This window comes from Haemaphysalis longicornis, unplaced genomic scaffold (assembly GCF_048455015.1).
Source record: "Haemaphysalis longicornis isolate Haplotype H1 unplaced genomic scaffold, Haemaphysalis longicornis Haplotype H1 scaffold_11, whole genome shotgun sequence".
NCBI lineage: Eukaryota > Metazoa > Arthropoda > Arachnida > Ixodida > Ixodidae > Haemaphysalis > Haemaphysalis longicornis.
The window spans coordinates 66,852,958-66,923,458 of record NW_027526214.1 but is presented as its reverse complement, the minus strand read 5'-3'; the positions used below and the strand labels follow the sequence as shown (position 1 = coordinate 66,923,458).

Sequence of the window (70,501 nt, the reverse complement as noted above, 5' to 3'; positions counted from 1 at the left end):
TCTAGTAAATATAAATAGCCCAGAAAGTGAAGGAGAATACAGTCGCCCAGATAGCCGAATTGGTAAGGCATTCGAGATCTAATCGAAAGGCGTGGGTTCGGTCCCCACTCTGGGCGCGTGTTTTTCTTTCTTTCAATCTTATATTTTAAAAGAATCTTAACTTCATTACCCTAGTAAAAAATAAAACCTAACCACACCCCTCTGCCTCCTTTGGCGTCCTAGACGGCCGACCTATGTTTCTGTATTTCCTCAACGAGCCCCTCATTTTTACTTACTAAATTAATCTGCGAAAGCCTAGCGAGGGTCTCGGTTCTGGCAGCCTTTATGCCTAGGTAGCATAATAGGGCTTCCCGCCATTTACCCGCTCATGACAGGCCGTAGACGTTTGAGTCACGCCCCTGGGGTTAGAAAGAAGGTCCCCTTCTCCCCGTGTAGTCAGAGTGGCGCTGGCTACCACCCTCAAGCGTCCGATACACTTCTAGTAAATATAAATAGCCCAAAAAGTGAAGGAGAACACAGTCGCCCAGAGAGCCGAATTGGTAAGGCATTCGAGATCTAATCGAAAGGCGTGGGTTCGGTCCCCACTCTGGGCGCGTGTTTTTCTTTCTTTCTTATATTTTAAAAGAATGTTAACTTCATTACCCTAGAAAAAAATAAAGCCTAACCACACCCCTCTGTCTCCTTTGGCGTCGTACTCTGCCGACCAATGTTTCTATATTTCCTCAACGAGACCCTCATTTTTACTTACTAAATTAATCTGCGAAAGCCTAGCGAGGGTCTCGGTTCTGGCAGCCTTTATGCCTAGGTAGCATTAGAGGGCTTCCCGCCATTTACCCGCTCATGACAGGCCGTAGACGTTTGAGTCACGCCCCTGGGGTTAGAAAGAAGGTCCCCTTCTCCCCGTGTAGTCAGAGTGGCGCTGGCTACCACCCTCAATCGTCCGATACACTTCTAGTAAATATAAATTGCCCAGAAAGTGAAGGAGAACACAGTCGCCCAGATAGCCGAATTGGTAAGGCATTCGAGATCTAATCGAAAGGCGTGGGTTCGGTCCCAATTCTGGGCGCGTGTTTTTCTTTCTTTCTTATATTTAAAAAAGAATCTTAACTTCATACCACCATAGTGAAAAATAAAGCCTAACCACACCCCTATGCCTCCTTTGGCGTTGTAGACTGCCGACCTATGTTTCTGTTTTTCCTCAACAAGCCCCTCAGTTTTACTTACTATATTATTCTGCGAAAGCCTAGCGAGGGTCTCGGTTCTGGCAGCCTTGATGGCTAGGTAGCATAAGAGGGCTTCCCGCCAGTTACCCGCCTATGACAGGCCGTAGACGTTTGAGTCACGCCCCGGGCGTTAAAAAGAAGGTCCCCTTCTTCTCGTGTAGTCAGAGTGGCGCTGGCTACCACCCTCAAGCGTCAGATACACTTCTAGTACATTTAAATAGCCCAGAAAGTGAAGGAGAACACAGACGCCCAGTTAGCCGAATTGGTAAGGCATTCGAAATATAATCGAAAGGCATGGGTTCGGTCCCCACTCTGGGCGCGTGTTTTTTTTTCTTTCTTGCTTTCTTATATTTAAAAAGAATCTTAACTTCATTTACCATAGTAAAAAATAAAGCGTAACCACACCCGTATGCCTCCTTTGGCGTTGTAGACTGCTGACCTATGTTTCTGTATTTCCTCAGCGAGCTCCTCATTTTTACTTACTATATTATTCTGCGAAAGCCTAGCGAGGGTCTCGGTTCTGGCAACCTTGATGCCTAGGTAGCATAAGAGGGCTTCCCGCCAGTTACCCGCTCATGACAGGCCGTAGACGTTTGAGTCACGCCCCGGGGGTTAAAAAGAAGGTAACCTTCTCCCCGTATAGTCAGAGTGGCGCTGGCTACCACCCTCAAGCGTTAGATACACTTCTAGTAAATATAAATAGCCCAGAAAGTGTAGGAGAACACAGTCGCCCAGATAGCCGAATTGGTAAGGCATTCGAGATCTTATCGAAAGGCGTGGGTTCGGTCCCCACTCTGGGCGCATGTTTTTCTTTCTTTTTTTCTTTCTTTCTTTCTTTCTTATATTTAAAAAAGAATCTAACTTCATTAACCATAGTAAAAATAAAGCCTAACCACACCCCTATGCCTCCTTTGGCGTTGTAGACTGCCGACCTATGTTTCTGTATTTCCTCAACGAGCCCCTCATTTTTACTTACTAAATTAATCTGCGAAAGCCTAGCGAGGGTCTCGGTTCTGGCAGCCTTTATGCCTAGGTAGCATAAGAGGGCTTCCCGCCATTTACCCGCTCATGACAGGCCGTAGTCGTTTGAGTCACGCCCCTGGGGTTAGAAAGAAGGTCCCTTTCTCCCCGTGTTGTCAGAGTGGCGCTGGCTACCACCTTCAAGCGTCAGATACACTTCTAGTAAATATAAATAGCCCAGAAAGTGAAGGAGAACACAGTCGCCCAGATAGCCGAATTGGTAAGGCATTCGAGATCTAATTGAAAGGCGTGGGTTCGGTCCCACCTCTGGGCGCTTGTTTTTCTTTCTTTCTTTCTTTCTTTCTTTCTTTCTTTCTTATATTTAAAAAGAATCTAACTTCATTAACCATAGTAAAAAATACACCCTAACCACACCCTTATGCCTCCTTTGGCGTCGTAGACTACCGACCTATGTTTCTGTATTTTCTCAACGAGCCCATCATTTTTACTTACTAAATTAATCTTCGAAAGCCTAGCGAGGGTCTCGGTTCTGGCAGCCTTGATGCCTAGGTAGCATAAGAGGGCTTGCCGCCAGTTACCCGCTCATGACAGGCCGTAGACGTTTGAGTCACGCCCCGGGGGTAAAAAGAAGGTCCCCTTCTCCCCGTGTAGTCAGAGTGGCGCTGGCTACCACCCTGAAGCGTCAGATACACTTCTAGTAAATATAAATAGCCCAGAAAGCGAAGGAGAATACAGTCGCCCAGATAGCCGAATTGGTAAGGCATTCGAGATCTAATCGAAAGGCGTGGGTTCGGTGCCCACTCTGGGCGCGTGTTTTTCTTTCTTTCTTTCTTTCTTATATTTAAAAAAGAATCTTAACTTCATTACCCAAGTAAAAAATAAGGCCTAACTAAACCCCTATGCCTCCTTTGGCGTCGTAGACTACCGACCTATGTTTCTGTATTTCCTCAACGAGCCCCTCATTTTTACTTACTAAATTAATCTGCGAAAGCCTAGCGAGGGTCTCGGTTATGGCAGCCTTGATGCCTAGGTAGCATAAGAGGGCTTCCCGCCATTTACCCGCTCATGACAGGCCGTAGACGTTTGAGTCACGCCCCTGGGGTTAGAAAGAAGGTCCCCTTCTCCCCGTGTAGTCAGAGTGGCGCTGGCTACCACCCTCAATCGTCCGATACACTTCTAGTAAATATAAATTGCCCAGAAAGTGAAGGAGAACACAGTCGCCCAGATAGCCGAATTGGTAAGGCATTCGAGATCTAATCGAAAGGCGTGGGTTCGGTCCCAATTCTGGGCGCGTGTTTTTCTTTCTTTCTTATATTTAAAAAAGAATCTTAACTTCATACCACCATAGTGAAAAATAAAGCCTAACCACACCCCTATGCCTCCTTTGGCGTTGTAGACTGCCGACCTATGTTTCTGTATTTCCTCAACAAGCCCCTCAGTTTTACTTACTATATTATTCTGCGAAAGCCTAGCGAGGGTCTCGGTTCTGGCAGCCTTGATGGCTAGGTAGCATAAGAGGGCTTCCCGCCAGTTACCCGCTTATGACAGGCCGTAGACGTTTGAGTCACGCCCCGGGCGTTAAAAAGAAGGTCCCCTTCTTCTCGTGTAGTCAGAGTGGCGCTGGCTACCACCCTCAAGCGTCAGATACACTTCTAGTAAATATAAATAGCACAGAAAGTGAAGGAGAACACAGTCGCCCAGATAGCCGAATTGGTAAGGCATTCGCGATCTAATCGAAAGGCGTGGGTTCGGTCCCCACTCTGTGCGCTTGTTTTTCTTTCTTTCTTTCTTTCTTATATTTAAAAAGAATCTTAACTTCATTTACCATAGTAAAAAATAAAGCCTAACCACACCCGTATGCCTGCTTTGGCGTTGTAGACTGCCGACCTATGTTTCTGTATCTCCTCAGCGAGCCCCTCATTTTTACTTACTATATTAATCTGCGAAAGCCTAGCGAGGGTCTCGGTTCTGGCAGCCTTGAGGCCTAGGTAGCATAAGAGGGCTTCCCGCCAGTTACCCGCTCATGACAGGCCGTAGACGTTTGAGTCACGCCGAGGGGGTTAAAAAGAAGGTCCCCTTCTCCCCGTGTAGTCAGAGTGGCGCTGGCTACCACACTCAAGCGTCAGATACACTTCTAGTAAATATAAATAGCCCAGAAAGTGTAGGAGAACACAGTCGCCCAGATAGCCGAATTGGTAAAGCATTCGAGATCTAATCGAAAGGCGTGGGTTCGGTCCCCACTCTGGGCGCGTGTTTTTCTTTCTTTCTTTCTTTCTTTCTTTCTTTCTTTCTTATATTTAAAAAGAATCTAACTTCATTAACCATAGTAAAAAATACACCCTAACCACACCCCTATGCCTCCTTTGGCGTTGTAGACTGCCGACCTATGTTTCTGTATTTCCTCAAGGAGCCCCTCATTTTTACTTACTATATTAATCTGCGAAAGCCTAGCGAGGGTCTCGGTCTTGGAAGCCTTGATGCCTAGGTAGCATAAGAGGGCTTCCCGCCAGTTACCCGCTCATGACAGGCCGTAGACGTTTGAGTCACGCCCCGGGGGTTAAAAAGAAGGTCCCCTTCTTCTCGTGTAGTCAGAGTGGCGCTGGCTACCACCCTCAAGCGTCAGATACACTTCTAGTAAATATAAATAGCCCAGAAAGTGAAGGAGAACACAGTCGCCCAGATAGCCGAATTGGTAAGGCATTCGCGATCTAATCGAAAGGCGTGGGTTCGGTCCCCACTCTGGGCGCCTGTTTTTCTTTCTTTCTTATATTTAAAAAAGAATCTAACTTCATTAACCATAGTAAAAAATAAAGCCTAACCACACCTCTATGCCTCCTTTGGCGTCGTAGACTACCGACCTATGTTTCTGTATTTTCTCAACGAGCCCATCATTTTTACTTACTAAATTAATCTTCGAAAGCCTAGCGAGGGTCTCGGTTCTGGCAGCCTTGATGCCTAGGTAGCATAAGAGGGCTTGCCGCCAGTTACCCGCTCATGACAGGCCGTAGACGTTTGAGTCATGCCCCGGGGGTAAAAAGAAGGTCCCCTTCTCCCCGTGTAGTCAGAGTGGCGCTGGCTACCACCCTGAAGCGTCAGATACACTTCTAGTAAATATAAATAGCCCAGAAAGCGAAGGAGAATACAGTCGCCCAGATAGCCGAATTGGTAAGGCATTCGAGATCTAATCGAAAGGCGTGGGTTCGGTGCCCACTCTGGGCGCGTGTTTTTCTTTCTTTCTTTCTTTCTTATATATAAAAAAGAATCTTAACTTCATTACCCAAGTAAAAAATAAAGCCTAACTAAACCCCTATGCCTCCTTTGGCGTCGTAGACTACCGACCTATGTTTCTGTATTTCCTCAACGAGCCCCGCATTTTTACTTACTAAATTATTCTGCGAAAGCCTAGCGAGGGTCTCGGTTATGGCAGCCTTGATGCCTAGGTAGCATAAGAGGGCTTCCTGCCAGTTACCCGCTAATGACAGGCCGTAGACGTTTGACTCACGCCCCTGGGGTTCAAAAGAAGGTCCCCTTCTCCCTGTGTAGTCAGAGTGGCGCTGGCTACCACCCTCAAGCGTCAGATACACTTCAAGTAAATATAAATAGCCCTGAAAGTGAAGGAGAACACAGTCGCCCAGATAGCCGAATTGGTAAAGCATTCGAGATCTAATCGAAAGGCGTGGGTTCGGTCCCCACTCTGGGCGCGTGTTTTTCTTTCTTTCTTTCTTATATTTAAAAAAAGCTTAACTTCATTTACCCTAGTAAAAAATTAAGCCTAACCACACCCATATGCCTCCTTTGGTGTTGTAGACTGCCGACCTATGTTTCTGTATTTCCTCAACGAGCCCCTCATTTTTACTTACTAAATTAATCTGCGAAAGCCTAGCGAGGGTCTCGGTTCTGGCAGCCTTTATGCCTAGGTAGCATAAGAGGGCTTCCCGCCATTTACCCGCTCATGACAGGCCGTAGTCGTTTGAGTCACGCCCCTGGGGTTAGAAAGAAGGTCCCCTTCTCCCCGTGTTTTCAGAGTGGCGCTGGCTACCACCTTCAAGCGTCAGATACACTTCTAGTAAATATAAATAGCCCAGAAAGTGAAGGAGAACACAGTCGCCCAGATAGCCGAATTGGTAAGGCATTCGAGATCTAATCGAAAGGCGTGGGTTCGGTCCCAACTCTGGGCGCGTGTTTTTCTTTCTTTCTTATATTTAAAAAAGAATCTTAACTTCATTAACCATAGTAAAAAATAAAGCCTAACCACACCCCTATGCCTCTTTTGGTGTGGTAGACTGGCGACCTAAGTTTCTGTATTTCCTCAACGAGCCCCTCATTTTTACTTACTATATTAATCTGCGAAAGCCTAGCGAGGGTCTCGGTTCTGGCAGCCTTGATGCCTAGGTAGCATAAGAGGGCTTGCCGCCAGTTACCCGCTCATGACAGGCCGTAGACGTTTGAGTCACGCCCCGGGGGTAAAAAGAAGGTCCCCTTCTCCCCGTGTAGTTAGAGTGGCGCTGGCTACCACCCTGAAGCGTCAGATACACTTCTAGTAAATATAAATAGCCCAGAAAGTGAAGGAGAATACAGTCGCCCAGATAGCCGAATTGGTAAGGCATTCGAGATCTAATCGAAAGGCGTGGGTTCGGTCCCCACTCTGGGCGCGTGTTTTTCTTTCTTTCTTTCTTTCTTTCTTTCTTATATTTAAAAGAATCTTAACTTCATTTACCATAGTAAAAAATAAAGCCTAACCACACCCGTATGCCTGCTTTGGCGTTGTAGACTGCCGACCTATGTTTCTGTATCTCCTCAGCGAGCCCCTCATTTTTACTTACTATATTAATCTGCGAAAGCCTAGCGAGGGTCTCGGTTCTGGCAGCCTTGATGCCTAGGTAGCATAAGAGGGCTTCCCGCCAGTTACCCGCTCATGACAGGCTGTAGACGTTTGAGTCACGCCCAGGGGGTTAAAAAGAAGGTCCCCTTCTCCCCGTGTAGTCAGAGTGGCGCTGGCTACCACCCTCAAGCGTCAGATACACTTCTAGTAAATATAAATAGCCCAGAAAGTGAAGGAGAACACAGTCGCCTAGATAGCCGAATTGGTAAAGCATTCGAGATCTAATCGAAAGGCGTGGGTTCGGTCCCCACTCTGGGCGCGTGTTTTTCTTTCTTTCAATCTTATATTTTAAAAGAATCTTAACTTCATTACCCTAGTAAAAAATAAAACCTAACCACACCCCTCTGCCTCCTTTGGCGTCCTAGACGGCCGACCTATGTTTCTGTATTTCCTCAACGAGCCCCTCATTTTTACTTACTATATTAATCTGCGAAAGCCTAGCGAGGGTCTCGGTCTTGGAAGCCTTGATGCCTAGGTAGCATAAGAGGGCTTCCCGCCATTTACCCACTCATGACAGGCCGTAGACGTTTGAGTCACGCCCCGGGGGTAAAAAGAAGGTCCCCTTCTCCCCGTGTAGTCAGAGTGGCGCTGGCTACCACCCTCAAGCGTCCGATACACTTCTAGTAAATATAAATAGCCCAAAAAGTGAAGGAGAACACAGTCGCCCAGAGAGCCGAATTGGTAAGGCATTCGAGATCTAATCGAAAGGCGTGGGTTCGGTCCCCACTCTGGGCGCGTGTTTTTCTTTCTTATATTTTAAAAGAATGTTAACTTCATTACCCTAGAAAAAAATAAAGCCTAACCACACCCCTCTGTCTCCTTTGGCGTCGTACTCTGCCGACCAATGTTTCTGTATTTCCTCAACGAGACCCTCATTTTTACTTACTAAATTAATCTGCGAAAGCCTAGCGAGGGTCTCGGTTCTGGCAGCCTTTATGCCTAGGTAGCATAAGAGGGCTTCCCGCCATTTACCCGCTCATGACAGGCCGTAGACGTTTGAGTCACGCCCCTGGGGTTAGAAAGAAGGTCCCCTTCTCCCCGTGTAGTCAGAGTGGCGCTGGCTACCACCCTCAATCGTCCGATACACTTCTAGTAAATATAAATTGCCCAGAAAGTGAAGGAGAACACAGTCGCCCAGATAGCCGAATTGGTAAGGCATTCGAGATCTAATCGAAAGGCGTGGGTTCGGTCCCAATTCTGGGCGCGTGTTTTTCTTTCTTTCTTATATTTAAAAAAGAATCTTAACTTCATACCACCATAGTGAAAAATAAAGCCTAACCACACCCCTATGCCTCCTTTGGCGTTGTAGACTGCCGACCTATGTTTCTGTTTTTCCTCAACAAGCCCCTCAGTTTTACTTACTATATTATTCTGCGAAAGCCTAGCGAGGGTCTCGGTTCTGGCAGCCTTTATGCCTAGGTAGCATAAGAGGGCTTCCCGCCATTTACCCGCTCATGACAGGCCGTAGTCGTTTGAGTCACGCCCCTGGGGTTAGAAAGAAGGTCCCTTTCTCCCCGTGTTGTCAGAGTGGCGCTGGCTACCACCTTCAAGCGTCAGATACACTTCTAGTAAATATAAATAGCCCAGAAAGTGAAGGAGAACACAGTCGCCCAGATAGCCGAATTGGTAAGGCATTCGAGATCTAATTGAAAGGCGTGGGTTCGGTCCCACCTCTGGGCGCTTGTTTTTCTTTCTTTCTTATATTTAAAAAAGAATCTTAACTTCATTAACCACAGTAAAAAATAAAGCCTAACCACACCCCTATGCCTCTTTTGGCGTGGTAGACTGCCGACCTATGTTTCTGTATTTCCTCAACGAGCCCCTCATTTTTACTTACTATATTAATCTGCGAAAGCCTAGCAAGGGTCTCGGTTCTGGCAGCCTTGATGCCTAGGTAGCATAAGAGGGCTTCCCGCCAGTTACCCGCTCATGACAGGCCGTAGACGTTTGAGTCACACCCCGGGGGTTAAAAAGAAGGTCCCCTTCTTCTCGTGTAGTCAGAGTGGCGCTGGCTACCACCCTCAAGCGTCAGATACACTTCTAGTAAATATAAATAGCCCAGAAAGTGAAGGAGAACACAGTCGCCCAGATAGCCGAATTGGTAAGGCATTCGCGATCTAATCGAAAGGCGTGGGTTCGGTCCCCACTCTGGGCGCGTGTTTTTCTTTCTTTCTTTCTTATATTTAAAAAGAATCTTAACTTCATTTACCATAGTAAAAAATAAAGCCTAACCACACCCGTATGCCTGCTTTGGCGTTGTAGACTGCCGACCTATGTTTCTGTATTTCCTCAGTGAACCCCTCGTTTTTACTTACTATATTAATCTGCGAAAGCCTAGCGAGGGTCTCGGTCTTGGAAGCCTTGATGCCTAGGTAGCATAAGAGGGCTTCCCGCCATTTACCCACTCATGACAGGCCGTAGACGTTTGAGTCACGCCCCGGGGGTAAAAAGAAGGTCCCCTTCTCCCCGTGTAGTCAGAGTGGCGCTGGCTACCACCCTCAAGCGTCAGATACACTTCTAGTAAATATAAATAGCCCAGAAAGTGAAGGAGAACACAGTCGCCCAGATAGCCGAATTGGTAAAGCATTCGAGATCTAATCGAAAGGCGTGGGTTCGGTCCCCACTCTGGGCGCGTGTTTTTCTTTCTTTCTTTCTTATATTTAAAAAGAATCTTAACTTCATTTACCATAGTAAAAAATAAAGCCTAACCACACCCGTATGCCTGCTTTGGCGTTGTAGACTGCCGACCTATGTTTCTGTATCTCCTCAGCGAGCCCCTCATTTTTACTTACTATATTAATCTGCGAAAGCCTAGCGAGGGTCTCGGTTCTGGCAGCCTTGATGCCTAGGTAGCATAAGAGGGCTTGCCGCCAGTTACCCGCTCATGACAGGCCGTAGACGTTTGAGTCACGCCCCGGGGGTAAAAAGAAGGTCCCCTTCTCCCCGTGTAGTTAGAGTGGCGCTGGCTACCACCCTCAAGCGTCAGATACACTTCTAGTAAATATAAATAGCCCAGAAAGTGAAGGAGAACACAGTCGCCTAGATAGCCGAATTGGTAAAGCATTCGAGATCTAATCGAAAGGCGTGGGTTCGGTCCCCACTCTGGGCGCGTGTTTTTCTTTCTTTCTTTCTTATATTTTAAAAGAATCTTAACTTCATTACCCTAGTAAAAAATAAAACCTAACCACACCCCTCTGCCTCCTTTGGCGTCCTAGACTGCCGACCTATGTTTCTGTATCTCCTCAGCGAGCCCCTCATTTTTACTTACTATATTAATCTGCGAAAGCCTAGCGAGGGTCTCGGTTCTGGCAGCCTTGATGCCTAGGTAGCATAAGAGGGCTTCCCGCCAGTTACCCGCTCATGACAGGCCGTAGACGTTTGAGTCACGCCCAGGGGGTTAAAAAGAAGGTCCCCTTCTCCCCGTGTAGTCAGAGTGGCGCTGGCTACCACCCTCAAGCGTCAGATACACTTCTAGTAAATATAAATAGCCCAGAAAGTGAAGGAGAACACAGTCGCCTAGATAGCCGAATTGGTAAAGCATTCGAGATCTAATCGAAAGGCGTGGGTTCGGTCCCCACTCTGGGCGCGTGTTTTTCTTTCTTTCTTTCTTATATTTTAAAAGAATCTTAACTTCATTACCCTAGTAAAAAATAAAACCTAACCACACCCCTCTGCCTCCTTTGGCGTCCTAGACTGCCGACCTATGTTTCTGTATTTCCTCAACGAGCCCCTCATTTTTACTTACTAAATTAATCTGCGAAAGCCTAGCGAGGGTCTCGGTTCTGGCAGCCTTTATGCCTAAGTAGCATAATAGGGCTTCCCGCCATTTACCCGCTCATGACAGGCCGTAGACGTTTGAGTCACGCCCCGGGGGTTAAAAAGAAGGTCCCCTTCTCTCCGTGTAGTCAGAGTGGCGCTGGCTACCACCCTCAAGCGTCAGATACACTTCTAGTAAATATAAATAGCCCAAAAAGTGAAGGAGAACACAGTCGCCCAGAGAGCCGAATTGGTAAGGCATTCGAGATCTAATCGAAAGGCGTGGGTTCGGTCCCCACTCTGGGCGCGTGTTTTTCTTTCTTATATTTTAAAAGAATGTTAACTTCATTACCCTAGAAAAAAATAAAGCCTAACCACACCCCTCTGTCTCCTTTGGCGTCGTACTCTGCCGACCAATGTTTCTGTATTTCCTCAACGAGACCCTCATTTTTACTTACTAAATTAATCTGCGAAAGCCTAGCGAGGGTCTCGGTTCTGGCAGCCTTTATGCCTAGGTAGCATAAGAGGGCTTCCCGCCATTTACCCGCTCATGACAGGCCGTAGACGTTTGAGTCACGCCCCTGGGGTTAGAAAGAAGGTCCCCTTCTCCCCGTGTAGTCAGAGTGGCGCTGGCTACCACCCTCAATCGTCCGATACACTTCTAGTAAATATAAATTGCCCAGAAAGTGAAGGAGAACACAGTCGCCCAGATAGCCGAATTGGTAAGGCATTCGAGATCTAATCGAAAGGCGTGGGTTCGGTCCCAATTCTGGGCGCGTGTTTTTCTTTCTTTCTTATATTTAAAAAAGAATCTTAACTTCATACCACCATAGTGAAAAATAAAGCCTAACCACACCCCTATGCCTCCTTTGGCGTTGTAGACTGCCGACCTATGTTTCTGTTTTTCCTCAACAAGCCCCTCAGTTTTACTTACTATATTATTCTGCGAAAGCCTAGCGAGGGTCTCGGTTCTGGCAGCCTTGATGGCTAGGTAGCATAAGAGGGCTTCCCGCCAGTTACCCGCTTATGACAGGCCGTAGACGTTTGAGTCACGCCCCGGGCGTTAAAAAGAAGGTCCCCTTCTTCTCGTGTAGTCAGAGTGGCGCTGGCTACCACCCTCAAGCGTCAGATACACTTCTAGTACATTTAAATAGCCCAGAAAGTGAAGGAGAACACAGACGCCCAGATAGCCGAATTGGTAAGGCATTCGAAATATAATCGAAAGGCATGGGTTCGGTCCCCACTCTGGGCGCGTGTTTTTTTTTTCTTTCTTGCTTTCTTATATTTAAAAAGAATCTTAACTTCATTTACCATAGTAAAAAATAAAGCGTAACCACACCCGTATGCCTCCTTTGGCGTTGTAGACTGCTGACCTATGTTTCTGTATTTCCTCAGCGAGCTCCTCATTTTTACTTACTATATTATTCTGCGAAAGCCTAGCGAGGGTCTCGGTTCTGGCAACCTTGATGCCTAGGTAGCATAAGAGGGCTTCCCGCCAGTTACCCGCTCATGACAGGCCGTAGACGTTTGAGTCACGCCCCGGGGGTTAAAAAGAAGGTAACCTTCTCCCCGTATAGTCAGAGTGGCGCTGGCTACCACCCTCAAGCGTTAGATACACTTCTAGTAAATATAAATAGCCCAGAAAGTGTAGGAGAACACAGTCGCCCAGATAGCCGAATTGGTAAGGCATTCGAGATCTTATCGAAAGGCGTGGGTTCGGTCCCCACTCTGGGCGCATGTTTTTCTTTCTTTCTTTCTTTCTTTCTTTCTTTCTTTCTTTCTTTCTTTCTTTCTTTCTTATATTTAAAAAAGAATCTTAACTTCATACCACCATAGTGAAAAATAAAGCCTAACCACACCCCTATGCCTCCTTTGGCGTTGTAGACTGCCGACCTATGTTTCTGTTTTTCCTCAACAAGCCCCTCAGTTTTACTTACTATATTATTCTGCGAAAGCCTAGCGAGGGTCTCGGTTCTGGCAGCCTTGATGGCTAGGTAGCATAAGAGGGCTTCCCGCCAGTTATCCGCTTATGACAGGCCGTAGACGTTTGAGTCACGCCCCGGGCGTTAAAAAGAAGGTCCCCTTCTTCTCGTGTAGTCAGAGTGTCGCTGGCTACCACCCTCAAGCGTCAGATACACTTCTAGTAAATATAAATAGCCCAGAAAGTGTAGGAGAACACAGTTGCCCAGATAGCCGAATTGGTAAGGCATTCGAGATCTTATCGAAAGGCGTGGGTTCGGTCCCCACTCTGGGCGCATGTTTTTCTTTCTTTCTTTCTTTCTTTCTTTCTTTCTTTCTTATATTTAAAAAAGAATCTAACTTCATTAACCATAGTAAAAATAAAGCCTAACCACACCCCTATGCCTCCTTTGGCGTTGTAGACTGCCGACCTATGTTTCTGTATTTCCTCAACGAGCCCCTCATTTTTACTTACTAAATTAATCTGCGAAAGCCTAGCGAGGGTCTCGGTTCTGGCAGCCTTTATGCCTAGGTAGCATAAGAGGGCTTCCCGCCATTTACCCGCTCATGACAGGCCGTAGTCGTTTGAGTCACGCCCCTGGGGTTAGAAAGAAGGTCCCTTTCTCCCCGTGTTGTCAGAGTGGCGCTGGCTACCACCTTCAAGCGTCAGATACACTTCTAGTAAATATAAATAGCCCAGAAAGTGAAGGAGAACACAGTCGCCCAGATAGCCGAATTGGTAAGGCATTCGAGATCTAATTGAAAGGCGTGGGTTCGGTCCCACCTCTGGGCGCTTGTTTTTCTTTCTTTCTTATATTTAAAAAAGAATCTTAACTTCATTAACCACAGTAAAAAATAAAGCCTAACCACACCCCTATGCCTCTTTTGGCGTGGTAGACTGCCGACCTATGTTTCTGTATTTCCTCAACGAGCCCCTCATTTTTACTTACTATATTAATCTGCGAAAGCCTAGCAAGGGTCTCGGTTCTGGCAGCCTTGATGCCTAGGTAGCATAAGAGGGCTTCCCGCCAGTTACCCGCTCATGACAGGCCGTAGACGTTTGAGTCACACCCCGGGGGTTAAAAAGAAGGTCCCCTTCTTCTCGTGTAGTCAGAGTGGCGCTGGCTACCACCCTCAAGCGTCAGATACACTTCTAGTAAATATAAATAGCCCAGAAAGTGAAGGAGAACACAGTCGCCCAGATAGCCGAATTGGTAAGGCATTCGCGATCTAATCGAAAGGCGTGGGTTCGGTCCCCACTCTGGGCGCGTGTTTTTCTTTCTTTCTTTCTTATATTTAAAAAGAATCTTAACTTCATTTACCATAGTAAAAAATAAAGCCTAACCACACCCGTATGCCTGCTTTGGCGTTGTAGACTGCCGACCTATGTTTCTGTATTTCCTCAGTGAACCCCTCGTTTTTACTTACTATATTAATCTGCGAAAGCCTAGCGAGGGTCTCGGTCTTGGAAGCCTTGATGCCTAGGTAGCATAAGAGGGCTTCCCGCCATTTACCCACTCATGACAGGCCGTAGACGTTTGAGTCACGCCCCGGGGGTAAAAAGAAGGTCCCCTTCTCCCCGTGTAGTCAGAGTGGCGCTGGCTACCACCCTCAAGCGTCAGATACACTTCTAGTAAATATAAATAGCCCAGAAAGTGAAGGAGAACACAGTCGCCCAGATAGCCGAATTGGTAAAGCATTCGAGATCTAATCGAAAGGCGTGGGTTCGGTCCCCACTCTGGGCGCGTGTTTTTCTTTCTTTCTTTCTTATATTTAAAAAGAATCTTAACTTCATTTACCATAGTAAAAAATAAAGCCTAACCACACCCGTATGCCTGCTTTGGCGTTGTAGACTGCCGACCTATGTTTCTGTATCTCCTCAGCGAGCCCCTCATTTTTACTTACTATATTAATCTGCGAAAGCATAGCGAGGGTCTCGGTTCTGGCAGCCTTGATGCCTAGGTAGCATAAGAGGGCTTGCCGCCAGTTACCCGCTCATGACAGGCCGTAGACGTTTGAGTCACGCCCCGGGGGTAAAAAGAAGGTCCCCTTCTCCCCGTGTAGTTAGAGTGGCGCTGGCTACCACCCTCAAGCGTCAGATACACTTCTAGTAAATATAAATAGCCCAGAAAGTGAAGGAGAACACAGTCGCCTAGATAGCCGAATTGGTAAAGCATTCGAGATCTAATCGAAAGGCGTGGGTTCGGTCCCCACTCTGGGCGCGTGTTTTTCTTTCTTTCTTTCTTATATTTTAAAAGAATCTTAACTTCATTACCCTAGTAAAAAATAAAACCTAACCACACCCCTCTGCCTCCTTTGGCGTCCTAGACTGCCGACCTATGTTTCTGTATCTCCTCAGCGAGCCCCTCATTTTTACTTACTATATTAATCTGCGAAAGCCTAGCGAGGGTCTCGGTTCTGGCAGCCTTGATGCCTAGGTAGCATAAGAGGGCTTCCCGCCAGTTACCCGCTCATGACAGGCCGTAGACGTTTGAGTCACGCCCAGGGGGTTAAAAAGAAGGTCCCCTTCTCCCCGTGTAGTCAGAGTGGCGCTGGCTACCACCCTCAAGCGTCAGATACACTTCTAGTAAATATAAATAGCCCAGAAAGTGAAGGAGAACACAGTCGCCTAGATAGCCGAATTGGTAAAGCATTCGAGATCTAATCGAAAGGCGTGGGTTCGGTCCCCACTCTGGGCGCGTGTTTTTCTTTCTTTCTTTCTTATATTTTAAAAGAATCTTAACTTCATTACCCTAGTAAAAAATAAAACCTAACCACACCCCTCTGCCTCCTTTGGCGTCCTAGACTGCCGACCTATGTTTCTGTATTTCCTCAACGAGCCCCTCATTTTTACTTACTAAATTAATCTGCGAAAGCCTAGCGAGGGTCTCGGTTCTGGCAGCCTTTATGCCTAAGTAGCATAATAGGGCTTCCCGCCATTTACCCGCTCATGACAGGCCGTAGACGTTTGAGTCACGCCCCGGGGGTTAAAAAGAAGGTCCCCTTCTCTCCGTGTAGTCAGAGTGGCGCTGGCTACCACCCTCAAGCGTCAGATACACTTCTAGTAAATATAAATAGCCCAAAAAGTGAAGGAGAACACAGTCGCCCAGAGAGCCGAATTGGTAAGGCATTCGAGATCTAATCGAAAGGCGTGGGTTCGGTCCCCACTCTGGGCGCGTGTTTTTCTTTCTTATATTTTAAAAGAATGTTAACTTCATTACCCTAGAAAAAAATAAAGCCTAACCACACCCCTCTGTCTCCTTTGGCGTCGTACTCTGCCGACCAATGTTTCTGTATTTCCTCAACGAGACCCTCATTTTTACTTACTAAATTAATCTGCGAAAGCCTAGCGAGGGTCTCGGTTCTGGCAGCCTTTATGCCTAGGTAGCATAAGAGGGCTTCCCGCCATTTACCCGCTCATGACAGGCCGTAGACGTTTGAGTCACGCCCCTGGGGTTAGAAAGAAGGTCCCCTTCTCCCCGTGTAGTCAGAGTGGCGCTGGCTACCACCCTCAATCGTCCGATACACTTCTAGTAAATATAAATTGCCCAGAAAGTGAAGGAGAACACAGTCGCCCAGATAGCCGAATTGGTAAGGCATTCGAGATCTAATCGAAAGGCGTGGGTTCGGTCCCAATTCTGGGCGCGTGTTTTTCTTTCTTTCTTATATTTAAAAAAGAATCTTAACTTCATACCACCATAGTGAAAAATAAAGCCTAACCACACCCCTATGCCTCCTTTGGCGTTGTAGACTGCCGACCTATGTTTCTGTTTTTCCTCAACAAGCCCCTCAGTTTTACTTACTATATTATTCTGCGAAAGCCTAGCGAGGGTCTCGGTTCTGGCAGCCTTGATGGCTAGGTAGCATAAGAGGGCTTCCCGCCAGTTACCCGCTTATGACAGGCCGTAGACGTTTGAGTCACGCCCCGGGCGTTAAAAAGAAGGTCCCCTTCTTCTCGTGTAGTCAGAGTGGCGCTGGCTACCACCCTCAAGCGTCAGATACACTTCTAGTACATTTAAATAGCCCAGAAAGTGAAGGAGAACACAGACGCCCAGATAGCCGAATTGGTAAGGCATTCGAAATATAATCGAAAGGCATGGGTTCGGTCCCCACTCTGGGCGCGTGTTTTTTTTTCTTTCTTGCTTTCTTATATTTAAAAAGAATCTTAACTTCATTTACCATAGTAAAAAATAAAGCGTAACCACACCCGTATGCCTCCTTTGGCGTTGTAGACTGCTGACCTATGTTTCTGTATTTCCTCAGCGAGCTCCTCATTTTTACTTACTATATTATTCTGCGAAAGCCTAGCGAGGGTCTCGGTTCTGGCAACCTTGATGCCTAGGTAGCATAAGAGGGCTTCCCGCCAGTTACCCGCTCATGACAGGCCGTAGACGTTTGAGTCACGCCCCGGGGGTTAAAAAGAAGGTAACCTTCTCCCCGTATAGTCAGAGTGGCGCTGGCTACCACCCTCAAGCGTTAGATACACTTCTAGTAAATATAAATAGCCCAGAAAGTGTAGGAGAACACAGTCGCCCAGATAGCCGAATTGGTAAGGCATTCGAGATCTTATCGAAAGGCGTGGGTTCGGTCCCCACTCTGGGCGCATGTTTTTCTTTCTTTCTTTCTTTCTTTCTTTCTTTCTTTCTTTCTTATATTTAAAAAAGAATCTAACTTCATTAACCATAGTAAAAATAAAGCCTAACCACACCCCTATGCCTCCTTTGGCGTTGTAGACTGCCGACCTATGTTTCTGTATTTCCTCAACGAGCCCCTCATTTTTACTTACTAAATTAATCTGCGAAAGCCTAGCGAGGGTCTCGGTTCTGGCAGCCTTTATGCCTAGGTAGCATAAGAGGGCTTCCCGCCATTTACCCGCTCATGACAGGCCGTAGTCGTTTGAGTCACGCCCCAGGGGTTAGAAAGAAGGTCCCTTTCTCCCCGTGTTGTCAGAGTGGCGCTGGCTACCACCTTCAAGCGTCAGATACACTTCTAGTAAATATAAATAGCCCAGAAAGTGAAGGAGAACACAGTCGCCCAGATAGCCGAATTGGTAAGGCATTCGAGATCTAATTGAAAGGCGTGAGTTCGGTCCCACCTCTGGGCGCTTGTTTTTCTTTCTTTCTTATATTTAAAAAAGAATCTTAACTTCATTAACCACAGTAAAAAATAAAGCCTAACCACACCCCTATGCCTCTTTTGGCGTGGTAGACTGCCGACCTATGTTTCTGTATTTCCTCAAGGAGCCCCTCATTTTTACTTACTATATTAATCTGCGAAAGCCTAGCGAGGGTCTCGGTCTTGGAAGCCTTGATGCCTAGGTAGCATAAGAGGGCTTCCCGCCATTTACCCACTCATGACAGGCCGTAGACGTTTGAGTCACGCCCCGGGGGTAAAAAGAAGGTCCCCTTCTCCCCGTGTAGTCAGAGTGGCGCTGGCTACCACCCTCAAGCGTCAGATACACTTCTAGTAAATATAAATAGCCCAGAAAGTGAAGGAGAACACAGTCGCCCAGATAGCCGAATTGGTAAAGCATTCGAGATCTAATCGAAAGGCGTGGGTTCGGTCCCCACTCTGGGCGCGTGTTTTTCTTTCTTTCTTTCTTATATTTAAAAAGAATCTTAACTTCATTTACCATAGTAAAAAATAAAGCCTAACCACACCCGTATGCCTGCTTTGGCGTTGTAGACTGCCGACCTATGTTTCTGTATCTCCTCAGCGAGCCCCTCATTTTTACTTACTATATTAATCTGCGAAAGCCTAGCGAGGGTCTCGGTTCTGGCAGCCTTGATGCCTAGGTAGCATAAGAGGGCTTGCCGCCAGTTACCCGCTCATGACAGGCCGTAGACGTTTCAGTCACGCCCCGGGGGTAAAAAGAAGGTCCCCTTCTCCCCGTGTAGTTAGAGTGGCGCTGGCTACCACCCTCAAGCGTCAGATACACTTCTAGTAAATATAAATAGCCCAGAAAGTGTAGGAGAACACAGTGCCCAGATAGCCGAATTGGTAAAGCATTTGAGATCTAATCGAAAGACGTGGGTTCGGTCCCCACTCTGGGCGCGTGTTTTTCTTTCTTTCTTTCTTTCTTTCTTTCTTTCTTTCTTTCTTATATTTAAAAAAGAATCTAACTTCATTACCCAAAGTAAAAAATACAGCCTAACCACACCCCTATGCCTCCTTTGGCGTTGTAGACTGCCGACCTATGTTTCTGTATTTCCTCAAGGAGCCCCTCATTTTTACTTACTATATTAATCTGCGAAAGCCTAGCGAGGGTCTCGGTCTTGGAAGCCTTGATGCCTAGGTAGCATAAGAGGGCTTCCCGCCATTTACCCACTCATGACAGGCCGTAGACGTTTGAGTCACGCCCCGGGGGTAAAAAGAAGGTCCCCTTCTCCCCGTGTAGTCAGAGTGGCGCTGGCTACCACCCTCAAGCGTCAGATACACTTCTAGTAAATATAAATAGCCCAGAAAGTGAAGGAGAACACAGTCGCCCAGATAGCCGAATTGGTAAAGCATTCGAGATCTAATCGAAAGGCGTGGGTTCGGTCCCCACTCTGGGCGCGTGTTTTTCTTTCTTTCTTTCTTATATTTAAAAAGAATCTTAACTTCATTTACCATAGTAAAAAATAAAGCCTAACCACACCCGTATGCCTGCTTTGGCGTTGTAGACTGCCGACCTATGTTTCTGTATCTCCTCAGCGAGCCCCTCATTTTTACTTACTATATTAATCTGCGAAAGCCTAGCGAGGGTCTCGGTTCTGGCAGCCTTGATGCCTAGGTAGCATAAGAGGGCTTCCCGCCAGTTACCCGCTCATGACAGGCCGTAGACGTTTGAGTGAAGCCCAGGGGGTTAAAAAGAAGGTCCCCTTCTCCCCATGTAGTCAGAGTGGCGCTGGCTACCACCCTCAAGCGTCAGATACACTTCTAGTAAATATAAATAGCCCAGAAAGTGAAGGAGAACACAGTCGCCTAGATAGCCGAATTGGTAAAGCATTCGAGATCTAATCGAAAGGCGTGGGTTCGGTCCCCACTCTGGGCGCGTGTTTTTCTTTCTTTCTTTCTTATATTTTAAAAGAATCTTAACTTCATTACCCTAGTAAAAAATAAAACCTAACCACACCCCTCTGCCTCCTTTGGCGTCCTAGACTGCCGACCTATGTTTCTGTATTTCCTCAACGAGCCCCTCATTTTTACTTACTAAATTAATCTGCGAAAGCCTAGCGAGGGTCTCGGTTCTGGCAGCCTTTATGCCTAAGTAGCATAATAGGGCTTCCCGCCATTTACCCGCTCATGACAGGCCGTAGACGTTTGAGTCACGCCCCGGGGGTTAAAAAGAAGGTCCCCTTCTCTCCGTGTAGTCAGAGTGGCGCTGGCTACCACCCTCAAGCGTCAGATACACTTCTAGTAAATATAAATAGCCCAAAAAGTGAAGGAGAACACAGTCGCCCAGAGAGCCGAATTGGTAAGGCATTCGAGATCTAATCGAAAGGCGTGGGTTCGGTCCCCACTCTGGGCGCGTGTTTTTCTTTCTTATATTTTAAAAGAATGTTAACTTCATTACCCTAGAAAAAAATAAAGCCTAACCACACCCCTCTGTCTCCTTTGGCGTCGTACTCTGCCGACCAATGTTTCTGTATTTCCTCAACGAGCCCCTCATTTTTACTTACTATATTAATCTGCGAAAGCCTAGCAAAGGTCTCGGTTCTGGCAGCCTTGATGCCTAGGTAGCATAAGAGGGCTTCCCGCCAGTTACCCGCTCATGACAGGCCGTAGACGTTTGAGTCACACCCCGGGGGTTAAAAAGAAGGTCCCCTTCTTCTCGTGTAGTCAGAGTGGCGCTGGCTACCACCCTCAAGCGTCAGATACACTTCTAGTAAATATAAATAGCCCAGAAAGTGAAGGAGAACACAGTCGCCCAGATAGCCGAATTGGTAAGGCATTCGCGATCTAATCGAAAGGCGTGGGTTCGGTCCCCACTCTGGGCGCGTGTTTTTCTTTCTTTCTTTCTTATATTTAAAAAGAATCTTAACTTCATTTACCATAGTAAAAAATAAAGCCTAACCACACCCGTATGCCTGCTTTGGCGTTGTAGACTGCCGACCTATGTTTCTGTATCTCCTCAGCGAGCCCCTCATTTTTACTTACTATATTAATCTGCGAAAGCCTAGCGAGGGTCTCGGTTCTGGCAGCCTTGATGCCTAGGTAGCATAAGAGGGCTTCCCGCCAGTTACCCGCACATGACAGGCCGTAGACGTTTGAGTCACGCCCAGGGGGTTAAAATGAAGGTCCCCTTCTCCACGTGTAGTCAGAGTGGCGCTGGCTACCACACTCAAGCGTCAGATACACTTCTAGTAAATATAAATAGCCCAGAAAGTGTAGGAGAACACAGTGCCCAGATAGCCGAATTGGTAAAGCATTTGAGATCTAATCGAAAGACGTGGGTTCGGTCCCCACTCTGGGCGCGTGTTTTTCTTTCTTTCTTTCTTTCTTTCTTCTTTCTTATATTTAAAAAAGAATCTAACTTCATTACCCAAAGTAAAAAATACAGCCTAACCACACCCCTATGCCTCCTTTGGCGTTGTAGACTGCCGACCTATGTTTCTGTATTTCCTCAAGGAGCCCCTCATTTTTACTTACTATATTAATCTGCGAAAGCCTAGCGAGGGTCTCGGTCTTGGAAGCCTTGATGCCTAGGTAGCATAAGAGGGCTTCCCGCCATTTACCCACTCATGACAGGCCGTAGACGTTTGAGTCACGCCCCGGGGGTAAAAAGAAGGTCCCCTTCTCCCCGTGTAGTCAGAGTGGCGCTGGCTACCACCCTCAAGCGTCAGATACACTTCTAGTAAATATAAATAGCCCAGAAAGTGAAGGAGAACACAGTCGCCCAGATAGCCGAATTGGTAAAGCATTCGAGATCTAATCGAAAGGCGTGGGTTCGGTCCCCACTCTGGGCGCGTGTTTTTCTTTCTTTCTTTCTTATATTTAAAAAGAATCTTAACTTCATTTACCATAGTAAAAAATAAAGCCTAACCACACCCGTATGCCTGCTTTGGCGTTGTAGACTGCCGACCTATGTTTCTGTATCTCCTCAGCGAGCCCCTCATTTTTACTTACTATATTAATCTGCGAAAGCCTAGCGAGGGTCTCGGTTCTGGCAGCCTTGATGCCTAGGTAGCATAAGAGGGCTTGCCGCCAGTTACCCGCTCATGACAGGCCGTAGACGTTTGAGTCACGCCCCGGGGGTAAAAAGAAGGTCCCCTTCTCCCCGTGTAGTTAGAGTGGCGCTGGCTACCACCCTCAAGCGTCAGATACACTTCTAGTAAATATAAATAGCCCAGAAAGTGAAGGAGAACACAGTCGCCTAGATAGCCGAATTGGTAAAGCATTCGAGATCTAATCGAAAGGCGTGGGTTCGGTCCCCACTCTGGGCGCGTGTTTTTCTTTCTTTCTTTCTTATATTTTAAAAGAATCTTAACTTCATTACCCTAGTAAAAAATAAAACCTAACCACACCCCTCTGCCTCCTTTGGCGTCCTAGACTGCCGACCTATGTTTCTGTATCTCCTCAGCGAGCCCCTCATTTTTACTTACTATATTAATCTGCGAAAGCCTAGCGAGGGTCTCGGTTCTGGCAGCCTTGATGCCTAGGTAGCATAAGAGGGCTTCCCGCCAGTTACCCGCTCATGACAGGCCGTAGACGTTTGAGTCACGCCCAGGGGGTTAAAAAGAAGGTCCCCTTCTCCCCGTGTAGTCAGAGTGGCGCTGGCTACCACCCTCAAGCGTCAGATACACTTCTAGTAAATATAAATAGCCCAGAAAGTGAAGGAGAACACAGTCGCCTAGATAGCCGAATTGGTAAAGCATTCGAGATCTAATCGAAAGGCGTGGGTTCGGTCCCCACTCTGGGCGCGTGTTTTTCTTTCTTTCTTTCTTATATTTTAAAAGAATCTTAACTTCATTACCCTAGTAAAAAATAAAACCTAACCACACCCCTCTGCCTCCTTTGGCGTCCTAGACTGCCGACCTATGTTTCTGTATTTCCTCAACGAGCCCCTCATTTTTACTTACTAAATTAATCTGCGAAAGCCTAGCGAGGGTCTCGGTTCTGGCAGCCTTTATGCCTAAGTAGCATAATAGGGCTTCCCGCCATTTACCCGCTCATGACAGGCCGTAGACGTTTGAGTCACGCCCCGGGGGTTAAAAAGAAGGTCCCCTTCTCTCCGTGTAGTCAGAGTGGCGCTGGCTACCACCCTCAAGCGTCAGATACACTTCTAGTAAATATAAATAGCCCAGAAAGTGAAGGAGAACACAGTCGCCCAGATAGCCGAATTGGTAAGGCATTCGAGATCTAATCGAAAAGCGTGGGTTTGGTCCCCACTCTGGGCGCGTGTTTTTCTTTCTTTCTTATATTTAAAAAAGAATCTTAACTTCATTACCCAGAGTAAAAAATAAAGCCTAACCACACCCCTATGCCTCCTTTGGCGTCGTAGACTACCGACCTATGTTTCTGTATTTTCTCAACATACCCCTCATTTTTACTTACTAAATTATTCTGCGAAAGCCTAGCGAGGGTCTCGGTTCTGGCAGCCTTGATGCCTAGGTAGCATAAAAGGGCTTGCAGCCTGTTACCCGCTCATGACAGGCCGTAGACGTTTGAGTCACGCCCCGGGGGTAAAAAGAAGGTCCCCTTTTCCACGTGTAGTCAGAGTGGCGCTGGCTACCACCCTCAAGCGTCAGATACACTTCTAGTAAATATAAATAGCCCAGAAAGTGTAGGAGAACACAGTCGCCCAGATAGCCGAATTGGTAAAGCATTCGAGATCTTATCGAAAGGCGTGGGTTCAGTCCCCACTCTGGGCGCGTGTTTTTCTTTCTTCTTTTCTTTCTTTCTTATATTTAAAAAAGAATCTAACTTCATTAACCACAGTAAAAAATAAAGCCAAACCACACCCCTATGCCTCCTTTGGCGTTGTAGACTGCCGACCTATGTTTCTGTATCTCCTCAGCGAGCCCCTCATTTTTACTTACTATATTAATCTGCGAAAGCCTAGCGAGGGTCTCGGTTCTGGCAGCCTTGATGCCTAGGTAGCATAAGAGGGCTTCCCGCCAGTTACCCGCTCATGACAGGCCGTAGACGTTTGAGTCACGCCCAGGGGGTTAAAATGAAGGTCCCCTTCTCCCCGTGTAGTCAGAGTGGCGCTGGCTACCACACTCAAGCGTCAGATACACTTCTAGTAAATATAAATAGCCCAGAAAGTGTACGAGAACACAGTGCCCAGATAGCCGAATTGGTAAAGCATTTGAGATCTAATCGAAAGACGTGGGTTCGGTCGCCACTCTGGGCGCGTGTTTTTCTTTCTTTCTTTCTTTCTTTCTTTCTTTCTTTCTTTCTTATATTTAAAAAAGAATCTAACTTCATTACCCAAAGTAAAAAATACAGCCTAACCACACCCCTATGCCTCCTTTGGCGTTGTAGACTGCCGACCTATGTTTCTGTATTTCCTCAAGGAGCCCCTCATTTTTACTTACTATATTAACCTGCGAAAGCCTAGCGAGGGTCTCGGTATTGGAAGCCTTGATGCCTAGGTAGCATAAGAGGGCTTCCCGCCATTTACCCGCTCATAACAGGCCGTAGTCGTTTGAGTCACGCCCCTGGGGTTAGAAAGAAGGTCCCCTACTCCCCGTGTTGTCAGGGTGGCGCTGGCAACCACCTTCAAGCGTCAGATACACTTCTAGTAAATATAAATAGCCCAGAAAGTGAAGGAGAACACAGTCGCCCAGATAGCCGAATTGGTAAGGCATTCGATATCTAATTGAAAGGCGTGGGTTCGGTCCCACCTCTGGGCGCTTGTTTTTCTTTCTTTCTTATATTTAAAAAAGAATCTTAACTTCTTTAACCATAGTAAAAAATAAAGCCTAACCACACCCCTATGCCTCTTTTGGCGAGGTAGACTGCCGACCTATGTTTCTGTATTTCCTCAACGAGCCCCTAATTTTTACTTACTATATTAATCTGCGAAAGCCTAGCGACGGTCTCGGTCCTGGAAGCCTCGATGCCCACGTAGGATAAGAGGGCTTCCCGCCAGTTACCCGCTCATGACAGGCCGTAGACGTTTGAGTCACGCCCCGGGGGTTAAAAAGAAGGTCCCCTTCTCCCCGTGTAGTCAGAGTGGCGCTGGCTACCACCCTCAAGCGTCAGATACACTTCTAGTAAAAATAAATAGCCCAGAAAGTGAAGGAGAACACAGTCGCCTAGATAGCCGAATTGGTAAAGCATTCGAGATCTAATCGAAAGGCGTGGGTTCGGTCCCCACTCTGGGCGCGTGTTTTTTTTTTCTTTCTTTCTTATATTTTAAAAGAATGTTAACTTCATTACCCTAGTAAAAAATAAAACCTAACCACACCCCTCTGCCTCCTTTGGCGTCCTAGACTGCCGACCTATTTTTCTGTATTTCCTCAACGAGCCCCTCATTTTTACTTACTAAATTAATCTGCGAAAGCCTAGCGAGGGTCTCGGTTCTGGAAGCCTTTATGCCTAGGTAGCATAATAGGGCTTCCCGCCATTTACCCGCTCATGACAGGCCGTAGACGTTTGAGTCACGCCCCTGGGGTTAGAAAGAAGGTCCCCTTCTCCCCGTGTAGTCAGAGTGGCGCTGGCTACCACCCTCAAGCGTCCGATACACTTCTAGTAAATATAAATAGCCCAAAAAGTGAAGGAGAACACAGTCGCCCAGATAGCCGAATTGGTAAGGCATTCGAGAACTAATCGAAAGGCGTGGGTTCGGTCCCCACTCTGGGCGCGTGTTTTTCTTTCTTTCTTATATTTAAAAAAGAATCTAACTTCATTAACCATAGTAAAAAATAAAGCCTAACCACACCCCTATGCCTCCTTTGGCGTCGTAGACTACCGACCTATGTTTCTGTATTTTCTCAATGGGCCCATCATTTTTACTTACTAAATTAATCTTCGAAAGCCTAGCGAGGGTCTCGGTTCAGGCAGCCTTGATGCCTAGGTAGCATAAGAGGGCTTGCCGCCAGTTACCCGCTCATGACAGGCCGTAGACGTTTGAGTCACGCCCCGGGGGTAAAAAGAAGGTCCCCTTCTCCCTGTGTAGTCAGAGTGGCGCTGGCTACCACCCTGAAGCGTCAGATACACTTCTAGTAAATATAAATAGCCCAAAAAGTGAAGGAGAACACAGTCGCCCAGATAGCCGAAATGGTAAGGCATTCGAGATCTAATCGAAAGGCGTGGGTTCGGTCCCCACTCTGGGCGCGTGTTTTTCTTTCTTTCTTATATTTAAAAAAGAATCTAACTTCATTAACCATAGTAAAAAATAAAGCCTAACCACACCCCTATGCCTCCTTTGGCGTCGTAGACTACCGACCTATGTTTCTGTATTTTCTCAACGGGCCCATCATTTTTACTTACTAAATTAATCTTCGAAAGCCTAGCGAGGGTCTCGGTTATGGCAGCCTTGATGCCTAGGTAGCATAAGAGGGCTTCCTGCCAGTTACCCGCTAATGACAGGCCGTAGACGTTTGAGTCACGCCCCTGGGGTTCAAAAGAAGGTCCCCTTCTCCCTGTGTAGTCAGAGTGGCGCTGGCTACCACCCTCAAGCGTCAGATACACTTCTAGTAAATATAAATAGCCCAGAAAGTGAAGGAGAACACAGTCGCCCAGATAGCCGAATTGGTAAGGCATTCGAGATCTAATCGAAAGGCGTGGGTTCGGTCCCCACTCTGGGCGCGTGTTTTTCTTTCTTTCTTATATTTAAAAAAGAATCTTAACTTCATTAACCATAGTATAAAATAAAGCCTAACCACACCCCTATGCCTCTTTTGGTGTGGTAGACTGGCGACCTATGTTTCTGTATTTCCTCAACGAGCCCCTCATTTTTACTTACTATATTAATCTGCGAAAGCCTAGCGAGGGTCTCGGTTCTGGCAGCCTTGATGCCTAGGTAGCATAAGAGGGCTTCCTGCCAGTTACCCGCTAATGACAGGCCGTAGACGTTTGAGTCACGCCCCTGGGGTACAAAAGAAGGTCCCCTTCTCCCTGTGTAGTCAGAGTGGCGCTGGCTACCACCCTCAAGCGTCAGATACACTTCTAGTAAATATAAATAGCCCAGAAAGTGAAGGAGAACACAGTCGCCCAGATAGCCGAATTGGTAAGGCATTCGAGGTCTAATCGAAAGGCGTGGGTTCGGTCCCCACTCTGGGCGCGTGTTTTTCTTTCTTTCTTATATTTAAAAAAGAATCTTAACTTCATTAACCATAGTAAAAAATAAAGCCTAACCACACCCCTATGCCTCTTTTGGTGTGGTAGACTGGCGACCTATGTTTCTGTATTTCCTCAACGAGCCCCTCATTTTTACTTACTATATTAATCTTCGAAAGCCTAGCGAGGGTCTCGGTTCTGGCAGCCTTGATGCCTAGGTAGCATAAGAGGGCTTGCCGCCAGTTACCCGCTCATGACAGGCCGTAGACGTTTGAGTCACGCCCCGGGGGTAAAAAGAAGGTCCCCTTCTCCCTGTGTAGTCAGAGTGGCGCTGGCTACCACCCTGAAGCATCAGATACACTTCTAGTAAATATAAATAGCCCAAAAAGTGAAGGAGAACACAGTCGCCCAGATAGCCGAAATGGTAAGGCATTCGAGATCTAATCGAAAGGCGTGGGTTCGGTCCCCACTCTGGGCGCGTGTTTTTCTTTCTTTCTTATATTTAAAAAAGAATCTAACTTCATTAACCATAGTAAAAAATAAAGCCTAACCACACCCCTATGCCTCCTTTGGCGTCGTAGACTACCGACCTATGTTTCTGTATTTTCTCAACGGGCCCATCATTTTTACTTACTAAATTAATCTTCGAAAGCCTAGCGAGGGTCTCGGTTATGGCAGCCTTGATGCCTAGGTAGCATAAGAGGGCTTCCTGCCAGTTACCCGCTAATGACAGGCCGTAGACGTTTGAGTCACGCCCCTGGGGTTCAAAAGAAGGTCCCCTTCTCCCTGTGTAGTCAGAGTGGCGCTGGCTACCACCCTCAAGCGTCAGATACACTTCTAGTAAATATAAATAGCCCAGAAAGTGAAGGAGAACACAGTCGCCCAGATAGCCGAATTGGTAAGGCATTCGAGATCTAATCGAAAGGCGTGGGTTCGGTCCCCACTCTGGGCGCGTGTTTTTCTTTCTTTCTTATATTTAAAAAAGAATCTTAACTTCATTAACCATAGTATAAAATAAAGCCTAACCACACCCCTATGCCTCTTTTGGTGTGGTAGACTGGCGACCTATGTTTCTGTATTTCCTCAACGAGCCCCTCATTTTTACTTACTATATTAATCTGCGAAAGCCTAGCGAGGGTCTCGGTTCTGGCAGCCTTGATGCCTAGGTAGCATAAGAGGGCTTCCTGCCAGTTACCCGCTAATGACAGGCCGTAGACGTTTGAGTCACGCCCCTGGGGTACAAAAGAAGGTCCCCTTCTCCCTGTGTAGTCAGAGTGGCGCTGGCTACCACCCTCAAGCGTCAGATACACTTCTAGTAAATATAAATAGCCCAGAAAGTGAAGGAGAACACAGTCGCCCAGATAGCCGAATTGGTAAGGCATTCGAGGTCTAATCGAAAGGCGTGGGTTCGGTCCCCACTCTGGGCGCGTGTTTTTCTTTCTTTCTTATATTTAAAAAAGAATCTTAACTTCATTAACCATAGTAAAAAATAAAGCCTAACCACACCCCTATGCCTCTTTTGGTGTGGTAGACTGGCGACCTATGTTTCTGTATTTCCTCAACGAGCCCCTCATTTTTACTTACTATATTAATCTGCGAAAGCCTAGCGAGGGTCTCGGTTCTGGCAGCCTTGATGCCTAGGTAGCATAGGAGGGCTTGCCGCCAGTTACCCGCTCATGACAGGCCGTAGACGTTTGAGTCACGCCCCGGGGGTAAAAAGAAGGTCCCCTACTCCCCGTGTTGTCAGGGTGGCGCTGGTAACCACCTTCAAGCGTCAGATACACTTCTAGTAAATATAAATAGCCCAGAAAGTGAAGGAGAACACAGTCGCCTAGATAGCCGAATTGGTAAAGCATTCGAGATCTAATCGAAAGGCGTGGGTTCGGTCCCCACTCTGGGCGCGTGTTTTTCTTTCTTTCTTTCTTATATTTTAAAAGAATCTTAACTTCATTACCCTAGTAAAAAATAAAACCTAACCACACCCCTCTGCCTCCTTTGGCGTCCTAGACTGCCGACCTATGTTTCTGTATTTCCTCAACGAGCCCCTCATTTTTACTTACTAAATTAATCTGCGAAAGCCTAGCGAGGGTCTCGGTTCTGGCAGCCTTTATGCCTAGGTAGCATAATAGGGCTTCCCGCCATTTACCCGCTCATGACAGGCCGTAGACGTTTGAGTCACGCCCCTGGGGTTAGAAAGAAGGTCCCCTTCTCCCCGTGTAGTCAGAGTGGCGCTGGCTACCACCCTCAAGCGTCCGATACACTTCTAGTAAATATAAATAGCCCAAAAAGTGAAGGAGAACACAGTCGCCCAGATAGCCGAATTGGTAAGGCATTCGAGATCTAATCGAAAGGCGTGGGTTTGGTCCCCACTCTGGGCGCGTGTTTTTCTTTCTTTCTTATATTTAAAAAAGAATCTTAACTTCATTACCCAGAGTAAAAAATAAAGCCTAACCACACCCCTATGCCTCCTTTGGCGTCGTAGACTACCGACCTATGTTTCTGTATTTTTTTCAACGTACCCCTCATTTTTACTTACTAAATTATTCTGCGAAAGCCTAGCGAGGGTCTCGGTTCTGGCAGCCTTGATGCCTAGGTAGCATAAGAGGGCTTGCCGCCTGTTACCCGCTCATGACAGGCCGTAGACGTTTGAGTCACGCCCCGGGGGTAAAAAGAAGGTCCCCTTTTCCACGTGTAGTCAGAGTGGCGCTGGCTACCACCCTCAAGCGTCAGATACACTTCTAGTAAATATAAATAGCCCAGAAAGTGTAGGAGAACACAGTCGCCCAGACAGCCGAATTGGTAAAGCATTCGAGATCTTATCGAAAGGCGTGGGTTCAGTCCCCACTCTGGGCGCGTGTTTTTCTTTCTTCTTTTCTTTCTTTCTTATATTTAAAAAAGAATCTAACTTCATTAACCACAGTAAAAAATAAAGCCTAACCACACCCCTATGCCTCCTTTGGCGTTGTAGACTGCCGACCTATGTTTCGGTATTTCCTCAACGAGCCCCTCATTTTTACTTACTATATTAATCTGCGAAAGCCTAGCGAGGGTCTCGGTCTTGGAAGCCTTGATGCCTAGGTAGCATAAGAGGGCTTCCCGCCATTTACCCGCTCATAACAGGCCGTAGTCGTTTGAGTCACGCCCCTGGGGTTAGAAAGAAGGTCCCCTACTCCCCGTGTTGTCAGGGTGGCGCTGGCAACCACCTTCAAGCGTCAGATACACTTCTAGTAAATATAAATAGCCCAGAAAGTGAAGGAGAACACAGTCGCCCAGATAGCCGAATTGGTAAGGCATTCGATATCTAATTGAAAGGCGTGGGTTCGGTCCCACCTCTGGGCGCTTGTTTTTCTTTCTTTCTTATATTTAAAAAAGAATCTTAACTTCTTTAACCATAGTAAAAAATAAAGCCTAACCACACCCCTATGCCTCTTTTGGCGTGGTAGACTGCCGACCTATGTTTCTGTATTTCCTCAACGAGCCCCTAATTTTTACTTACTATATTAATCTGCGAAAGCCTAGCGAGGGTCTCGGTCCTGGAAGCCTCGATGCCCAGGGAGGATAAGAGGGCTTCCCGCCAGTTACCCGCTCATGACAGGCCGTGGACGTTTGAGTCACGCCCCGGGGGTTAAAAAGAAGGTCCCCTTCTCCCCGTGTAGTCAGAGTGGAGCTGGCTACCACCCTCAAGCGTCAGATACACTTCTAGTAAATATAAATAGCCCAGAAAGTGAAGGAGAACACAGTCGCCTAGATAGCCGAATTGGTAAAGCATTCGAGATCTAATCGAAAGGCGTGGGTTCGGTCCCCACTCTGGGCGCGTGTTTTTTTTTCTTTCTTTCTTATATTTTAAAAGAATCTTAACTTCATTACCCTAGTAAAAAATAAAACCTAACCACACCCCTCTGCCTCCTTTGGCGTCCTAGACTGCCGACCTATGTTTCTGTATTTCCTCAACGAGCCCCTCATTTTTACTTACTAAATTAATCTGCGAAAGCCTAGCGAGGGTCTCGGTTCTGGCAGCCTTTATGCCTAGGTAGCATAATAGGGCTTCCCGCCATTTACCCGCTCATGACAGGCCGTAGACGTTTGAGTCACGCCCCTGGGGTTAGAAAGAAGGTCCCCTTCTCCCCGTGTAGTCAGAGTGGCGCTGGCTACCACCCTCAAGCGTCCGATACAGTTCTAGTAAATATAAATAGCCCAAAAAGTGAAGGAGAACACAGTCGCCCAGATAGCCGAATTGGTAAGGCATTCGAGAACTAATCGAAAGGCGTGGGTTCGGTCCCCACTCTGGGCGCGTGTTTTTCTTTCTTTCTTATATTTAAAAAAGAATCTAACTTCATTAACCATAGTAAAAAATAAAGCCAAACCACACCCCTATGCCTCCTTTGGCGTCGTAGACTACCGACCTATGTTTCTGTATTTTCTCAATGGGCCCATCATTTTTACTTACTAAATTAATCTTCGAAAGCCTAGCGAGGGTCTCGGTTCTGGCAGCCTTGATGCCTAGGTAGCATAAGAGGGCTTGCCGCCAGTTACCCGCTCATGACAGGCCGTAGACGTTTGAGTCACGCCCCGGGGGTAAAAAGAAGGTCCCCTTCTCCCTGTGTAGTCAGAGTGGCGCTGGCTACCACCCTGAAGCGTCAGATACACTTCTAGTAAATATAAATAGCCCAAAAAGTGAAGGAGAACACAGTCGCCCAGGTAGCCGAAATGGTAAGGCATTCGAGATCTAATCGAAAGGCGTGGGTTCGGTCCCCACTCTGGGCGCGTGTTTTTCTTTCTTTCTTATATTTAAAAAAGAATCTAACTTCATTAACCATAGTAAAAAATAAAGCCTAATCACACCCCTATGCCTCCTTTGGCGTCGTAGACTACCGACCTATGTTTCTGTATTTTCTCAACGGGCCCTTCATTTTTACTTACTAAATTAATCTTCGAAAGCCTAGCGAGGGTCTCGGTTATGGCAGCCTTGATGCCTAGGTAGCATAAGAGGGCTTCCTGCCAGTTACCCGCTAATGACAGGCCGTAGACGTTTGAGTCACGCCCCTGGGGTTCAAAAGAAGGTCCCCTTCTCCCTGTGTAGTCAGAGTGGCGCTGGCTACCACCCTCAAGCGTCAGATACACTTCTAGTAAATATAAATAGCCCAGAAAGTGAAGGAGAACACAGTGCCCAGATAGCCGAATTGGTAAGGCATTCGAGATCTAATCGAAAGGCGTGGGTTCGGTCCCCACTCTGGGCGCGTGTTTTTCTTTCTTTCTTATATTTAAAAAAGAATCTTAACTTCATTAACCATAGTAAAAAATAAAGCCTAACCACACCCCTATGCCTCTTTTGGTGTGGTAGACTGGCGACCTATGTTTCTGTATTTCCTCAACGAGCCCCTCATTTTTACTTACTATATTAATCTGCGAAAGCCTAGCGAGGGTCTCGGTTCTGGCAGCCTTGATGCCTAGGTAGCATAAGAGGGCTTGCCGCCAGTTACCCGCTCATGACAGGCCGTAGACGTTTGAGTCACGCCCCGGGGGTAAAAAGAAGGTCCCCTTCTCCCCGTGTAGTTAGAGTGGCGCTGGCTACCACCCTCAAGCGTCAGATACACTTCTAGTAAATATAAATAGCCCAGAAAGTGAAGGAGAACACAGTCGCCTAGATAGCCGAATTGGTAAAGCATTCGAGATCTAATCGAAAGGCGTGGGTTCGGTCCCCACTCTGGGCGCGTGTTTTTCTTTCTTTCTTTCTTATATTTTAAAAGAATCTTAACTTCATTACCCTAGTAAAAAATAAAACCTAACCACACCCCTCTGCCTCCTTTGGCGTCCTAGACTGCCGACCTATGTTTCTGTATCTCCTCAGCGAGCCCATCATTTTTACTTACTATATTAATCTGCGAAAGCCTAGCGAGGGTCTCGGTTCTGGCAGCCTTGATGCCTAGGTAGCATAAGAGGGCTTCCCGCCAGTTACCCGCTCATGACAGGCCGTAGACGTTTGAGTCACGCCCAGGGGGTTAAAAAGAAGGTCCCCTTCTCCCCGTGTAGTCAGAGTGGCGCTGGCTACCACCCTCAAGCGTCAGATACACTTCTAGTAAATATAAATAGCCCAGAAAGTGAAGGAGAACACAGTCGCCTAGATAGCCGAATTGGTAAAGCATTCGAGATCTAATCGAAAGGCGTGGGTTCGGTCCCCACTCTGGGCGCGTGTTTTTCTTTCTTTCTTTCTTATATTTTAAAAGAATCTTAACTTCATTACCCTAGTAAAAAATAAAACCTAACCACACCCCTCTGCCTCCTTTGGCGTCCTAGACTGCCGACCTATGTTTCTGTATTTCCTCAACGAGCCCCTCATTTTTACTTACTAAATTAATCTGCGAAAGCGTAGCGAGGGTCTCGGTTCTGGCAGCCTTTATGCCTAGGTAGCATAATAGGGCTTCCCGCCATTTACCCGCTCATGACAGGCCGTACACGTTTGAGTCACGCCCCTGGGGTTAGAAAGAAGGTCCCCTTCTCCCCGTGTAGTCAGAGTGGCGCTGGCTACCACCCTCAAGCGTCCGATACACTTCTAGTAAATATAAATAGCCCAAAAAGTGAAGGAGAACACAGTCGCCCAGATAGCCGAATTGGTAAGGCATTCGAGATCTAATCGAAAGGCGTGGGTTTGGTCCCCACTCTGGGCGCGTGTTTTTCTTTCTTTCTTATATTTAAAAAAGAATCTTAACTTCATTACCCAGAGTAAAAAATAAAGCCTAACCACACCCCTATGCCTCCTTTGGCGTCGTAGACTACCGACCTATGTTTCTGTATTTTCTCAACGTACCCCTCATTTTTACTTACTAAATTATTCTGCGAAAGCCTAGCGAGGGTCTCGGTTCTGGCAGCCTTGATGCCTAGGTAGCATAAGAGGGCTTGCCGCCTGTTACCCGCTCATGACAGGCCGTAGACGTTTGAGTCACGCCCCGGGGGTAAAAAGAAGGTCCCCTTTTCCACGTGTAGTCAGAGTGGCGCTGGCTACCACCCTCAAGCGTCAGATACACTTCTAGTAAATATAAATAGCCCAGAAAGTGTAGGAGAACACAGTCGCCCAGATAGCCGAATTGGTAAAGCATTCGAGATCTTATCGAAAGGCGTGGGTTCAGTTCCCACGCTGGGCGCGTGTTTTTCTTTCTTCTTTTCTTTCTTTCTTATATTTAAAAAAAGAATCTAACTTCATTAACCACAGTAAAAAATAAAGCCTAACCACACCCCTATGCCTCCTTTGGCGTTGTAGACTGCCGACCTATGTTTCGGTATTTCCTCAACGAGCCCCTCATTTTTACTTACTATATTAATCAGCGAAAGCCTAGCGAGGGTCTCGGTCCTGGAAGCCTTGATGCCTAGTTAGCATAAGAGGGCTTTCCGCCAGTTACCCACTCATGACAGGCCGTAGACGTTTGAGTCACGCCCCGGGGGTTAGAAAGAAGGTCCCCTTCTCCCCGTGTAGTCAGAGTGGCGCTGGCTACCACCCTCAAGCGTCCGATACAGTTCTAGTAAATATAAATAGCCCAAAAAGTGAAGGAGAACACAGTCGCCCAGATAGCCGAATTGGTAAGGCATTCGAGAACTAATCGAAAGGCGTGGGTTCGGTCCCCACTCTGGGCGCGTGTTTTTCTTTCTTTCTTATATTTAAAAAAGAATCTAACTTCATTAACCATAGTAAAAAATAAAGCCAAACCACACCCCTATGCCTCCTTTGGCGTCGTAGACTACCGACCTATGTTTCTGTATTTTCTCAATGGGCCCATCATTTTTACTTACTAAATTAATCTTCGAAAGCCTAGCGAGGGTCTCGGTTCTGGCAGCCTTGATGCCTAGGTAGCATAAGAGGGCTTGCCGCCAGTTACCCGCTCATGACAGGCCGTAGACGTTTGAGTCACGCCCCGGGGGTAAAAAGAAGGTCCCCTTCTCCCTGTGTAGTCAGAGTGGCGCTGGCTACCACCCTGAAGCGTCAGATACACTTCTAGTAAATATAAATAGCCCAAAAAGTGAAGGAGAACACAGTCGCCCAGGTAGCCGAAATGGTAAGGCATTCGAGATCTAATCGAAAGGCGTGGGTTCGGTCCCCACTCTGGGCGCGTGTTTTTCTTTCTTTCTTATATTTAAAAAAGAATCTAACTTCATTAACCATAGTAAAAAATAAAGCCTAATCACACCCCTATGCCTCCTTTGGCGTCGTAGACTACCGACCTATGTTTCTGTATTTTCTCAACGGGCCCTTCATTTTTACTTACTAAATTAATCTTCGAAAGCCTAGCGAGGGTCTCGGTTATGGCAGCCTTGATGCCTAGGTAGCATAAGAGGGCTTCCTGCCAGTTACCCGCTAATGACAGGCCGTAGACGTTTGAGTCACGCCCCTGGGGTTCAAAAGAAGGTCCCCTTCTCCCTGTGTAGTCAGAGTGGCGCTGGCTACCACCCTCAAGCGTCAGATACACTTCTAGTAAATATAAATAGCCCAGAAAGTGAAGGAGAACACAGTGCCCAGATAGCCGAATTGGTAAGGCATTCGAGATCTAATCGAAAGGCGTGGGTTCGGTCCCCACTCTGGGCGCGTGTTTTTCTTTCTTTCTTATATTTAAAAAAGAATCTTAACTTCATTAACCATAGTAAAAAATAAAGCCTAACCACACCCCTATGCCTCTTTTGGTGTGGTAGACTGGCGACCTATGTTTCTGTATTTCCTCAACGAGCCCCTCATTTTTACTTACTATATTAATCTGCGAAAGCCTAGCGAGGGTCTCGGTTCTGGCAGCCTTGATGCCTAGGTAGCATAAGAGGGCTTGCCGCCAGTTACCCGCTCATGACAGGCCGTAGACGTTTGAGTCACGCCCCGGGGGTAAAAAGAAGGTCCCCTTCTCCCCGTGTAGTTAGAGTGGCGCTGGCTACCACCCTCAAGCGTCAGATACACTTCTAGTAAATATAAATAGCCCAGAAAGTGAAGGAGAACACAGTCGCCTAGATAGCCGAATTGGTAAAGCATTCGAGATCTAATCGAAAGGCGTGGGTTCGGTCCCCACTCTGGGCGCGTGTTTTTCTTTCTTTCTTTCTTATATTTTAAAAGAATCTTAACTTCCTTACCCTAGTAAAAAATAAAACCTAACCACACCCCTCTGCCTCCTTTGGCGTCCTAGACTGCCGACCTATGTTTCTGTATCTCCTCAGCGAGCCCATCATTTTTACTTACTATATTAATCTGCGAAAGCCTAGCGAGGGTCTCGGTTCTGGCAGCCTTGATGCCTAGGTAGCATAAGAGGGCTTCCCGCCAGTTACCCGCTCATGACAGGCCGTAGACGTTTGAGTCACGCCCAGGGGGTTAAAAAGAAGGTCCCCTTCTCCCCGTGTAGTCAGAGTGGCGCTGGCTACCACCCTCAAGCGTCAGATACACTTCTAGTAAATATAAATAGCCCAGAAAGTGAAGGAGAACACAGTCGCCTAGATAGCCGAATTGGTAAAGCATTCGAGATCTAATCGAAAGGCGTGGGTTCGGTCCCCACTCTGGGCGCGTGTTTTTCTTTCTTTCTTTCTTATATTTTAAAAGAATCTTAACTTCATTACCCTAGTAAAAAATAAAACCTAACCACACCCCTCTGCCTCCTTTGGCGTCCTAGACTGCCGACCTATGTTTCTGTATTTCCTCAACGAGCCCCTCATTTTTACTTACTAAATTAATCTGCGAAAGCGTAGCGAGGGTCTCGGTTCTGGCAGCCTTTATGCCTAGGTAGCATAATAGGGCTTCCCGCCATTTACCCGCTCATGACAGGCCGTACACGTTTGAGTCACGCCCCTGGGGTTAGAAAGAAGGTCCCCTTCTCCCCGTGTAGTCAGAGTGGCGCTGGCTACCACCCTCAAGCGTCCGATACACTTCTAGTAAATATAAATAGCCCAAAAAGTGAAGGAGAACACAGTCGCCCAGATAGCCGAATTGGTAAGGCATTCGAGATCTAATCGAAAGGCGTGGGTTTGGTCCCCACTCTGGGCGCGTGTTTTTCTTTCTTTCTTATATTTAAAAAAGAATCTTAACTTCATTACCCAGAGTAAAAAATAAAGCCTAACCACACCCCTATGCCTCCTTTGGCGTCGTAGACTACCGACCTATGTTTCTGTATTTTCTCAACGTACCCCTCATTTTTACTTACTAAATTATTCTGCGAAAGCCTAGCGAGGGTCTCGGTTCTGGCAGCCTTGATGCCTAGGTAGCATAAGAGGGCTTGCCGCCTGTTACCCGCTCATGACAGGCCGTAGACGTTTGAGTCACGCCCCGGGGGTAAAAAGAAGGTCCCCTTTTCCACGTGTAGTCAGAGTGGCGCTGGCTACCACCCTCAAGCGTCAGATACACTTCTAGTAAATATAAATAGCCCAGAAAGTGTAGGAGAACACAGTCGCCCAGATAGCCGAATTGGTAAAGCATTCGAGATCTTATCGAAAGGCGTGGGTTCAGTTCCCACGCTGGGCGCGTGTTTTTCTTTCTTCTTTTCTTTCTTTCTTATATTTAAAAAAAGAATCTAACTTCATTAACCACAGTAAAAAATAAAGCCTAACCACACCCCTATGCCTCCTTTGGCGTTGTAGACTGCCGACCTATGTTTCGGTATTTCCTCAACGAGCCCCTCATTTTTACTTACTATATTAATCAGCGAAAGCCTAGCGAGGGTCTCGGTCCTGGAAGCCTTGATGCCTAGTTAGCATAAGAGGGCTTTCCGCCAGTTACCCACTCATGACAGGCCGTAGACGTTTGAGTCACGCCCCGGGGGTTAAAAAGAAGGTCCCCTTCTCCCCGTGTAGTCAGAGTGGCGCTGGCTACCACCCTCAAGCGTCAGATACACTTCTAGTAAATATAAATAGCCCAGAAAGTGAAGGAGAACACAGTCGCCCAGATAGCCGAATTGGTAAAGCATTCGAGATCTAATCGAAAGGCGTGGGTTCGGTCCCCACTCTGGGCGCGTGTTTTTCTTTCTTTCTTATATTTTAAAAGAATGTTAACTTCATTACCCTAGAAAAAAATAAAGCCTAACCACACCCCTCTGTCTCCTTTGGCGTCGTACTCTGCCGACCTATGTTTCTGTATTTCCTCAACGAGACCCTCATTTTTACTTACTAAATTAATCTGCGAAAGCCTAGCGAGGGTCTCGGTTCTGGCAGCCTTTATGCCTAGGTAGCATAAGAGGGCTTCCCGCCATTTACCCGCTCATGACAGGCCGTAGACGTTTGAGTCACGCCCCTGGGGTTAGAAAGAAGGTCCCCTTCTCCCCGTGTAGGCAGAGTGGCGCTGGCTACCACCCTCAATCGTCCGATACACTTCTAGTAAATATAAATTGCCCAGAAAGTGAAGGAGAACACAGTCGCCCAGATAGCCGAATTGGTAAGGCATTCGAGATCTAATCGAAAGGCGTGGGTTTGGTCCCAATTCTGGGCGCGTGTTTTTCTTTCTTTCTTATATTTAAAAAAAAATCTTAACTTCATACCACCATAGTGAAAAATAAAGCCTAACCACACCCCTATGCCTCCTTTGGCGTTGTAGACTGCCGACCTATGTTTCTGTATTTCCTCAACAAGCCCCCCAGTTTTACTTACTATATTATTCTGCGAAAGCCTAGCGAGGGTCTCGGTTCTGGCAGCCATGATGCCTAGGTAGCATAAGAGGGCTTCCCGCCAGTTACCCGCAAATGACAGGCCGTAGACGTTTGAGTCACGCCCCGGGGGTTAAAAAGAAGGTCCCCTTCTCCCCGTGTAGTCAGAGTAGCGCTGGCTACCACCCTCAAGCGTCAGATACACTTCTAGTAAATATAAATAGCCCAGAAAGTGAAGGAGAACACAGTCGCCTAGATAGCCGAATTGGTAAAGCATTCGAGATCTAATCGAAAGGCGTGGGTTCGGTCCCCACTCTGGGCGCGTGTTTTTCTTTCTTTCTTTCTTTCTTATATTTAAAAAGAATCTTAACTTCATTTACCATAGTAAAAAATAAAGCCTAACCACACCCGTATGCCTGCTTTGGCGTTGTGGACTGCCGACCTATGTTTCTGTATCTCCTCAGAGAGCCCCTCATTTTTACTTACTATATTAATCTGCGAAAGCCTAGCGAGGGTCTCGGTTCTGGCAGCCTTGATGCCTAGGTAGCATAAGAGGGCTTGCCGCCAGTTACCCGCTCATGACAGGCCGTAGACGTTTGAGTCACGCCCCGGGGGTAAAAAGAAGGTCCCCTTCTCCCCGTGTAGTCAGAGTGGCGCTGGCTACCACCCTCAAGGGTCAGATACACTTCTAGTAAATATAAATAGCCCAGAAAGTGAAGGAGAACACAGTCGCCTAGATAGCCGAATTGGTAAAGCATTCGAGATCTAATCGAAAGGCGTGGGTTCGGTCCCCACTCTGGGCGCGTGTTTTTCTTTCTTTCTTTCTTATATTTTAAAAGAATCTTAACTTCATTACCCTAGTAAAAAATAAAACCTAACCACACCCCTCTGCCTCCTTTGGCGTCCTAGACTGCCGACCTATGTTTCTGTATCTCCTCAGCGAGCCCATCATTTTTTCTTACTATATTAATCTGCGAAAGCCTAGCGAGGGTCTCGGTTCTGGCAGCCTTGATGCCTAGGTAGCATAAGAGGGCTTCCCGCCAGTTACCCGCTCATGACAGGCCGTAGACGTTTGAGTCACGCCCAGGGGGTTAAAAAGAAGGTCCCCTTCTCCCCGTGTAGTCAGAGTGGCGCTGGCTACCACCCTCAAGCGTCAGATACACTTCTAGTAAATATAAATAGCCCAGAAAGTGAAGGAGAACACAGTCGCCTAGATAGCCGAATTGGTAAAGCATTCGAGATCTAATCGAAAGGCGTGGGTTCGGTCCCCACTCTGGGCGCGTGTTTTTCTTTCTTTCTTTCTTATATTTTAAAAGAATCTTAACTTCATTACCCTAGTAAAAAATAAAACCTAACCACACCCCTCTGCCTCCTTTGGCGTCCTAGACTGCCGACCTATGTTTCTGTATTTCCTCAACGAGCCCCTCATTTTTACTTACTAAATTAATCTGCGAAAGCGTAGCGAGGGTCTCGGTTCTGACAGCCTTTATGCCTAGGTAGCATAATAGGGCTTCCCGCCATTTACCCGCTCATGACAGGCCGTACACGTTTGAGTCACGCCCCTGGGGTTAGAAAGAAGGTCCCCTTCTCCCCGTGTAGTCAGAGTGGCGCTGGCTACCACCCTCAAGCGTCCGATACACTTCTAGTAAATATAAATAGCCCAAAAAGTGAAGGAGAACACAGTCGCCCAGATAGCCGAATTGGTAAGGCATTCGAGATCTAATCGAAAGGCGTGGGTTTGGTCCCCACTCTGGGCGCGTGTTTTTCTTTCTTTCTTATATTTAAAAAAGAATCTTAACTTCATTACCCAGAGTAAAAAATAAAGCCTAACCACACCCCTATGCCTCCTTTGGCGTCGTAGACTACCGACCTATGTTTCTGTATTTTCTCAACGTACCCCTCATTTTTACTTACTAAATTATTCTGCGAAAGCCTAGCGAGGGTCTCGGTTCTGGCAGCCTTGATGCCTAGGTAGCATAAGAGGGCTTGCCGCCTGTTACCCGCTCATGACAGGCCGTAGACGTTTGAGTCACGCCCCGGGGGTAAAAAGAAGGTCCCCTTTTCCACGTGTAGTCAGAGTGGCGCTGGCTACCACCCTCAAGCGTCAGATACACTTCTAGTAAATATAAATAGCCCAGAAAGTGTAGGAGAACACAGTCGCCCAGATAGCCGAATTGGTAAAGCATTCGAGATCTTATCGAAAGGCGTGGGTTCAGTTCCCACGCTGGGCGCGTGTTTTTCTTTCTTCTTTTCTTTCTTTCTTATATTTAAAAAAAGAATCTAACTTCATTAACCACAGTATAAAATAAAGCCTAACCACACCCCTATGCCTCCTTTGGCGTTGTAGACTGCCGACCTATGTTTCGGTATTTCCTCAACGAGCCCCTCATTTTTACTTACTATATTAATCAGCGAAAGCCTAGCGAGGGTCTCGGTCCTGGAAGCCTTGATGCCTAGTTAGCATAAGAGGGCTTTCCGCCAGTTACCCACTCATGACAGGCCGTAGACGTTTGAGTCACGCCCCGGGGGTTAAAAAGAAGGTCCCCTTCTCCCCGTGTAGTCAGAGTGGCGCTGGCTACCACCCTCAAGCGTCAGATACACTTCTAGTAAATATAAATAGCCCAGAAAGTGAAGGAGAACACAGTCGCCCAGATAGCCGAATTGGTAAAGCATTCGAGATCTAATCGAAAGGCGTGGGTTCGGTCCCCACTCTGGGCGCGTGTTTTTCTTTCTTTCTTATATTTTAAAAGAATGTTAACTTCATTACCCTAGAAAAAAATAAAGCCTAACCACACCCCTCTGTCTCCTTTGGCGTCGTACTCTGCCGACCTATGTTTCTGTATTTCCTCAACGAGACCCTCATTTTTACTTACTAAATTAATCTGCGAAAGCCTAGCGAGGGTCTCGGTTCTGGCAGCCTTTATGCCTAGGTAGCATAAGAGGGCTTCCCGCCATTTACCCGCTCATGACAGGCCGTAGACGTTTGAGTCACGCCCCTGGGGTTAGAAAGAAGGTCCCCTTCTCCCCGTGTAGGCAGAGTGGCGCTGGCTACCACCCTCAATCGTCCGATACACTTCTAGTAAATATAAATTGCCCAGAAAGTGAAGGAGAACACAGTCGCCCAGATAGCCGAATTGGTAAGGCATTCGAGATCTAATCGAAAGGCGTGGGTTTGGTCCCAATTCTGGGCGCGTGTTTTTCTTTCTTTCTTATATTTAAAAAAAAATCTTAACTTCATACCACCATAGTGAAAAATAAAGCCTAACCACACCCCTATGCCTCCTTTGGCGTTGTAGACTGCCGACCTATGTTTCTGTATTTCCTCAACAAGCCCCCCAGTTTTACTTACTATATTATTCTGCGAAAGCCTAGCGAGGGTCTCGGTTCTGGCAGCCATGATGCCTAGGTAGCATAAGAGGGCTTCCCGCCAGTTACCCGCAAATGACAGGCCGTAGACGTTTGAGTCACGCCCCGGGGGTTAAAAAGAAGGTCCCCTTCTCCCCGTGTAGTCAGAGTAGCGCTGGCTACCACCCTCAAGCGTCAGATACACTTCTAGTAAATATAAATAGCCCAGAAAGTGAAGGAGAACACAGTCGCCTAGATAGCCGAATTGGTAAAGCATTCGAGATCTAATCGAAAGGCGTGGGTTCGGTCCCCACTCTGGGCGCGTGTTTTTCTTTCTTTCTTTCTTTCTTATATTTAAAAAGAATCTTAACTTCATTTACCATAGTAAAAAATAAAGCCTAACCACACCCGTATGCCTGCTTTGGCGTTGTGGACTGCCGACCTATGTTTCTGTATCTCCTCAGAGAGCCCCTCATTTTTACTTACTATATTAATCTGCGAAAGCCTAGCGAGGGTCTCGGTTCTGGCAGCCTTGATGCCTAGGTAGCATAAGAGGGCTTGCCGCCAGTTACCCGCTCATGACAGGCCGTAGACGTTTGAGTCACGCCCCGGGGGTAAAAAGAAGGTCCCCTTCTCCCCGTGTAGTCAGAGTGGCGCTGGCTACCACCCTCAAGGGTCAGATACACTTCTAGTAAATATAAATAGCCCAGAAAGTGAAGGAGAACACAGTCGCCTAGATAGCCGAATTGGTAAAGCATTCGAGATCTAATCGAAAGGCGTGGGTTCGGTCCCCACTCTGGGCGCGTGTTTTTCTTTCTTTCTTTCTTATATTTTAAAAGAATCTTAACTTCATTACTCTAGTAAAAAATAAAACCTAACCACACCCCTCTGCCTCCTTTGGCGTCCTAGACTGCCGACCTATGTTTCTGTATTTCCTCAACGAGCCCCTCATTTTTACTTACTAAATTAATCTGCGAAAGCCTAGCGAGGGTGTCGGTTCTGGCAGCCTTTATGCCTAGGTAGCATAATAGGGCTTCCCGCCATTTACCCGCTCATGACAGGCCGTAGACGTTTGAGTCACGCCCCTGCGGTTAGAAAGAAGGTCCCCTTCTCCCCGTGTAGTCAGAGTGGCGCTGGCTACCACCCTCAAGCGTCCGATACACTTCTAGTAAATATAAATAGCCCAAAAAGTGAAGGAGAACACAGTCGCCCAGATAGCCGAATTGGTAAGGCATTCGAGATCTAATCGAAAGGCGTGGGTTCGGTCCCCACTCTGGGCTCTTAACTTCATTACCCAGAGTAAAAAATAAAGCCTAACCACACCCCTATGCCTCCTTTGGCGTCGTAGACTACCGACCTATGTTTCTGTATTTTCTCAACGTACCCCTCATTTTTACTTACTAAATTATTCTGCGAAAGCCTAGCGAGGGTCTCGGTTCTGGCAGCCTTGATGCCTAGGTAGCATAAGAGGGCTTGCCGCCTGTTACCCGCTCATGACAGGCCGTAGACGTTTGAGTCACGCCCCGGGGGTAAAAAGAAGGTCCCCTTTTCCACGTGTAGTCAGAGTGGCGCTGGCTACCACCCTCAATCGTCCGATACACTTCTAGTAAATATAAATTGCCCAGAAAGTGAAGGAGAACACAGTCGCCCAGATAGCCAAATTGGTAAGGCATTCGAGATCTAATCGAAAGGCGTGGGTTCGGTCCCAATTCTGGGCGCGTGTTTTTCTTTCTTTCTTATATTTTAAAAGAATGTTAACTTCATTACCCTAGAAAAAATAAAGCCTAACCACACCCCTCTGTCTCCTTTGGCGTCGTACTCTGCCGACCTATGTTTCTGTATTTCCTCAACGAGACCCTCATTTTTACTTACTAAATTAATCTGCGAAAGCCTAGCGAGGGTCTCGGTTCTGGCAGCCTTTATGCCTAGGTAGCATAAGAGGGCTTCCCGCCATTTACCCGCCATTGACAGGCCGTAGACGTTTGAGTCACGCCCCTGGGGTTAGAAAGAAGGTCCTCTTCTCCCCGTGTAGTCAGAGTGGAGCTGGCTACCACCCTCAATCGTCCGATACACTTCTAGTAAATATAAATTGCCCAGAAAGTGAAGGAGAACACAGTCGCCCAGATAGCCGAATTGGTAAGGCATTCGAGATCTAATCGAAAGGCGTGGTTTCGGTCCCAATTCTGGGCGCGTGTTTTTCTTTCTTTCTTATATTTAAAAAAGAATCTTAACTTCATACCACCATAGTGAAAAACAAAGCCTAACCACACCCCTATGCCTCCTTTGGCGTTGTAGACTGCCGACCTATGTTTCTGTATTTCCTCAACAAGCCCCTCAGTTTTACTTACTATACTATTCTGCGAAAGCCTAGCGAGGGTCTCGGTTCTGGCAGCCTTGATGCCTAGGTAGCATGAGAGGGCTTCCCGCCAGTTACCCGCTTATGACAGGCCGTAGACGTTTGAGTCACGCCCCGGGCGTTAAAAAGAAAGTCCCCTTCTTCTCGTGTAGTCAGAGTGGCGCTGGCTACCACCCTCAAGCGTCAGATACACTTCTAGTAAATTAAAATAGCCCAGAAAGTGAAGGAGAACACACACGCCCAGATAGCCGAATTGGTAAGGCATTCGAAATCTAATCGAAAGGCATGGGTTCGGTCCCCACTCTGGGCGCGTGTTTTTTTTTTTCTTTCTTGCTTTCTTATATTTAAAAAGAATCTTAACTTCATTTACCATAGTAAAAAATAAAGCGTAACCACACCCGTATGCCTCCTTTGGCGTTGTAGACTGCCGACCTATGTTTCTGTATTTCCTCAGCGAGCTCCTCATTTTTACTTACTATATTAATCTGCGAAAGCCTACCGAGGGTCTCGGTTCTGGCAGCCTTGATGCCTAGGTAGCATAAGAGGGCTTCCCTCCAGTTACCCGCTCATGACAGGCCGTAGACGTTTGAGTCACGCCCCGGGGGTTTAAAAGAAGGTCCCCTTCTCCCCGTATAGTCAGAGTGGCGCTGGCTACCACCCTCAAGCGTTAGATACACTTCTAGTAAATATAAATAGCCCAGAAAGAGTAGGAGAACACAGTCGCCCAGATAGCCGAATTGGTAAGGCATTCGAGATCTTATCGAAAGGCGTGGGTTCGGTCCCCACTCTGGGCGCGTGTTTTTCTTTCTTTCTTTCTTTCTTTCTTTCTTTCTTTCTTTCTTATATTTAAAAAAGAATCTAACTTCATTAACCATAGTAAAAAATAAAGCCTAACCACACCCCTATGCCTCCTTTGGCGTCGTAGACTACCGACCTATGTTTCTGTATTTTCTCAACGAGCCCCTCATTTTTACTTACTAAAATAATCTGCGAAATCCAAGCGAGGGTCTCGGTTCTGGCAGCCTTGATGCCTAGGTACCATAAGAGGGCTTGCCGCCAGTTACCCGCTCATGACAGGCCGTAGACGTTTGAGTCCCGCCCCGGGGGTAAAAAGAAGGTCCCCTTCTCCCCGTGTAGTCAGAATGGCGCTGGCTACCGCCCTCAAGCGTCAGATACACTTCTAGTAGATATAAATAGCCCAGAAAGTGAAGGAGAATACAGTCGCCCAGATAGCCGAATTGGTAAGGCATTCGAGATCTAATCGAAAGGCGTGGGTTCGGTCCCCACTCTGGGCGCGTGTTTTTCTTTCTTTCTTTCTTATATTTTAAAAGAATCTTAACTTCATTACCCTAGTAAAAAATAAAACCTAACCACACCCCTCTGCCTCCTTTGGCGTCCTAGACTGCCGACCTATGTTTCTGTATTTCCTCAACGAGCCCCTCATTTTTACTTACTAAATTAATCTGCGAAAGCCTAGCGAGGGTCTCGGTTCTGGCAGCCTTTATGCCTAGGTAGCATATTAGGGCTTCCCGCCATTTACCCGCTCATGACAGGCCGTAGACGTTTCAGTCACGCCCCTGGGGTTAGAAAGAAGGTCCCCTTCTCCCCGTGTAGTCAGAGTGGCGCTGGCTACCACCCTCAAGCGTCCGATACACTTCTAGTAAATATAAATATCCCAGAAAGTGTAGGAGAACACTGTCGCCCAGATAGTCGAATTGGTAAAGCATTCGAGATCTAATCGAAAGGCGTGGGTTCAGTCCCCACTCTGGGCACGTGTTTTTCTTTCTTCTTTTCTTTCTTTCTTATATTTAAAAAAGAATCTAACTTCATTAACCACAGTAAAAAATAAAGCCTAACCACACCCCTATGCCTCCTTTGGCGTTGTAGACTACCCGACCTATGTTTCGGTATTTCCTCAACGAGCCCCTCATTTTTACTTACTATATTATTCAGCGAAAGCCTAGCGAGGGTCTCGGTCCTGGAAGCCTTGATGCCTAGGTAGCATAAGAGGGCTTCCCGCCAGTTACCCACTCATGACAGGCCGTAGACGTTTGAGTCACGCCCCGGGGGTTAAAAAGAAGGTCCCCTTCTCCCCGTGTAGTCAGAGTGGTGCTGGCTACCACCCTCAAGCGTCAGATACACTTCTAGTAAATATAAATAACCCAGAAAGTGAAGGAGAACACAGTCGCCCAGATAGCCGAATTGGTAAAGGATTCGAGATCTAATCGAAAGGCGTGGGTTCGGTCCCCACTCTGGGCGCGTGTTTTTCTTTCTTTCTTTCTTTCTTTCTTTCTTTCTTTCTGTATTATATTTAAAAAAGAATCTAACTTCATTAACCATAGTAAAAATAACGCCTAACCACACCCCTATGCCTCCTTTGGCGTTGTAGACTGCCGACCTATGTTTCTGTATTTTATCAACGAGCCCCTCATTTTTACTTGCTAAATTAATCTGCGAAAGCCTAGCGAGGGTCTCGGTTCTGGCAGCCTTTATGCCTAGGTAGCATAAGAGGGCTTCCCGCCATTTACCCGCCCATGACAGGCCGTAGTCGTTTGAGTCACGCCCCTGGGGTTAGAAAGAAGGTCCCCTTCTCCCCGTGTTGTCAGAGTGGCGCTGGCTACCACCTTCAAGCGTCAGATACACTTCTAGTAAATATAAATAGCCCAGAACGTGAAGGAGAACACAGTCGCCCAGATAGCCGAATTGGTAAGGCATTCGAGATCTAATCGAAAGGCGTGGGTTCGGTCCCCACTCTGGGCGCGTGTTTTTCTTTCTTTCTTTCTTTCTTTCTTTCTTTCTTTCTTTCTTTCTTATATTTAAAAAAGAATCTAACTTCATTAACCATAGTAAAAAATAAAGCCTAACCACACCCCTATGCCTCCTTTGGCGTTGTAGACTGCCGACCTATGTTTCTGAATTTCCTCAACGAGCCCCTCATTTTTACTTACTATATTAATCTGCGAAAGCCTAGCGAGGGTCTTGGTTCAGGCAGCCTTGATGCCTAGGTAGCATAAGAGGGCTTCCCGCCCGTTACCCGCTCATGACAGGCCGTAGACATTTGAGTCACGCCCCGGGGGGTAAAAAGAAGGCCCCCTTCTTCTCGTGTCGTCAGAGTGGCGCTGGCTACCACCCTCAAGCGTCAGATACACTTCTAGTAAATATAAATAGCCCAGAAAGTGTAGGAGAACACAGTCGCCCAGATAGCCGAATTGGTAAGGTATTCGAGATCTAATCGAAAGGCGTTTGTTCGGTCCCCACTCTGGGCGCGTGTTTTTATCTCTTTCTTTCTTTCTTATATTTAAAAAGAATCTTAACTTCATTTACCATAGTAATAAATAAAGCCTAACCACACCCGTATGCCTCCTTTGGCGTTGTAGACTGCCGACCTATGTTTCTGTATTTACTCAGCGAGCCCCTAATTTTTACTTACTATATTAATCTGCAAAAGCCTAGCGAGGGTCTCGGTTCTGGCAGCCTTGATGCCTAGGCAGCATAAGAGGGCTTCCTGCCAGTTACCCGCTCATGACAGGCCGTAGACCTTTCTTTCACGCCCCAGGGGTTAAAAAGAACGTCCCCTTCTCCCCTTGTAGTCAGAGTGGCGCTGGCTACCACCCTCAAGCGTCAGATACACTTCTAGTAAATATAAATAGCCCAGAAAGTGTAGGAGAACACAGTCGCCCAGATAGCCGAATTGGTAAGGCATTCGAGATCTTATCGAAAGGCGTGGGTTCGGTCCCTACTCTGGGCGCATGTTTTTCTTTCTTTCTTTTATTCTTTCTTTCTTATATTTAAAAAAGAATCTAACTTCATTAACCATAGTAAAAAATAAAGCCTAACCACACCCCTATGCCTCCTTTGGCGTCGTAGACTACCGACCTATGTTTCTGTATTTTCTCAACGAGCCCCTCATTTTTACTTACTAAATTAATCTTCGAAAGCCTAGCGAGGGTCTCGGTTCTGGCAGCCTTGATGCCTAGGTAGCATAAGAGGGCTTGCCGCCAGTTACCCGCTCATGACAGGCCGTAGACGTTTGAGTCATGCCCCGGGGGTAAAAAGAAGGTCCCCTTCTCCCCGTGTAGTCAGAGTGGCGCTGGCTACCACCCTCAAGCGTCAGATACACTTCTAGTAAATATAAATATCCCAGAAAGTGAAGGAGAACACAGTCGCCCAGATAGCCGAATTGGTAAAGCATTCGAGATCTAATCGAAAGGCGGGGGTTCGGTCCCCACTCTGGGCGCGTGTTTTTCTTTCTTTCTTTCTTATATTTTAAAAGAATCTTAACTTCATTACCCTAGTAAAAAATAAAGCCTAACCACACCCCTCTGCCTCCTTTGGCGTCGTAGACTGCCGACCTATGTTTCTGTATTTCCTCAACGAGCCCCTCATTTTTACTTACTAAATTAATCTGCGAAAGCCTAGCGAGGGTCTCGGTTCTGGCAGCCTTTATGCCTAGGTAGCATAATAGGGCTTCCCGCCATTTACCCGCTCATGACAGGCCGTAGACGTTTGAGTCACGCCCCATGGGTTAAAAAGAAGGTCCCCTTCTCCCCGTGTAGTCAGAGTGGCGCTGGCTACCACCCTCAAGAGTCAGATACACTTCTAGTAAATATAAAAAAGCCCAGAAAGTGTAGGAGAACACAGTCGCCCAGATAGCCGAATTGGTAAGGCATTCGAGATCTAATGGAAAGGCGTGGGTTCGGTCCCCACTCTGGGCGCGTGTTTTTCTTTCTTTCTTTCTTTCTTTCTTTCTTTCTTTCTTTATTATATTTAAAAAAGAATCTAACTTCATTAACCATAGTAAAAATAACGCCTAACCACACCCCTATGCCTCCTTTGGCGTTGTAGACTGCCGACCTATGTTTCTGTATTTTATCAACGAGCCCCTCATTTTTACTTACTAAATTAATCTGCGAAAGCCTAGCGAGGGTCTCGGTTCTGGCAGCCTTTATGCCTAGGTAGCATAAGAGGGCTTCCCGCCATTTACCCGCTCATGACAGGCCGTAGTCGTTTGAGTCACGCCCCTGGGGTTAGAAAGAAGGTCCCCTTCTCCCCGTGTTGTCAGAGTGGCGCTGGCTACCACCTTCAAGCGTCAGATACACTTCTAGTAAATATAAATAGCCCAGAACGTGAAGGAGAACACAGTCGCCCAGATAGCCGAATTGGTAAGGCATTCGAGATCTAATCGAAAGGCGTGGGTTCGGTCCCAACTCTGGGCGCGTGTTTTTCTTTCTTTCTTATATTTAAAAAGAATCTTAACTTCATTAACCATAGTAAAAAATAAAACCTAACCACACCCGTATGCCTGCTTTGGCGTTGTAGACCGCCGACCTATGTTTCTGTATTTCCTCAGCGAGCCCCTCATTTTTACTTACTATATTAATCTGCGAAAGCCTAGCGAGGGTCTCGGTTCTGGTAGCCTTGATGCCTAAGTAGCATAAGAGGGCTTCCCGCCAGTTACCCGCTCATGACAGGCCGTAGACGTTTGAGTCACGCCCCAGGGGTAAAAAGAAGGTCCCCTTCTCCCCGTGTAGTCAGAGTGGCGCTGGCTACCACCCTCAAGCGTCAGATACACTTCTAGTAAATATAAAAAGCCCAGAAAGTGAAGGAGAACACAGTCGCCCAGATAGCCGAATTGGTAAGGCATTCGAGATCTAATCGAAAGGCGTGGGTTCGGTCCCCACTCTGGGCGCGTGTTTTTCTTTCTTTCTTTCTTTCTTTCTTTCTTTCTTTCTTTCTTTCTTTCTTTCTTTCTTTCTTTCTTATATTTAAAAAAGAATCTAACTTCATTAACCATAGTAAAAAATAAAGCCTAACCACACCCCTATGCCTCCTTTGGCGTTGTAGACTGCCGACCTATGTTTCTGAATTTCCTCAACGAGCCCCTCATTTTTACTTACTATATTAATCTGCGAAAGCCTAGCGAGGGTCTTGGTTCAGGCAGCCTTGATGCCTAGGTAGCATAAGAGGGCTTCCCGCCCGTTACCCGCTCATGACAGGCCGTAGACATTTGAGTCACGTCCCGGGGGGTAAAAAGAAGGCCCCCTTCTTCTCGTGTCGTCAGAGTGGCGCTGGCTACCACCCTCAAGCGTCAGATACACTTCTAGTAAATATAAATAGCCCAGAAAGTGTAGGAGAACACAGTCGCCCAGATAGCCGAATTGGTAAGGCATTCGAGATCTAATCGAAAGGCGTTTGTTCGGTCCCCACTCTGGGCGCGTGTTTTTATCTCTTTCTTTCTTTCTTATATTTAAAAAGAATCTTAACTTCATTTACCATAGTAATAAATAAAGCCTAACCACACCCGTATGCCTTCTTTGGCGTTGTAGACTGCCGACCTATGTTTCTGTATTTCCTCAGCGAGCCCCTAATTTTTACTTACTATATTAATCTGCAAAAGCCTAGCGAGGGTCTCGGTTCTGGCAGCCTTGATGCCTAGGCAGCATAAGAGGGCTTCCTGCCAGTTACCCGCTCATGACAGGCCGTAGACCTTTGTTTCACGCCCCAGGGGTTAAAAAGAATGTCCCCTTCTCCCCTTGTAGTCAGAGTGGCGCTGGCTACCACCCTCAAGCGTCAGATACACTTCTAGTAAATATAAATAGCCCAGAAAGTGTAGGAGAACACAGTCGCCCAGATAGCCGAATTGGTAAGGCATTCGAGATCTTATCGAAAGGCGTGGGTTCGGTCCCCACTCTGGGCGCATGTTTTTCTTTCTTTCTTTTATTCTTTCTTTCTTATATTTAAAAAAGAATCTAACTTCATTAACCATAGTAAAAAATAAAGCCTAACCACACCCCTATGCCTCCTTTGGCGTCGTAGACTACCGACCTATGTTTCTGTATTTTATCAACGAGCCCCTCATTTTTACTTACTAAATTAATCTGCGAAAGCCTAGCGAGGGTCTCGGTTCTGGCAGCCTTTATGCCTAGGTAGCATAAGAGGGCTTCCCGCCATTTACCCGCTCATGACAGGCCGTAGTCGTTTGAGTCACGCCCCTGGGGTTAGAAAGAAGGTCCCCTTCTCCCCGTGTTGTCAGAGTGGCGCTGGCTACCACCTTCAAGCGTCAGATACACTTCTAGTAAATATAAATAGCCCAGAACGTGAAGGAGAACATAGTCGCCCAGATAGCGGAATTGGTAAGCCATTCGAGATCTAATCGAAAGGCGTGGGTTCGGTCCCAACTCTGGGCGCGTGTTTTTCTTTCTTTCTTATATTTAAAAAGAATCTTAACTTCATTAACCATAGTAAAAAATAAAGCCTAACCACACCCGTATGCCTGCTTTGGCGTTGTAGACTGCCGACCTATGTTTCTGTATTTCCTCAGCGAGCCCCTCATTTTTACTTACTATATTAATCTGCGAAAGCCTAGCGAGGGTCTCGGTTCTGGCAGCCTTGATGCCTAGGTAGCATAAGAGGGCTTCCCGCCAGTTACCCGTCATGACAGGCCGTAGACGTTTGAGTCACGCCCCGGGGGTTAAAAAGAAGGTCCCCTTCTCCCCGTGTAGTAAGAGTGGCGCTGGCTACCACCCTCAAGCGTCAGATACACTTCTAGTAAATATAAATATCCCAGAAAGTGAAGGAGAACACAGTCGCCCAGATAGCCGAATTGGTAAAGCATTCGAGATCTAATCGAAAGGCGTGGATTCGGTCCCCACTCTGGGCGCGTGTTTTTCTTTCTTTCTTTCTTATATTTTAAAAGAATCTTAACTTCATTACCCTAGTAAAAAATAAAGCCTAACCACACCCCTCTGCCTCCTTTTTCGTCGTAGACTGCCGACCTATGTTTCTGTATTTCCTCAACGAGCCCCTCATTTTTACTTACTAAATTAATCTGCGAAAGCCTAGCGAGGGTCTCGGTTCTGGCAGCCTTTATGCCTAGGTAGCATAATAGGGCTTCCCGCCATTTACCCGCTCATGACAGGCCGTAGACGTTTGAGTCACGCCCCTGGGGTTAGAAAGAAGGTCCCCTTCTCCCCGTGTAGTCAGAGTGGCGCTGGCTACCACCCTCAAGCGTCCGATACACTTCTAGTAAATATAAATAGCCCAAAAAGTGAAGGAGAACACAGTCGCCCAGATAGCCGAATTTGTAAGGCATTCGAGATCTAATCGAAAGGCGTTGGTTCGGTCCCCACTCTGGGCGCGTGTTTTTTTCTTTCTTTCTTATATTTAAAAGGAATCTTAACTTCATTACCCAGAGTAAAAAATAAAAGCCTAACCACACCCCTATGCCTCCTTTGGCGTCGTAGACTGCCGACCCATGTTTCTGTATTTTCTCAACGTACCCCTCATTTTTACTTACTAAATTATTCTGCGAAAGCCTAGCGATGCTCGGTTCTGGCAGCCTTGATGCCTAGGTAGCATAAGAGGGCTTGCCGCCTGTTACCCGCTCATGACAGGCCGTAGACGTTTGAGTCACGCCCCGGGGGTAAAAAGAAGGTCCCCTTCTCCACGTGTAGTCAGAGTGGCGCTGGCTGCCACCCTCAAGCGTCAGATACACTTCTAGTAAATATAAACAGCCCAGAAAGTGTAGGAGAACACAGTCGCCCAGATAGCCGAATTGGTAAAGCATTCGAGATCTAATCGAAAGGCATGGGTTCGGTCCCCACTTTGGGCGCGTGTTTTTCTTTCTTCTTTTCTTTCTTTCTTATATTTAAAAAAGAATCTAACTTCATTAACCATAGTAAAAAATAAAGCCTAACCACACCCCTATGCCTCCTTTGGCGTTGTAGACTGCCGACCTATGTTTCGGTATTTCCTCAACGAGCCCCTCATTTTTACTTACTATATTAATCTGCGAAAGCCTAGCGAGGGTCTCGGTCCTGGAAGCCTTGATGCCTAGGTAGCATAAGAGGGCTTCTCGCCAGTTACCCACTCATGACAGGCCGTAGACGTTTGAGTCACGCCCCGGGGGTTAAAAAGAAGGTCCCCATCTCCCTGTGTAGTCAGAGTGGCGCTGGCTACCACCCTCAAGCATCAGATACACTTCTAGTAAATATAAATAGCCCATAAAGTGAAGGAGAACACAGTCGCCCAGATAGCCGAGTTGGTAAAGCATTCGAGATCTAATCGAAAGGCGTGGGTTTGGTCCCCACTCTGGGCGCGTGTTTTTCTTTCTTTCTTATATTTTAAAAGAATCTTAACTTCATTACCCTAGAAAAAAATAAAGCCTAATCACACCCCTGTGCCTCCTTTGGCGTCGTACTCTGCCGACCTATGTTTCTGTATTTCCTCAACGAGCCCCTCATTTTTACTTACTAAAGTTATCTGGGAAAGCCTAGCGAGGGTCTCGGTTCTGGCAGCCTTTATGCCTAGGTAGCATAAGAGGGCTTCCCGCCATTTACCCGCTCATGACAGGCCGTAGACGTTTGAGTCACGCCCCTGGGGTTAGAAAGAAGGTCCCCTTCTCCCCGTGTAGTCAGAGTGGCGCTGGCTACCACCCTCAATCGTCCGATACACTACTAGTAAATATAAATAGCCCAGAAAGTGAAGGAGAACACAGTCGCCCAGATAGCCGAATTGGTAAGGCATTCGAGATCTAATCGAAAGGCGTGGGTTCGGTCCCCACTCTGGGCGCGTGTTTTTCTTTCTTTCTTTCTTATATTTAAAAAGAATCTTAACTTTATTTACCATAGTAAAAAATTAAGCCTAACCACACCCGTATGCCTCCTTTGGCGTTGTAGACTGCCGACCTATGTTTCTCTATTTCCTCAGCGAACCCCTCGTTTTTACTTACTATATTAATCTGCGAAAGCCTAGCGAGGGTCTCGGTTCTGGCAGCCTTGATGCCTAGGTAGCATAAGAGGGCTTCCCGCCAGTTACCCGCTCATGACAGGCCGTAGACGTTTGAGTCACGCCCCGTGGGTTAAAAAGAAGGTCCCCTTCTCCCCGTGTAGTGAGAGTGGTGCTGGCTACGACCCTCAAGCGTCAGATACACTTCTAGTAAATATAAAAAGCCCAGAAAGTGTAGGAGAACACAGTCGCCCAGATAGCCGAATTGGTAAGGCATTGGAGATCTAATCGAAAGGCGTGGGTTCGGTCCCAACTCTGGGCGCGTGTTTTTCTTTCTCCCTTATATTTAAAAAAGAATCTTAAGTTCATTAACCATAGTAAAAAATAAAGCCTAACCACACCCCTATGCCTCTTTTGGTGTGGTAGACTGCCGACCTATGTTTCTGTATTTCCTCAACGAGCCCCTCATTTTTACTTACTATATTAATCTGCGAAAGCCTTGCGAGGTCCTCGGTTCTGGCAGCCTTGATGCCTAGGTAGCATGAGAGGGCTTGCCGCCAGTTACCAGCTCATGACAGGCCGTAGACGTTTGAGTCACGCCCCGGGGGTAAAAAGAAGGTCCCCTTCTCCCCGTGTAGTCAGAGTGGTGCTGGCTACCACCCTGAAGCGTCAGATACACTTCTAGTAAATATAAATAGCCCAGAAAGTGAAGGAGAATACAGTCGCCCAGATAGCCGAATTGTTAAGGCATTCGAGATCTAATCGAAAGGCGTGGGTTCGGTCCCCACTCTGGGCGCGTGTTTTTCTTTCTTTCTTTCTTATATTTAAAAATAAATCTTAACTTCATTAACCATAGTAAAAAATAAAGCCTAACCAAACCCGTATGCCTCCTTTGGCGTTGTAGAGTGCCGACCTATGTTTCTGTATTTCCTCAGCGAACCCCTCGTTTTTACTTACTATATTAATCGGCCAAAGCCTAGCGAGGGTCTCGGTTCTGGGAGCCTTGATGCCTAGGTAGCATAAGAGGGCTTCCGCCAGTTACCCGCTCATGACAGGCCGTAGACGTTTGAGTCACGCCCCATGGGTTAAAAAGAAGGTCCCCTTCTCCCCGTGTAGTCAGAGTGGCGCTGGCTACCACCCTCAAGAGTCAGATACACTTCTAGTAAATATAAAAAAGCCCAGAAAGTGTAGGAGAACACAGTCGCCCAGATAGCCGAATTGGTAAGGCATTCGAGATCTAATGGAAAGGCGTGGGTTCGGTCCCCACTCTGGGCGCGTGTTTTTCTTTCTTTCTTTCTTTCTTTCTTTCTTTCTTTCTTTCTTTCTTTCTTTCTTTCTTTCTTTCTTTCTTTCTTTATTATATTTAAAAAAGAATCTAACTTCATTAACCATAGTAAAAATAACGCCTAACCACACCCCTATGCCTCCTTTGGCGTTGTAGACTGCCGACCTATGTTTCTGTATTTTATCAACGAGCCCCTCATTTTTACTTACTAAATTAATCTGCGAAAGCCTAGCGAGGGTCTCGGTTCTGGCAGCCTTTATGCCTAGGTAGCATAAGAGGGCTTCCCGCCATTTACCCGCTCATGACAGGCCGTAGTCGTTTGAGTCACGCCCCTGGGGTTAGAAAGCAGGTCCCCTTCTCCCCGTGTTCTCAGAGTGGCGCTGGCTACCACCTTCAAGCGTCAGATACACTTCTAGTAAATATAAATAGCCCAGAACGTGAAGGAGAACACAGTCGCCCAGATAGCCGAATTGGTAAGGCATTCGAGATCTAATCGAAAGGCGTGGGTTCGGTCCCAACTCTGGGCGCGTGTTTTTCTTTCTTTCTTATATTTAAAAAGAATCTTAACTTCATTAACCATAGTAAAAAATAAAACCTAACCACACCCGTATGCCTGCTTTGGCGTTGTAAACCGCCGACCTATGTTTCTGTATTTCCTCAGCGAGCCCCTCATTTTTACTTACTATATTAATCTGCGAAAGCCTAGCGAGGGTCTCGGTTCTGGTAGCCTTGATGCCTAGGTAGCATAAGAGGGCTTCCCGCCAGTTACCCGCTCATGACAGGCCGTAGACGTTTGAGTCACGCCCCAGGGGTAAAAAGAAGGACCCCTTCTCCCCGTGTAGTCAGAGTGGCGCTGGCTACCACCCTCAAGCGTCAGATACACTTCTAGTAAATATAAAAAGCCCAGAAACTGAACGAGAACACAGTCGCCCAGATAGCCGAATTGGTAAGGCATTCGAGATCTAATCGAAAGGCGTGGGTTCGGTCCCCACTCTGGGCGCGTGTTTTTCTTTCTTTCTTTCTTTCTTTCTTTCTTTCTTTCTTTCTTATATTTAAAAAAGAATCTAACTTCATTAACTATAGTAAAAAATACAGCCTGACCACACCCCTATGCCTCCTTTGGTGTTGTAGACTGTCGACCTATGTTTCTGTATTTCCTCAAGGAGCCCCTCAATTTTACTTACTATATTAATCTGCGAAAGCCTAGCGAGGGTCTCGGTGCTGGAAGCCTTGATGCCTAGGTAGCATAAGAGGGCTTCCCGCCAGTTACCCGCTCATGACAGGCCGTAGACGTTTGAGTCACGCCCCGGGGGTTAAAAAGAAGGTCCCCTTCTCCCCGTGTAGTCAGAGTGGCGCTGGCTACCACCCTCAAGCGTCAGATACACTTCTAGTAAATATAAATAGCCCAGAAAGTGTAGGAGAACACATTTGCCCAGATAGCCGAATTGGTAAAGCATTCGAGATCTAATCGAAAGGCGTGGGTTCGGTCCCCACTCTGGGCGCGTGTTTTTCTTTCTTTCTTTCTTTCTTTCTTTCTTTCTTATATTTAAAAAAGAATCTAACTTCATTAACCATAGTAAAAAATACAGCCTAACCACACCCCTATGCCTCCTTTGGCGTTGTAGACTGTCGACCTATGTTTCTGTATTTCCTTAAGGAGCCCCTCATTATTACTTACTATATTAATCTGCGAAAGCCTAGCGAGGGTCTCGGTCCTGGAAGCCTTGATGCCTAGGTAGCATAGGAGGGCTTCCCGCCAGTTACCCGCTCATGACAGGCCGTAGACGTTTGAGTCACGCCCCGGGGGTTAAAAAGAAGTTCCCCTTCTCCCCGTGTAGTCAGAGTGGCGCTGGCTACCACCGTCAAGCGTCAGATACACTTCTAGTAAATATAAATAGCCCAGAAAGTGAAGGAGAACACAGTTGCCCAGATAGCCGAATTGGTAAGGCATTCGAGAACTAATCGAAAGGCGTGGGTTCGGTCCCCACTCTGGGCGCGTGTTTTTCTTTCTTTCTTTCTTATATTTAAAAAAGAATGTCAACTTCATTAACTATTGTAAAAAATAAAGCCTAACCACACCCCTATGCCTCCTTTGGCGTTGTAGACTGCCGACCTATGTTTCTGTATATATATATATATATATAAATATATATATATATATATATATATATATATATATATATATATATATATATATATATATATATATATATATATATATATATATATATATATATTTATATTTATATTTATATTCATATAGCGCATCATAATGGGAAATAAAGGATTCGTAGAAATAACACAGAAGTAAGGGTTGGCAGTCAAGAAAACCTCGAAAACCCCTTCTGCCAACACCTCTTTCTGTATATATGTATTTATATTAGGAAATGAGAAGCTCATTGAGGAAATACAGGAAGGTAGGTCTGCAGTTTACAGCGCCAAAGGAGGCATAGCTGTTTTAGGTTTTTTTTCCTACTACGGTTAGTGAAGTAAACTTCTTTCAAATATATGCAAGAAAGAAAAGAAAGAAACAAAAACATGCGCCCAGAGTGGGGACTGAACCGACGCCTTTCGATTACATCTCGAAAGACATACCAATTCGGTTAACTCGAAGACTACAACAAGTGATGAGCGGGCCAGTTACCCGCTAATGACAGGTGGTGGACGTTCAAGTCCCACCTCCAGGGGTTGAAAAGAAGGTCCCCTTCTTCTCGTGTAGTCAGAGTGGCGCTGGCTACCACCCTCAAGCGTCAGATACACTTCTAGTAAATATAAATAGCCCAGAAAGTGAAGGAGAACACAGTTGCCCAGATAGCCGAATTGGTAAGGCATTCAAGATCTAATCGAAAGGCGTGGGTTCGGTCCCCACTCTGGGCATGTGTTTTTCTTTCTTTCTTTCTTTCTTATATTTAAAAAGAATCTTAACTTCATTTACCATAGTAAAAAATAAAGCCTAACCACACCCGTAAGCCTCCTTTGGCGTTGTAGACTGCCGACCTATGTTTCTGTATTTCCTCAGCGAGCCCCTCATTTTTACTTACTATATAAATCTGCGAAAGGCTAGCGAGGGTCTCGGTTCTGGCAGCCTTGATGCCTAGGCAGCATAAGAGGGCTTCCCGCCAGAGACCCGCTAATGACAGGTGGTGGACGTTCAAGTCCCACCTCCAGGGGTTGAAAAGAAGGTCCCCTTATTCTCGTGTAGTCAGAGTGGCGCTGGCTACCACCCTCAAGCGTCAGATACACTTCTAGTAAATATAAATAGCCCAGAAAGTGAAGGAGAACACAGTTGCCCAGATAGCCGAATTGGTAAGGCATTCAAGATCTAATCGAAAGGCGTGGGTTCGGTCCCCACTCGGGGCGTGTTTTTCTTTCTTTCTTTCTTTCTTATATTTAAAAAGAATCTTAACTTCATTTACCATAGTAAAAAATAAAGCCTAACCACACCCGTAAGCCTCCTTTGGCGTTGTAGACTGCCGACCTATGTTTCTGTATTTCCTCAGCGAGCCCCTCATTTTTACTTACTATATAAATCTGCGAAAGCCTAGCGAGGGTCTCGGTTCTGGCAGCCTTGATGCCTAGGCAGCATAAGAGGGCTTCCCGCCAGTTACCCGCCCATGACAGGCCGTAGACGTTTGAGTCACGCCCCGGAGGTAAAAAAGAAGGTACCCTTCTACCCGTGTAGTCACAGTGGCGCTGGCTACCACCCTCAAGCGTCAGATACACTTCTAGTAAATATAAATAGCCCAGAAAGTGTAGGAGAACACAGTCGCCCAGATAGCCGAATTGGTAAGGCATTCGAAATCTAATCGAAAAGCATGGGTTCGGTCCCCACTCTGGGCGCGTGTTTTTTTTTTCTTTCTTTCTTTCTTTCTTATATTTAAAAAGAATCTTAACTTCATTTACCATAGTAAAAAATAAAGCCTAACCACACCCGTATGCCTCCTTTGGCGTTGTAGACTGCCGACCTATGTTTCTGTATTTCCTCAGCGAGCTCCTCATTTTTACTTACTATATGAATCTGCGAAAGCCTAGCGAGGGTCTCGGTTCTGGCAGCCTTGATGCCTAGGCAGCATAAGAGGGCTTCCCGCCAGTTACCCGCTCATGACAGGCCGTAGACGTTTGAGTCACGCCCCGGAGGTAAAAAAGAAGGTACCCTTCTACCCGTGTAGTCAGAGTGGCGCTGGCTACCACCTTCAAGCGTCAGATACACTTCTAGTAAATATAAATAGCCCAGAAAGTGTAGGAGAACACAGTTGCCCAGATAGCCGAATTGGTAAGGCATTCGAGATCTAATCGAAAGGCGTGGGTTCGGTCCCCACTCTAGGCGCGTGTTTTTCTTTCTTTCTTTCTTATATTTAAAAAAGAATCTAACTTCATTAACCATAGTAAAAAATAAAGCCTAGCCACACCATTATGCCTCCATTGGCGTTGTAGACTGCCGACCTATGTTTCTGTATTTCCTCAACGAGCCCCTCATTTTTACTTACTATATGAATCTGCGAAAGCCTAGCGAGGGTCTCGGTCCTGGAAGCCTTGATGCCTAGGTAGCATAAGAGGGCTTCCCGCCAGTTACCCGCTCATGACAGGCCGTAGACGTTCGAGTCACGCCGCGGGGGTTAAAAAGAAGGTCCCCTTCTCCCGTGTAGTCAGAGTTTCGCTGGCTACCACCCTCCAGCGTCAGATACACTTCTAGTAAATTTAAATAGCCCAGAAAGTGAAGGAGAACACAGACGCCCAGATAGCCGAATTGGTAAGGCATTCGAAATCTAATCGAAAGGCATGGGTTCGGTCCCCACTCTGGGCGCGTGTATTTTTTTTTCTTTCTTTCTTTCTTATATTTAAAAAGAATCTTAACTTCATTTACCATAGTAAAAAATAAAGCCTAACCACACCCGTATGCCTCCTTTGGCGTTGTAGACTGCCGACCTATGTTTCTGTATTTCCTCAGCGAGCTCCTCGTTTTTACTTACTATATTAATCTGCGAAAGCCTAGCGAGGGTCTCGGTCCTGGAAGCCTTGATGCCTAGGTAGCATAAGAGGGCTTCCCGCCAGTTACCCGCCCATGACAGGCCGTAGACGTTTGAGTCACGCCGCGGGGGTTAAAAAGAAGCTCCCCTTCTCCCCGTGTAGTCAGAGTTTCGCTGGCTACCACCCTCAAGCGTCAGATACACTTCTAGTAAACACAAATATGCCAGAAAGTGAAGGAGAACACAGTTGCCCAGATAGCCGAATTGGTAAGGCATTCGAGAACTAATCAAAAGGCGTGGGTTCGGTCCCCACTCTGGGCGCGTTTTTTTTTCTTTCTTTCTTATATTTAAAAAAGAATGTCAACTTCATTAACCATTGTAAAAAATAAAGCCTAACCACACCCCTATGCCTCCTTTGGCATTGTAGATTGTAGACTGCCGACCTATGTTTCTGTATATATATATATATATATATATATATATAAATATATATATATATATATATATATATATATATATATATATATATATATATATATATATATATATATATATATATATACATATATATATATATATATATATATACATATATATTTATATTTATATTTATATTCATATAGCGCATCATAATGGGAAATAAAGGATTCGTAGAAATAACACAGAAGTAAGGGTTGGCAGTCAAGAAAACCTCGAAAACCCCTTCTGCCAACACCTCTTTCTGTATATATGTATTTAAATTTGGAAATGAGAAGCTAATTGAGGAAATACAGGAAGGTAGGTCTGCAGTTTACAGCGCCAAAGGAGGCATAGCTGTGTTAGGTTTTTTTCTTACTACGGTTAGTGAAGTAAACTTCTTTCAAATATATGCAAGAAAGATAAGAAAGAAACAAAAACATGCGCCCAGAGTGGGGACCAAACCGACGCCTTTCGATTACATCTCGAAAGTCATACCAATTCGGTTAACTCGAAGACTACAGCAAGTGATGAGCGGGCCAGTTACCCGCTAATGACAGGTGGTGGACGTTCAAGTCCCACCTCCGGGGGTTGAAAAGAAGGTCCCCTTCTTCTCGTGTAGTCAGAGTGGCGCTGGCTACCACCCTCAAGCGTCAGATACACTTCTAGTAAATATAAATAGCCCAGAAAGTGAAGGAGAACACAGTCGCCCAGATAGCCGAATTGGTAAGGCATTCCAGATCTAATCGAAAGGCGTGGGTTCGGTCCCCACTCTGGGCGCGTGTTTTTCTTTCTTTCTTTCTTTCTTTATATTTAAAAAAGAATCTAACTTCATCAACCATAGTAAAAAAAAAGCCTAACCACACCCATATGCCTCCTTTGGCGTTGTAGACTGCCGACCTATGTTTCGGTATTTCCTCAACGAGCCCCTCATTTTTACTTACTATATTAATCTGCGAAAGCCTAGCGAGGGTCTCGGTCCAGGAAGCCTTGATGCCTAGGTAGCATAAGAGGGCTTCCCGCCAGTTACCCGCTCATGACAGGCCGTAGACGTTTGAGTCACGCCCCGGGGGTTAAAAAGAAGGTCCCCTTCTCCCCGTGTAGTCAGAGTCAGATACACTTCTAGTAAATATAAATACCCCAGAAAGTAAAGGAGAGCACAGTCGCTCAGATAGCCGAATTGGTAAGACATTCGAAATGTAATCGAAAGGCGTGGGTTCGGCTCCACTCAGGGCGCCTGTTTTTCTTTCTTTCTTTCTTACGTATATTTAAAAGATGTTAACTTCTCTACCCGTAGTAAGAAAAAAAGACCTACCAACATTCCTATGCCTCCTTTAGCGCTCAAAACAGCCGACCTCTGTTCCCGTGTATATATATATATATATATATATATATATATATATATATATATATATATATATATAATGGGAAATGATGGGCTCCGTGAAATAAGAGAGAAAATAAGGGTAGGCAGTCAAGAAAACCTCGAAAAGCAAAGGGCAGGTTGTAGTGGGTCATAGAAAGAGATGAAGAATTTTTTGAGTCGAAAAGAAAGGAGTGAAAAAATGCCCGCCGGGTTCGATCTGAACCCACGACCTTCACAATACCAGTCTGATGCGATAACCACTTTCGCTACCGGCGGGGCTGTTTCCCCAGCACTTTCTCGGGTAGTTATGTTAAGGTATTTTTGTTTCCTGCACTGAAGGGTGGTAGCGACCGCCACTCGGTCTACTCGGGGTGAAGCGGACCTTCTTTCTAACCCCCGGGCCGTGACTCGAGTGTCTACGACATGTCGAGAGTGTTCGCCCAGCGTTGAACCCTCTTAAGCTCACTTTGGCATCAATACTGCCAGAATAGAGGCCTTCGCTAAGCATATAGCGAATCAGAAAATGGGAAATAAGGGGCTCCGTGAAATAAGACAGAAAATAGGATTCGCAGTTAAGGAAACCTCGGAAAGCAAAGGGGAGGTTTTGGTGGGTCATAAAAAGAGATGAAGAATTTTTTTAATCGAAAAGTAAGTGGTGAAAAAATGCCGGCTGGGTGGGATCCGAAACCACGACCTCCAAAATATGGGTTGTCAGTCAAAAAAACCTCAGAAAGAACAGTGGATGATATGGTAGGTAATTGAAACAAATAAAGAATTTGCAAAGAAAGAAAATGGAGGAGAAATGACCGCAAGGTGGGATCCGAACCCACGACCTTCAGAATACCGGTCTGGTGCGATACCCCTACGCTACTGGCGGGACTACTTTTTCCTGCCACTTTCTGGGTATTTCTGTCAATGAATTTTTTCTTCTGCTTGGGGGTATAGACAGAGCCACTTAGACTTCTCGGGGTGAAGGGGAGCTTCTTTCGAAGTTCTTTATCTTTCCCAATTCTGTCCAAATTCTTTATCTGTTTCAATGACCTACCATATCCTCCCCTTTGCTTTCCGAGGTTCTCTTTACTGCCAACCCTTATTTTCTATCTTATTTTCAACGAGCCCCTCATTTCCTATTATGATTCGCTGCATGCTTAGCGACGGCCTCTGTTTTGGCAGTCTTGGTGCCATAGGGACCTTAAGAGGGTTCGACGCTGGTCGACCACTCTCGATATGTCGTAGACACTCGAGTCACGTTCAGGGGGAATAAAAGAAGGTCCCCTTCAGCCCGAGAAGTCCGAGTGGCCCTGGCTACCACCCCAAGCACAGGAAAAAATTACATTGACATAAATACCCCCGAAAGTTGTGGGGAAAAGTAGCCCCGGCGATAGGGTAGTGGTTAGCGCACCAGACTGGTATTCTGGAGGTCGTGGGCTCGGATCCCACCTGGCGGGCATTTGTTCTCCACTTTCGTTCTTTCCAAATTCTTTATGTGTTTCAATGACGTACCATATTCTCCCCTTTGCCTTCCGAGTTTTTCTTGACTGCCAACCTTATTTTCTCTCTTATTTTCAACGAGCCCCTCATTTCCTATTCTGATTCGCTACATGCATAGCGAGGGCCTCTGTTCTGGCAGTCTTGGTGGCATAGGAAGCTTAAGACGGTTCAACGTTGGTCGACCACTCTCGACATGTCGTAGACACTCTAGTCAGGGCCCATGGGTTAAAAAGAAGGTCCCCTTCACACAGAGAAGTCAGAGTGGCGCTGACTACAACCCCCAAGCAAAGGAAAAAATTACGTTTACATAAATACCCCAGAAAGTGGTGCGGAAAAGTAGTCTCGTCGATAGCGTAGTGGTTATCGCACCAGACCGGTATTCTGGAGGTCGTGGGTTCGGATCCCACCTGGCGGGAATATTTTCTTCACTTTCCTTCCAAATGCTTTATCTGTTTCAATTACCTACCATATCCTCCCGTTTGCTTTCCGACGTTTTCCTGCCCCTCAGTTCCTATTCTAAATCTATATATATATATATATATATATATATATATATGTGTGTGTGTATATATGCATATGCATATGATTACGCATCTTTCTGAATAGAAATTAAGGTTTTTTGTGTTTGTCTTCCACGGTGGTTGCTTGGACATTTGTTCTGCGGCTTCCGCCGGAATACCACAAAAGGCTATAACAGAAAACGTGTGATGATAGAGAAAAAGTCCAAGCAACACAATCCATATGTGAAACCGAATACATTTGTCAGGTAACACTACAGTATTCATAATTTTATTGCGTTGGTCGCGGTAACTTATAAAGATCTTCTGCCTCCTAATGTTTTGACGTAAAGGACAAATAAACCTATACCCCCGCACACGGATGATCCAACTACTGACGCGACTGGAAATATTTTTCAGTTACAAATACCAACATATATATTTTGGCAGTCAGTCACAATCGAGAAATGACGTGCATACAAGAAGTGTTTAAATGTTCGGAAGGAATAAACAAGAGTAATGGCATGCGTTTTTCTTTATAATGTAGGTTTCCTCGGCAGATTTTAAAGGTCGTCTTTCATGAGCAACAACTTTCTCTGCTGAAAATGCTTTGCGTTCTTAGAGAGCCACGCCATCTCCTTGTCTACTGGCGTTGGTGGATAGAAAAGTGGTTTCAGCTTTCCTAAAGTAGCCGAGAATGGGTGCATGTGTGAAAACATTCTGAAGAAGAATCTAGCTGCTGCGCAGCTTCTGGAAAAGGTAATAGTATCGCAGATAGGTATTTATTTTGTGCGCAGACAAAGTTTGGGAACAATTTTGAATCTTTCGATGGAAGTAATATTCCCAGCTCAGGAAACATCGTACGTCTTTGTGACGAAGACACGGAAAAAAATTGACTACTGACCCATAGTTGTTCGGGTAGGTGCAGCTTTAATCACTGCTCAAGTAATACCCAAAACGTTGATTGTTATCCCGGAAAGTGATTTTTCTGGAGATCAATTTGAACCAGTATTGGCGATAATCGTAACATTTTTGTCTTGACAGAGAATGTGTTAGGAACAGGTAGACGGAAAATGATGCTGGCATCTTGGTAGCCGAGACAAGTGTTCCCCTCTAAACTACAAACAACATTGCCAATGAGGCCCCGGAGTTTGCAGGTTCACTTCATATTCCGATTGGTAAAACGTGGAATAGAATACATCATTTGATGTGTGGACCGGCTGTTTTTAATGCGCTGCATCCATAATATTCCTCCAGTATCCTGACCGAGGGTACACACACGAGAAAAATTGTGCCCCTTGCAAGTTATCGACAGCGTCTTCGATAAGTTGTATGAGGTAGGGGTCTTCATTGTTTCTTTATTTACAGTACCCTCAGGGCCATCAGGCATTAGAGATTTTAGTGGTTACCGACAGTAAAGTAGTCATAAAAGGAATAAACAAAAAGGATGTTACAAAATGTCTCTTAAACGTACAAACACAGCTGATGGACAGTAACGCATGTAGAAAGGTAAACACTTTGCTTTTGATTTTACTAAAATAGGTTGTGCTTACATCAAAACAGGGGACAAAAAATACGCCATAATTATACCATGCTAGCTATTCTATTCAGAAATGACTCATTGTAGATAATGGCAGGGGTTCATACAAGAAGGTGGTTTCATTCGACCGAGGTATCAGGAAAAATGTTTATCAATGAAAAAAAAAATGCATTTGATTTTGACGATGTATTGAAACTTTATTCGCATCACTAAAACTGGGAGAGTTAAAGTTGTGAGGCGAAATAAGCTAATGGCGAAGTCCTAAATATTTGGATGTTTTGAAAATGTTAGGGAACATACAGAGACAAAAAATTTTTCGGCGACAACCTAATGAAGGCCATGGAGGACTACATTTCATCAAAGTAATGTTAGCAGTGCGATTAAAGATTGATTAAATCGTAGATTTTTATTTTGGATGATTTCTAGTGATTCCTTGTCGTGACGTGGGCGCCCTCCTGATGCCGCTTTCTCGAGCTTAGGAAGAATAAGTTTTGTACTTGTGTTTTACTGATGGAGGGGCTTTTGAAAGGAACACGCGTTTAGCATTAGCAATTACACAGTCAGTGCGAGTAATCGATGTGGAAAGGCATAAACTGTGAACAGGAATGCATTCACAACATCACACATTACGTAAAAGTAAATTAGTAACTAGTAAACTATTGTGATGCAATGTAAATATTTAAATGTGTAAGCGTTGAGTACATTGCTCTAAGTTTTTCACCTGGAAAGGAAACTTTTAAACTTATTTTCATGTGGTTATGTCATGGTCACAATGTATTGGCCGGTCCACTACACGTTGCCGGTGAATGTATGTGTGTATAAATGTTTATCACGAAAAGGGGTGGCCAGTGGCCTAAGGAAAGGGGAAGTGTGCAACTGGGTGCAGGGCTCCTCAAGGTCCTAAATCTTCAGGCAACGCTCGACCCTTTGGGGAACTCCACAGGCAGAGAAATCTCTATTGGCATGACTTCGATTCGTGGACGTCGTCCACTGTTATTATGATGGCACTTGGGCGCGGCTGCCCAACTCAGGCCTGCACTGTCCCACAGCAGATGTCGAATGTCTTGAGTGACTTTAGAGTCCTTGCTTTACGGGAATGGTACGGTGGGTCGATGAGAGCACTGGAGCCGTTGCGACTTTCTGTAGTACTACGTGCTGCACTCTAATGTGTGCTCCACTTGTGCAGCTCTTCCTCTGTAAGTGTGGCCCCTCTTCATGCCTTGTTAGGTAGAGCCTGAGCCCCTCTATTCAATTCCTTTAGAAGAGGATGCTAATTTTGGGGAGCCTGTCTCTCAAGTTTCTCCTTCGTTTTTTCTCTTGTTCATTGAGGCTAGACAGGTCGACATCAATCAGTGGTGGCACCGGGTGTTGGGGCAGCCAGTGGATTATAAAATTTTGCGCGCTCACCATGGCGTGAGAAACTTCGTTCCCGAAGCTACCCGCGTTTCCCGACAACCAGTCGATGCACATCTGGACGTTGTGGTTTCATAGTAGGGCTCTGTACTCCTATTTAATGATGGTGGCACACTGAACCATTGATGCTAGGTTCTTGAAGTCGTTTGATGACGTGTACGTTGTCGCACATTATGGTGATTTTTTGTCGTGCCGTCCACAGTGAGTGCATCGCCTCTTTGCTTACCACGAGTGTCGTCATCCACAAGGCATATAGCTCTAGTGGCGTGCTCGTAGGCCTGTAGGCCTACAGCGTGGCGTGCTCGTGATATTTGTAGGCCTGTTGCCGTCTGTATGAGCCAAAGGATGTTACCACTGCAAGGGTGGCCTCCCTTGTTTCGTCATTCCAGGTGGCATCTGTGTAAACAGTAGCTGCCTGAAGCTCGGGGTCATTGGAGCTGGGTGCACAAACCTGCCGATCCTTCGAGTGACGCTCGTTGTTGCGTCTCCGTGGCAGGGATTTTGGTCAAGTTACGAGCGTGTCCTCTCATCCTTGCTTGTGTCATATACAGTATCGGTGGTGGGGGAGAGTTTGGGGCTGACCCATTCATCAACAAGGCGTAGAATACGCCTGCCAGCATTCGTTAGATTTCGCCTCGAGGCATTGCTGCCTCTGCTGGCAGCGAGCGTGGCCGCCAAGGAGGGCAGTCAGGCATGCCTATGTAGATCCTAAACTTTTGCATAGCGTGGGAGGCCGGTAACCACCCCAAGGGATTCTCGTTGCCAGACTTCTAGCTTGAAGATTTTTGCCATGGATAGGTTAATGAACATGGCTCGCAGCATGCCTAGCTGCAAGGACCGTCTGAACCATCGTTTGCGGTACTCCGATGGTCTGTACAATGTGCAGTATCGACTTACACGACTTCCGCAGCTTCGATAGCCATTCGTTGGGTGTGCCATTCTTGCAGAACGGAATGCCGAGTATTCCAGTCCACCCATCTGTAGGCCTCGATATGGCGTTTCTATTGAGGGTAAGGGGGACATAGGCGCGCTCCAGTTCAGAGTTCCTTAATTACCATACACTGCGTCTAGGTTGGAGACACTTGCATGCCCTTCGATTTTACGCATTCTGAGAGTGTCTCGGGGTCTGTTTGAACAGCAGTCATCGTGGCTTCCTTGGTATTATGCTGCTGTGGTATGGCCCAGATGGTGGCATCATCTGCATAGGTGGTCGAGCCGAGACCCGGTATCTTCCTGGGGGCCCGGGTGGTCTTACACATTACAATGGTGAAGCAGGTGGCCAAGCGTTGTTGTTCTCGTCATCTTCCATCAGTGGCGCAGCGGCCGCCGCCTGTTTGGAGCGATCAGGGATTGCCCCGTCACGTAACCGCACGCGGAAGGCGCATGGTCTCGGTGCTGTCTGAGGACAGTCGGTCGGCAGGGGCTGATATGGCTTGAGGTGGGTGACATAAACAGTACTGGTAGGTGGGGCAGTAGAGGACAAGGACCAGCAGAGATGGTAGGAGCAACCTCATACGTCACATCTTTGACGCGACACAACACTTTGTATGGACGAGAATATGGTTGGAGCAGCTTTTCGGACAGGCCAACATGACGTGTGGGGGACCAGAGCAGGGCGAGGGAGCCCAGAGTAAAGTAGACCGTGCGGTAATATTCGTCGTACCTCCTCTTTTGTGAGACTTGCGTAGCAACAAGGTGGTCGCGAGCCAGTTGACGAGCTTGATGGGCACAAGTAAAAGCATCGCAAGCGTATTCAGACGAGCAGGCAAGAAGGATACAGGCCAAAGGCAAAGCCGGTTCAGAGCCAACCAATAGATAAAATGGCGAGATACCGAATGTGCCATGGCTGGAAGTGTTGTACGTAAAAGTTACGGATGGTAATGCAAGGTCCCAGTCTCGGTGGTCAGAAGACACGTATATAAACAGCATGTCGGTCAGCGTCCAGTTCAAGCGTTGGCTCAGGCCATTAGTTTGCGGGTGATAGGCCGTGGCAAGCTTGTGTCTGGCCGAGCAAGCGCGGAGGATGTTGTCGATAACTTTGGACTAAAGTTTTTTCCGCGGTCAGTTAGAAGCAGGCGCGGAGCGCAGTGGTGCAGAAGGACGTCGTAGACAAGAAAGTCAGCGACGTCAGTCACCCAGCTTGTTGTAAGAGCGCGTGTGATGGCGTACCGCATCGTGTAATCTGTCGCAACGGCGACCCACCGGTTTTCCGCGCACGACAGTGGGGAAAGACCAAGTAAATCTAGACTCACCTGGAAGAACGTCTCATGGGGAATGTCGATGGGTTGAAGTTCTCCAGAAGGAAGTGTGGAAGGCTTTTTCCGACGCTGGCAGCTGTCACATGAGACAACGAAGCGGTGTACAGATCGGTAAAGGCCAGGCCAGAAGAACGTACGCCGCACTCGATCATAAGGTCTGGTTATCCCTAGGTGGCCTCCGCTGGCTACGTCGTGTAGTTTGTACAAGACGGTCCAACGAAGGTGGCTGGGCACAACGAGGAGGAGGTCCGAACCGTCAGCGTCGAAGTTGTCTTACAACAAGACGCCATTTCGTAGGGTGAAGTTGCGCGTGGAAGAATCGGGTGATGAAGAGGTCAGGCGTTGAATGAGAGAACAGAGCGACGGGTCACGGCGCTGCTCGTCACCGATGTGGTGAAAGTCAGATAGTGCAAACGCGCAAGCGACATCAGTAGGTGGGGTGGAGTCAGGGGGCTGAACGGCGTGACGTAAGAGGCTGTCAGCGTCATTATGCTTGCGACCCGACTTATAGGTGACGGAAAACATATTTTTGCAGACGTAATGCACAGCGACCAAAGCGACACTTCATAAAATTGAGTTGGAGAGCAGCGTGTCGAAATATTTCAAGGATATCTGACAGGCGCTCCAGGTGTGTCTTAAATATGGGTTAGAAGACGATGACGTCGTCTAGATAACCTAGGAACGTGGTCTACTTAAAACCGCGCAATCGCGAGTCCATCAGTCTCTCTCATGTGGCCGGAGCATTGCACAGACCAACTGCATAACGCGGAATTGGTAAACGCCATCAGGTATCACGAATACAGTCTTTTTGTGGTTTTCCTCATCAACGGCTACATGTCAAAAACCAGATCTGAGGTCAGTCGACGAAAAGGATCTGGCACCATGCAGGCAGTCGAGAGCGCCGTCTATGCGTGGAAGCAGACAGACATCTTTCTTCGTGAACTTATTTAAATGCTCATAATCAACGCAAAATCGCCATGCGCCGTCTTTCCTGTTCACTAAAACGGCATTGATGCCCACGGACGGTTCAATGATGTACTTGCTTGGCATTTTCTCGGCCTCTTGTTGGATCACAAGGCATTCGGAATGAGATGCGTGATATGGCTGTCTTTGCACCCGTGCTGCATTCCCAGTGATAATGCTGTGCGTCGCAGCGTGTGTCGTACTCAGTGGACGGCTGCCTAAATTAAAGATGTCTTTA

The 70,501-nt window shown here is 46.6% G+C and overlaps 8 non-coding genes across 8 annotated transcripts; all 8 read left to right on the top strand.

The window, feature by feature from the left end:
* The first annotated feature begins 12,022 nt into the window (after positions 1-12,022).
* Trnai-uau (transfer RNA isoleucine (anticodon UAU)) lies at positions 12,023-12,094 on the top strand. The gene has a single exon. It is a non-coding gene; the product is annotated as a tRNA-Ile (tRNA).
* Positions 12,095-16,850: 4,756 nt separating this feature from the next.
* Positions 16,851-16,922, top strand: Trnai-uau (transfer RNA isoleucine (anticodon UAU)). The gene has a single exon. It is a non-coding gene; the product is annotated as a tRNA-Ile (tRNA).
* Positions 16,923-25,522: 8,600 nt separating this feature from the next.
* On the top strand, positions 25,523-25,594 carry Trnas-acu (transfer RNA serine (anticodon ACU)). Its single transcript has one exon. It is a non-coding gene; the product is annotated as a tRNA-Ser (tRNA).
* Positions 25,595-28,367: 2,773 nt separating this feature from the next.
* On the top strand, positions 28,368-28,439 carry Trnar-ucu (transfer RNA arginine (anticodon UCU)). Its single transcript has one exon. It is a non-coding gene; the product is annotated as a tRNA-Arg (tRNA).
* Positions 28,440-31,231: 2,792 nt separating this feature from the next.
* Trnas-acu (transfer RNA serine (anticodon ACU)) lies at positions 31,232-31,303 on the top strand. The gene has a single exon. It is a non-coding gene; the product is annotated as a tRNA-Ser (tRNA).
* A 3,263-nt stretch (positions 31,304-34,566) lies between these two features.
* Trnas-acu (transfer RNA serine (anticodon ACU)) lies at positions 34,567-34,638 on the top strand. Its single transcript has one exon. It is a non-coding gene; the product is annotated as a tRNA-Ser (tRNA).
* A 22,598-nt stretch (positions 34,639-57,236) lies between these two features.
* Trnas-acu (transfer RNA serine (anticodon ACU)) lies at positions 57,237-57,308 on the top strand. Its single transcript has one exon. It is a non-coding gene; the product is annotated as a tRNA-Ser (tRNA).
* Positions 57,309-60,528: 3,220 nt separating this feature from the next.
* On the top strand, positions 60,529-60,600 carry Trnas-acu (transfer RNA serine (anticodon ACU)). The gene has a single exon. It is a non-coding gene; the product is annotated as a tRNA-Ser (tRNA).
* The last annotated feature ends 9,901 nt before the right edge of the window (positions 60,601-70,501 follow it).